The 72089-nt window shown below is 40.7% G+C and overlaps 1 protein-coding gene across 2 annotated transcripts; it reads right to left on the minus strand.

Moving 5' to 3' along the window:
* Positions 1–15822: 15822 nt before the first annotated feature.
* LOC124776349 (erlin-1-like) lies at positions 15823–56491 on the minus strand. 2 transcript variants are annotated; one of them, XM_047251299.1, is made up of 8 exons: positions 56206–56491; positions 54288–54408; positions 34909–34989; positions 18631–18739; positions 17989–18095; positions 17106–17257; positions 16810–16991; positions 15823–16564 (listed from the first exon to the last, which is right to left on the minus strand). In XM_047251299.1, exons 2-8 carry the CDS (start codon positions 54393–54395, stop codon positions 16323–16325), a joined length of 981 nt encoding a protein of 326 aa, XP_047107255.1. In that variant the 5' UTR covers positions 54396–54408; positions 56206–56491; the 3' UTR covers positions 15823–16322. The 2 variants fall into 2 exon arrangements, with proteins under 2 accessions (XP_047107255.1, XP_047107256.1); XM_047251300.1 differs by lacking the exon at positions 56206–56491 and adding an exon at positions 55873–56073.
* Between the last annotated feature and the right edge of the window lie 15598 nt (positions 56492–72089).

Genomic DNA, 72089 nt, shown 5'->3' on the forward strand with positions numbered 1-72089 from the left:
ACTATTCCAAGTTGTTGCCTCAGTCGCAAGGGCCGAGGATGTCATGTTTTATTCTTTTATGCTATATTTGGATTTTAAATCAAACTTATTTCTTTGTCTCACTTAAATCCTCGTATTCGCTGGTAGAGATGCTTCCAGCCTACCTGTTTTAAATGGTGCCAGAATGGAATCCAACGCTGTACCTTTGTGTATGCATCATATGGAAGTGGACTGTGTAAAAGTTTTTATGGTCACCACAACTAATATGTATTAAATGTTTCACTATATCCGGATGAAACAGAATCCTATTTCTAAGATGCCAAGTCCACACCAGCTGGAAATCTTAAAACACCCACTGCAAAATGAATTCACATGCTATTTTTCCATCATTGCGGATGTCTTTCACCTCCATTACATAATTCCGTCTTAGATTATTACTCTAGCACACGACTACAACAAAGTTCACAATAAATACTAGCCTTTGTAATTTGTGCTTATAACAAGACTATTTGGTGCGTGCTATATTAGAGCAATGATGCTGCCTCTCTACATCTACATCTACATCTACACTCGGCAACCCACCATGAGGGGCATGGCATAGGGTACTTCCCATTGCACCAGTTATTGGGGTTCCTTCCTGTTCCACTGACGTATAGAGCATGGGAAGAATGACTGATTTAATGCCACGGTGCATGCAATAATTATTCTAATCTTATGCTCACAATCCGTGTGTGAGTAATATGTAGGGGATTGTATAAGTAGTACATCGCTAGAGTAATCATTTAATGCCAGTTCTTTAAATTTTTTAATAGACAATAGGTCATTAATATACAACATGAACACCAAGGATCCCAACACACTTCCCTGGGGTACACTTGAAATTACTTCTACGTCTGACGATCTCCATCTAAAATAATATGCTGTATGCTCCCTACCAAAAAAACTTCACTCCAGTCACAAATTTCACTTGATACCTCCACCCACCCAATTGTACTATTGACAATAAGCTTAAGTGCGGTACCGAGTCAAATGCTTTTTGGAAATCAAGACCTGCTACATCTACCTGGTTGCCAGGATCCAAAGCCTTCAGTACGTCATGTGAGAAAAGAGGGAGTTGGGTTTCACATGGTCGATGTTTTCGAAAACCATGCTGGTTGGCACCAAGAAGGTCATTCTGTTCAAGATACCTCATTATGTTTGAGCTCAGAATGTGTTCCAAATTCTACAACAAACTGAAGTCAAGGATATTGACAGTAGTTTTGTGGATCACTTCCACTACCGATTTTGTAGATGGGTGTGATCTGTTCTGTTTTCCAATAATTGGGCTTGGTTTTCTTTCAAGGGATATATGATTGACTATAGTTAGAAATATAGAATCTGACAGGGATTCCATCAGGCCCTAGGGCTTTGTTCAATTTTAGCGATGTCAGCTGTTTCTCAACACCACTGTCACTAATACTAATTTCGCTGATCTTTTCAGTGGTATGAGGATTAAACTGGGGCAATTTTCCTGGTTTTCCTTTGTAAAGGAACATGGAATTAAGCATTTCAGCTTTTGCTTTGCTATCCTCAATTTCAGTTCGTGTCACTCACTAGCGACTGAACACTAACTTTGGTGCCACTTTACATATGACCAGAATTTCTGTGAATTTTTGAAATGGCATTTGACAACATTCTGCTACGATTGTCACTGAAGGCATAACTCATTGCTCTCTTGACACCCAAACACATTTCATTCAGTATCTCTCCTTTTGTTTAGAGGTTTCTTTACAGGGACTGTATACCCTGGAGGTTCCCTCCCATTATGAATTGTTCTACTGGGTACATATCTATCCAATCCATGGTCACTTATTTTTTTGAACTTTTATGCTCCTGACCTGTGCTTAAAGTTTCAAGTTCCTCATTGAGATATGAAATTACTGACTGCTCTGCGTGTTTTATTTTTGTCCTTTGCATTTTGGTAATCTCTATTGCCACAAATACCAGTTTCGATGTGGACATCCTGAAAGAGGTCTTATCTATTTGTTGTCATTAAATCCAATATATTTCCGTCATGAGTGGGGTTCCTAAGTATTTGTTCTAGGTAGTTTTCGGAAGAGACATTTAATAAAGTTTTACAGGTTGTCTTATCACACCCACCACTAACAAAGTTGAAATTTTCCCAGTTAATTGTTGGACGATTACAGTCTCCACCGATGATTACAGTACGACTGGGGAACTTAGTACAAGTGAACTGAGTTTTCTCTGAAATTTTCAGGTACATAGAAAGACCCAGTTAGCATTTTATGCTCACCCCTAGTACTGAGTCCGGCCCAAACATCTCTCATGCAGCTTCAAAAATTCTAAATAGGCGGATTTGAGTTTTTTTGTCTACTGCGACAAATACACCACCTCCATTTCCCATTTGCCTATCCTTTCACTATAAATTTAAATTTTTTCCAAAAATCTTACATCAGGTTTCAACCAGCTTTTTGTACATAGTATTACATGAGCGTCACTGCTTTTCACAACTTCAAACTCTGGCACTTTCTTGCAAATGCTTCTGCTGTTACCATTAGGATTTTAATACTCTTACATTTGGGAGGCATTTTTTTATCTTACACTGATACCTCTGGGTTTCCTACAGCTGTTGTCATATGGATTGGATGGAGGACCACCTAAAAAAAGGGTGTGCAGCCCACACACAGTAGCAGCCTCTGCTATGTAGTGCACACCTGATCTACTTAGGGGGAACCTACAGTTCTCAACCCTATGGCGCAAGTCCAGCAAGTCACAGCCTAGCTTTTCACAGAACTTTCGAAGTCTCCATTTCAATCCTTCCTCTTGACTCAGAAACAAAGGGCCATAATCACTTCTGGGAAAATTACTACAAATTGTGAGCTCCGTCAAAACTCCATGTGGAAGGCTGGCCTTCTCAACAATCTCTGCCAGTCGTCGGAATGATCCGAGAATGACCTCAGTGCCCAGACAAATGGCATCATTTGTTTCAACGTGTGCCACAATCTGCAGATGGTTGCATCCTGTTCTCTCAATGACTGCTGGAATAGCCCCTTCAAAACGTTGAATGAAACCCCCACGCATACACTGTGAGTGCACCTGGTGGCCTTTCCTGTCCCTTGTTGCCATTTACCTAAGAGGTACCATCATTCACCATATGTTTGAACTGCTGATGATTAATAGACACCTACCCTTTCACGTTTGTCTTCTCCTGATGCTCGACGAAACAGGTTTCCCCAAAACAAGTGAATGTGTCCCACTGGCCCAGTTTCAGTGAAAGACAGCACCTCAAACTTGTTGGCGTGAGGGATCAGTACAACACCTTGAGTCCTCCCTGGTCCCCATCCACCCTCTAGAAGACGTGTAGATCTACCATTAACACTCCACTCACAGTCAAGTGGATGGGTAATGACAGATTGTGTACTTTCTGCAGAGGAGGCAGGATCCACAGGAGAGGATAGTACTTGAGGTACCTTTGATACAGGTAGCATAGGCCCAACTTTCAGGAGCCCTTCCAACACGCCGATTCACAGCAGCTTTCAATTGCTTGACAGTAGTCAGGGTAATTTCCAGATGCTGCGTTTTGGCTGTTTCCAGATGCTGAGTTTTGGCTGGTGCAATGTAGTACAAGGCAGTGAACAAATGACTTTAAATTACACCTGCTGAATATCTTTTAAACTGTTGAACTAGAAAGTTGCTAATTCCCTACAAGAACTGAAGCCAAAACACAAACAAGATTTCTTAAAGCAACACAAAACCTGTGGTAAAAATTGCTAGTTTCCTAAAGTGTTTTGACGTTAATTATACTTACTAGCAAACTCTAAAACAGAGGTAATTTATGACAAATACAGATAATATCTAGGGCTATTCCACTTTAAGGGAAAACTAGATGTAACACAAAATTTCAGTTGGAAAATCTGCTACAGTAATGACATTACGCACCCCCATTTGTTACAAATTGCTCGTACATTATGCAATGGACAATGGCAGCTTCCGAAAATTCTTAAAAGATATTTATCAAGTAATTGTATAATGAAATTAGAGCAAGATTCTTTTACAAGGATAAGTCTCTAGTCTTTGAAAATTTTAAAAGAGCTCAATTTAATTTAAGACTAAAATTAACAATAAAAATACTAGTTTATCACTGCACTTGGGAATGTTTAGAATGTTACAATACATCACAATGCAAACGTGTAACGATACAATCAACGAAAGATTACGCAGAAGAAGCGACGCGAACAGTAAAATATGTGAACATAGAACTTTAAATCGATACACGATCTAGTACAAGCAGCCTCACACAAACGAAAATTCCTAAGTTGGCTTTTATATATAAACAAACATGCTTATTGGGTGAATTTTTTCACTTAGCTGAGTCAGCACTGCTGCTAACTCCAGCGCCGGCCGCAGTTGCGAACTCCGATATATCGAGGTGACAGTATGCAACTAGCAGTGGAGAAAAGGATAGGGGGGGCGATAAGAGTCTGAAGGAGGCAGGATGTAGCAAAATTACTTATTCTACAGTTATTACCTGAAGATGTTGGCAAACTATGCTGTTGAAATATCGTGTTATGCAAGTGACTGCATCAGGTTCGACACCTAACAGTACAAACGTTCTAATATGTTAGAAGGTGTTCATCAAACTCACCCAATTAGAATCCTGTGGTAGTGTACTTATTTTGATGAAGGTTTCTTGGGTCTCCAGCCGGATGGTAGCGTGGATATCTCGCGACGTTTCGGGAAGTGTCATACTACCCATCTTCTGGCGACATGTCGAGATTCGCGGAGAGCGGGCTATTTATATGCGCGGTCACCCCCATCCACTAGACCTCGGGTGGCTGCGGTGGACCAGCGGCATGTGCGTGGTGGTGAGGATGGCGGTCGCCCCTGGTGGCCATGTTCGATTCTCGGTGTAAGCATTCTGTTTGCGTCCGCGGCGGAGGACATTGACGGGTGTGCTCCCGACGGATTACCGCTATCGCCGGGTTCCGTGCTGCACTGAGTTGGTATCTCTCGTCTCTGTTGACCAGATTCTCATGAATCCTTATTTCTATGGATTCTTTGGTCACGCTTTCCCAAAAGCCAGATGCTCGGCACAGTACCTTCGTGTTTTCGAAGTTGAAGGTGTGTTCTTCATTGATGCTGTGTTCCGCTATGGCTGATTTTTCTGTGTGGCCTAGTCGCACACATCTGATATGTTCTATGCAGCGTTTAGATATGCAGCGCTGTGTTTGTCCAATGTATTGCTTTCCGCATTCGCGTGGTATACTGTATACTCCTGGTGTGCTAAGGTTCAGCGCGTCTTTGGCAGAACCTAGGAGCTAACCTCGTCTTCGGTGGTGGTCGGAGAATGGTTTTCATCTTGTATTTTCCCAGAAGTCGTGCAATTTTGGTTGAGAGCGGACCCACGTACGGAAGGAAAGCGAGTCGTTTATCTTCTTCTTCTCCTTCATTATTTTCTTCTGGGGTTCTCACTGCTTCTTTCTTTCTTTTAAGCGCCCTGTTAATATGCGTTCTACTGTAGCCATTTTGTTGGAAGACTTCTCTCAGGTGTTGCAGCTCGGATGGTAGGCTGTCTTTGTCGCAGATGGCGCGCGCCCTATGTACCAGGGTGGTCAGTACTGTTTGTCTTTGTACTGGATGGTGGCAGCTTGTTGCATGAAGGTATAGATCCATGTGTGTTTTCTTCCTATGTACTGCATGACCTAGTGATCCATCTGCCTTCCTCTTAATTAATATATCAAGGAAGGGGAGGCATCCATTTTCTCCCATTTCCATTGCAAATTATGGTTCGGATGGATGCTGTTGAGGTGTTCAAGAAACTCACCTAGTGCCTGTTTGCCATGTCCCCACACAACTAAAGTCTCGTCGACATAGCGGAAGTAGTGCTTCGGTTTCCATCTGGCAGTTTGAAGGGCCACCTCCTCGAAATGTTCCATATAGAGGTTTGCAATCGCAGGAGCCAATGGGCAGCCCATCGCCACACCGTCGATCTGCTCGAAGAATTCCCCGTTGCACTGAAAGTACGTGGTTGTTAGTGCGTGTTCGAAGAGGCTGACTGTTTGTGGTTCAAAGTGCTGGGTTAAAAGTTCCAAGGAGTCTTGAAGAGGTACTTTCGTGAAAAGCGACATCACATCAAAGCTCACGAGTAGGTCCTCCCCTTGCAGTCGCATGTCCCTGAGTATTTTTACGAATTCGGCTGAGTTTCTCACATGGTGGCTGCAGTATCCCACAAGGGGTTTGAGCAGTGTCACTAGGTATTTAGCATGTTCGTAACTGTGAGAGTTGATGGAGTCCACAATCGGTCTCAGAGGTACCCCTTCCTTATGGATCTTGGGGAGTCCATAGAGGCGTGGTATCGCTGGAGCTCTGGGGTACAGTCGCTTCTTCATTTGATTTGGTAAGTCCAATTTCTTCAGCAGAGCTATCGTCTTTCTACTCATTGTCGGGGTTGGATCCTTCTTCAGCCTCTTGAAGGCCTCGTCTTTTAGCAGAAGGTTTATTTTCTGTCGGTACTCGGCAGTACTTAACAGCACTGTAGCGTTCCCTTTGCCCGCTCGTAGGATCGTTATATCAGGGTCATCTCTAAGGGACTGGAGAGCTGCTCGTTGTTCTGCAGATACGTTATTTTTAGGCAGTCGAGATTTGTCGATTATTCTACAAGTTTCCCATCTTACTTCCTCGGCTTCCTCCTTTGGAAGCCCTCGTACTACTTCTTCCACTCAGTGTAAGCATTCTGTTTGCGTCCGCGGCGGAGGACATTGACGGGCGTGCTCCCGACGGATTGCCGCTATCGCCGAGTTCCATGCTGCACTGTGTTGGTATCCCTCATCTCTGTTGAGCAGATTCTCGTGAATCCTTATTTCTATGGATTCTTTGATCACACTTTCCCAAAAGCCAGATGCTCAGCACAGTACCTTCGTGTTTTCGAAGTTGAAGGTGTGTTCTTCATTGATGCTGTGTTCTGCTATCCGCACACATCTGATATGTTCTTTGCAGCGTTTAGATATGCAGTGCTGTGTTTGTTCAATGTATTGCTTTCTGCATTTGCATGGTATACTGTGTACTCCTGGTGTGTTAAGGTTCTTTGGCAGAACCTAGGAGCTCCTAAAACTTGCAGGGACATTACCAGCCTACCTGTGGGAATGGGTCGACTGCAGCACTTACTCCAACAGTGAGGTGCAGAAACGGAGCTCTACATCTAAACAACTCGGAAAATTCGGCAGATTAGCCGTGACTCAGACGACAAAAAAGGAGATGAATGATACGAGAGCTGTGGTCAATTTGACTGGAAAAGAACTGGACGCTGCCACATTCGCAGTCCTCAGAAAAGGACTGAATTTCGCCCCCGTCCCCAGAACAATCCCGAAACGAGACATTATCAGTGGCGTGGAAGAAGTAGTACGAGGGCTTCCAAAGGAGGAATCCGAGGAAGTAAGATGGGAAACTAGCAGAATAATCAACAGATCTCGATTGCCTAAAAGTAACATATCCGCGGAAGAACGAGCAGCTCTCCGGTCCCTTAGAGATGACCCTGATATAATGATCCTACCAGCGGACAAAGGGAACGCTACAGTGCTGTTAAGTACTGCCGAGCACCGACAGAAAATAAACCTTCTGCTAAAAGACGAGGCCTACAAGAGGCTGAAGAAGGATCCAACCCCAATGATAAGTAGAAAGACGATAGCTCTGCTGAAGAAATTGGACTTGCCAAATCAAATGAAGAAGCGACTGTACCCCAGACCTCCAGCGATACCACGCCTCTATGGACTCCCCAAGATCCATAAGGAAGGGGTACATCTGAGACCGATTGTGCACTTCATCAACTCTTACAGTTACGAACATGCTAAATACCTAGCGACACTGCTCAAACCCCTTGTGGGATACTGCAGCCACCATGTGAGAAACTCAGCCGAATTCGTAAAAATACTCAGGGACATGCGACTGCAAGGGGAGGACCTACTAGTGAGCTTCGACGTGACGTCGCTTTTCACGAAAGTACCTCTACAAGACTCCTTGGAACTTTTAACCCAGCACTTTCAACCACAAACGGTCAGCCTCTTCGAACACGCACTAACCAACCACGTACTTTCAGTGCAACGGGGAATTCTTCGAGCAGATCGACGGTGTGGCGATGGGCTGCCCATTGGCTCCTGCGATTGCAAACCTCTATATGGAACATTTCGAGGAGGTGGCCCTTCAAACTGCCAGATGGAAACCGAAGCACTTCTTATGCTATGTCGAAGACACTTTTGTCGTGTGGGGACATGGCAAACAGGCACTAGGTGAGTTTCTTGAACACCTCAACAGCATCCATCCGAACCTAAAATTTATAATGAAAATGGAAGAAAATGGATGCCTCCCCTTCATTGATATTTTAATTAAGAGAAAGGCAGATGGATCACTAGGCCATGCAGTACATAGGAAGAAAACACATACGGATCTATACCTTCATGCAACAAGCTGCCACCATCCAGTACAAAGACAAACAGTACTGACCACCCTGGTACATAGGGCGCGCGCCATCTGCGACAAAGACAGCCTACCATCCGAGCTGCAACACCTGACAGAAGTCTTCCAACAAAATGGCTACAGTAGAACGCAGATTAACAGGGCGCTTAAAAGAAAGAAAGAAGCAGTGAGAACCCCAGAAGAAAATAATGAAGGAGAAGAAGAAAAAAAAGGTAAACGACTCGCTTTCCTTCCGTACGTGGGTCCGCTCTCAGCCAAAATTGCATGACATCTGGAAAAATACAAGATCAAAACCATTCTCCGACCACCACCAAAGATGAGGGAGCTCCTAGGTTCTGCCAAAGACGCGCTGAACCTTAGCACACCAGGAGTATACAGTATACCACGCGAATGCAGAAAGCAATACATTGGACAAACACAGCGCTGCATATCTAAACGCTGCAAAGAACATATCAGATGTGTGCGACTAGGCCACACAGAAAAATCAGCCATAGCGGAACACAGCATCAATGAAGAACACACCTTCAACTTCGAAAACATGAAGGTACTGTGCCGAGCATCTGGCTTTTGAGAAAGCGTGATCAAAGAATCCATAGAAATAATGATTCATGAGAATCTGGTCAACAGAGACGAGGGATACCAACTTAGCGCAGCACGGAACCCGACGATAGCGGCAATACGTCGGGAGCACACCCGTCAATGTCCTCCGCCGCGGACGCAAACAGAATGCTTACACCGAGAACCGGGGGCGACCGCCATCCTCACCACCACGCACACGCCGCTGGTCCACCGCAGCCACCCGAGGTCTAGTGGAGAGGGGTGCCCGCGCATATAAATAGCTCGCTCTCTGCGAATCTCGACACTTCGCCGGAAGATGGGTAGTATAACACTTCCCGAAACGTCGCGAGATATCAACGCTACCACCCGGCTGGAGACCCGAGAAACCTTCATCAATAGTTTACGTCGGGAAAGCCTACAATCACATGTACTTATTTTGTTGGTGCATGCCAGCAATAACCAAGCCAAGGCGACAAGTGTCCCTGGGTGGTTATAGGATCTAAGTAAGAGTACAGCTGATTTAAAGAACAAAATGAAACTGTCAAAACTAATGAAACTGTCAAAACTCTCTAACATTCTGTATTACTAACTGAGGAACCGAATTTGGAAAGATGAAATTAAGTTTACAGGCACATATTAGGGTATCTTGGCAAGAGTAAAAATGAAATAAATGCTAAAATTACAGAGTTGCAATCAAGATGTTAACTGAAGAGTTACATGACAAGGTACATAAATAGTGCAATATAGTAAAAATATGGTCAATGAATAATTTCTTGATATAAATGACATAAATAAAATGTTAACAATTGATGAAAGAGTAATTTGAAATAGTAAAACAGCAAATCTCAGACAAAATCGAGGTTGACTATACTACAACAAACCAAAGAATCGGATTTAACGGTTATTCCCATCTCCTGCCCACTCAGACAGACATGGGGAGAAATTCCATAAAATCTGGGACATGCTCAAGAAAACTAAGTAAGAGATAAATAAGCAGCAACTAGTGGGTGGTAGTGGATTGTAAGGTGAGAAATTGCAACTAGGAAATAGAACAAGTTTTTCCAAACAATTTTGCGAGTTCAAACCAGAGGGAGAAGTACACCTGTCATCATTTTTTGAGTGTATTTTCTGGGCCATTGGCTAAACATTGGGATCATTCAAGAAAAATTCCCCTTATTGTGTCATGCATTCTATGTTCTATAGATGTGTTTTATTTACTAAGTGTTGTTGAACAGCATGATAGGAAGTAAAGGCTTAAGACTAGCCTACTGCCCAAATCCTGGCAGTAGATATGTTGAGTGCACTGAATCATTAAAGATACGGTACGCTTGAAATCCCACTTTTTGGGCAGCTTAAAAAAGTTGAAGCCACACTTGGAAAAGTGTACTGAGTTAAAACGGAACTATGCTAAAAAACAGAAAAATTCCCAAAATAATATGTTTTTCTATCTTTTCTACGGACTTAATGAATGTCCCTTATAATGTCTGCAGATTCATAAGTAAGAAAAAAGGGTTGCTCTATGTAACTCCGTAAGTACGCTGGGACATACACTACGAAAGTCCATCACAGCCTTTCTTAAAATGACCATCTCCTTTAGTCAGCCTCTGACTATCCATCACCACCCACAGTAATTCTAAAGGGAACTGAAAGCGAGTGCACTAGTCATAATGAACAACTCACTCACCAGTCAAAATGCATCCATCGACCACCTCCAGCTATCATGAAACGTGTAGGCATTGGGTCTTTTAGATGCCATCAACACAAGGATGTATTACGGGTACCTCACTTTAGGGAAAACCAGCAATGCAACAGCGAACTGCTGCTGGCAGATTGTAATAGCAGATACATCAGCATCAGAATACCGCAAATCAATTGAACTTCAATGCTGTGCTACAACAACAACAACAACTGGAGAGCAGCAAATCCATCTAGAATGACCTTGCTACGGGATATATGTCACCACCATCCCACGTATCTATGCTCACTGAACAAAGACTAGTGTGGGTGTAAGAACACTGCCGTTGGGCAGTTTAAGCATGTGGAAAGCTCACTTGGACTGACGATTTGTGGTATACATCAGATACATGGCACAGTACAAAACATCAAAAACCATGAGGTGATTCCTCTGTTTGCCAACAGGATGTCATTCAGGTAGGCGGTGTAAGTATCCTCATATGGGAATGTTTGAAAGGGATAAAATGGGGCACCTGGTACCTCTGCCAGTGTCTTTAATTGGAAAACAATACAAGAAATTCTGTGAAATAATGTGTATCTTTTTTCTTACAGCAACCAATTAGTGTCCTGTACCTTCAGCAAAATAAGGCCTCATCTCATTAACCACTATTGTAATCCATAAGGCACACTATTAATATTATATGTTTATTTTTGTGGTGAGTACTGTTTTAAGAGGTAATGGGGAACATCTGACATTCACACTCCAACAATGGTGTACGTGAAGAGTGAAAATCTCCACTGCATAATCACTTGCAGTAATGTATTTTAGGTGCACAGCAACTCTGCCAGATGTAATTGTGTTTGGATTATACCACTTTCCTATAGAGACAACTTTCGAATAGAAAGGATTTCTTGTTGAGAAAAATTTAACATGGAAGGCGCTATTAAACCATGTTGTTCAGAAATGTGAGGCTACCATCAAAATTGTGACGATGGAATCTGGATTGGGATTGAATATCAACACAGCATATGCTTTATTGGGCTATGATACATCCAGTCGCTGATTTCAGGTCTGATGCTACAGACTTATCTGAGACAACTGCCTTGACAAATGGCAACACAAAGTTGAGAGTGTGTTGCAGAGCTTCCCACCCTAATAATGAATTATTTGTCGAAACATTGATCTTCCAATTTATCTACCTCAGTACCAGTTTTCTTTCAATAAAGAGCTGAGGCAAATCATTCTTTATCTTTTAAATTTGTCCATAAAGCTACCAAGTCACAAGGCAACTGTTGTTGTTGTTGTGGTCTTCACTCCTGAGACTGGTTTGATGCAGCTCTCCATGCTACTCTATCCTGTGCAAGCTTTTTCATCTCCCAGTACCTACTGCAACCTACATCCTTCTGAATCTGCTTAGTGTATTCATCTCTTGGTCTCCCTCTACGATTTTTACCCTCCACGCTGCCCTCCAATACTAAATTGGTGATCCCTTGATGCCTCAGAACATGTCCTACCAACCGACCCCTTCTTCTGGTCAAGTTGTGCCACAAACTTCTCTTCTTCCCAGTCCTATTCAATACTTCCTCATTAGTTATGTGATCTACCCGTCTAATCTTCAGCATTCTTCTGTAGCACCACATTTCGAAAGCTTCTATTCTCTTCTTGTCCAAACTATTTACCGTCCATGTTTCACTTCCATACATGGCTACACTCCATACAAATACTTTCAGAAATGACTTCCTCAGACTTAAATCAATACTGGATGTTAACAAATTTCTCTTCTTCAGAAACGCTTTCCTTGCCATTGCCAGTCTACATTTTATATCCTCTCTACTTCGACCATCATCAGTTATTTTACTCCCCAAATAGCAAAACTGCTTTACTACTTTAAGTGCCTCATTTCCTAATCTAATTCCCTCAGCATCACCCGCCTTAATTAGACTACATTCCATTATCCTTGTTTTGCTTTTGTTGATGTTCATCTTATATCCTCCTTTCAAGACACTGTCCATTCCATTCAACTGCTCTTCCAAGTCCTTTGCTGTCTCTGACAGAATTACAATGTCATCGGCGAATCTCAAAGTTTTTATTTCTTCTCCATTAATTTTAATACCTACTCCGAAATTTTCTTTTGTTTCCTTTACTGCTTGCTCAATATACAGATTGAATAACATCGGGGAGAGGCTACAACCCTGTCTCACTCCCTTCGCAACCACTGCTTCCCTTTCATACCCCTCGACTCTTATAACTGCCATCTGGTTTCTGTACAAATTGTAAATAGCCTTTCGCTCCCTGTATTTTACCCCTGCCACTTTTAGAATTTGAAAGAGAGTATTCCAGTCAACATTGTCAAAAGCTTTCTCTAAGTCTACAAATGCTAGAAACGTAGGTTTGCCTTTCCTTAATCTTTCTTCTAAGATAAGTCATAAGGTCAGTATTGCCTCACGTGTTCCAGTGTTTCTACGGAATCCAAACTGATCTTCCCCGAGGTTGGCTTCTACTAGTTTTTCCATTCGTCTGTAAAGAATTCGTGTTAGTATTTTGCAGCTGTGAGTTATTGAACTGATAGTTCGGTAATTTTCACATCTGTCAACACCTGCTTTCTTTGGGATTGGAATTATTATATTCTTCTTGAAGTCTGAGGGTATTTCGCCTGTTTCATACATCTTGCTCACCAGATGGTAGAGTTTTGTCAGGACTGGCTCTCCCAAGGCCGTCAGTAGTTCCAATGGAATGTTGTCTACTCCGGGGGCCTTGTTTCGACTCAGGTCTTTCAGTGCTCTGTCGAACTCTTCACGCAGTATCATATCTCCCATTTCATCTTCATCTACATCCTCTTCCATTTCCATAATATTGTCCTCAAGTACATCGCCCTTGGACCCTCTATATACTCCTTTCCACCTTTCTGCTTTCCCTTCTTTGCTTAGAACTGGGTTTCCATCTGAGCTCTTGATATTCATACAAGTCGTTCTCTTATCTCCAAAGGTCTCTTTAATTTTCCAGTAGGCAGTATCTATCTTACCCCTAGTGAGATAGGCCTCTACATCCTTACATTTGTCCTCTAGCCATCCCTGCTTAGCCATTTTGCACTTCCTGTCGATCTCATTTTTGAGACGTTTGTATTCCTTTTTGCCTGCTTCATTTACTGCGTTTTTGTATTTTCTCCTTTCATCAATTAAATTCAATATTTTTTCTGTTACCCAAGGATTTCTACTAGCCCTCGTCTTTTTACCTACTTGATCCTCTGCTGCCTTCGCTACTTCGTCCCTCAAAGCTACCCATTCTTCTTCTACTGTATTTCTTTCCCCCATTCCTGTCAATTGTTCCCTTATGCTCTCCCTGAAACTCTGTACAACCTCTGGTTCTTTCAGTTTATCCAGGTCCCATCTCCTTAAATTCCCACCTTTTTGCAGTTTTTTCAGTTTTAATCTACAGGTCATAACCAATAGATTGTGGTCAGAGTCCACATCTGCCCCTGGAAATGTCTTACAATTTAAAACCTGGTTCCTAAATCTCTGTCTTACCATTATATAATCTATCTGATACCTTTCAGTATCTCCAGGGTTCTTCCATGTATACAACCTTCTTTCATGATTCTTAAACCAAGTGTTAGTTATGATTATGTTGTGATCTGTGCAAAATTCTACCAGGCGGCTTCCTCTTTCATTTCTTAGCCCCAATCCATATTCACCTACTATGTTTCCTTCTCTCCCTTTTCCTACACTCGAATTCCAGTCACCCATGACTATTAAATTTTCGTCTCCCTTCACAATCTGAATAATTTCTTTTATTTCATCATACATTTCTTTAATTTCTTCATCATCTGCAGAGCTAGTTGGCATATAAACATGTACTACTGTAGTAGGTGTGGGCTTCGTATCTATCTTGGCCACAATAATGCATTCACTATGCTGTTTGTAGTAGCTTACCCACATTCCTATTTTCCTATTCATTATTAAACCTACTCCTGCATTACCCCTATTTGATTTTGTGTTTATAACCCTGTAGTCACCTTACCAGAAGTCTTGTTCCTCCTGCCACCGAACTTCACTAATTCCCACTATATCTAACTTCAACCTATCCATTTCCCTTTTTAAATTTTCTAACCTACCTGCCCGGTTAAGGGATCTGACATTCCACGCTCCGATCCGTAGAACGCCAGTTTTCTTTCTCCTGATAACGACATCCTCTTGAGTAGTCCCCGACCGGAGATCCGAATGGGGGACTATTTTACCTCCGGAATATTTTACCCAATAGGACGCCACCATCATTTAATCATACAGTAAAGCTGCATGCCCTCGGGAAAAATTACGGCTGTAGTTTCCCCTTGCTTTCAGCCGTTCGCAGTACCAGCACAGCAAGGCCGTTTTGGTTATTGTTACAAGGCCAGATCAGTCAATCATCCAGACTGTTGCCCCTGCAACTACTGAAAAGGCTGCTGCCCCTCTTCAGGAACCACACGTTTGTCTGGCCTCTCAACAGATACCCCTCCGTTGTGGTTGCACCTACGGTACGGCTATCTGTATCGCTGAGGCACGCAAGCCTCCCCACAAACGGCAAGGTCCATGGTTCATGGGGGGCAACTATTCCTAATTAAATGTTAAAAATTCCAAATCTTATAATTTTTGTGTAGGGCTTCATCAAAATAACTGTACAATGCATTGGCATTACTCAGCAGCAGTTTAGACTTACAAAAAAAAGTACATATATTAAAGACTGCAGATTAAGATAGGCTCCAAAATATTCAAACACTTTAGGACTGAAAACTTTCAAAGAGCTAATATTCCTCTGTGTTATCTAGTTTAAACACTACTAAAAAGTAAACAGGTCCCTCAGGTGTATTACTTTGGCAACTCTTCTTCTTCTTCTTCTTCTTCTTCTTCTTCTTCTTCTGTGTCTCTCCATTTCACCAATTTTTAGTTTACTATAAAAAGGGCAGGTTTGTTCAAAACATTTCTCATTTTTATGTACCAGTACTGTTTCTAGTGACGAATCTTCATAATTAGTTCACCAACATCGTCTAAATGCTTCAGACAACTTACACTCTGAGCCTGTATAAGCCAGAAGGGTGTTGAGCAAGTTGCTGAAATAAATTAGTTCCTGGTGGTACATATTAATGGTGGTAAATTATACTAAATAGCTACAAAATTTAAAATTATTTTTATTTTTACCAACAAGTTTGTCTATTACTCAAAAACTGAGGAAAAACAGAACGACAATGTATTTTGTGTGATTTCGAAAGGGCAGTTAAATGCAGAATGACAAAGAAACAATACAAACTGCCATTCACAACTTTCTAATGACTCAGCTGTTCTGTCAATAAATACTGCATTTACTAAAAAAAAGGTAATTTATGTGTAAAGGATATAAAACAGAGTATCTATAACATCTCAGAAGGCACAAGAACTTTCACCTACCCTGTTTTAAGAACAGGTTTAACAAATGCTAACAGTCTGAAACCACAAAGAGTGATATAAAATTTGTTCCTCTCCTGTACTCAAACTCCAGTCACAAACACACACAGAGATTCACACACATTTCAATCTCACAGATATAACTGGGCACAAAAATGTTTAGAAAATTCTCACATGTTGATATGATCAGGAACTATACTCTCTGTTCACAATGTGTTAAAGGCAAATCATTCGTTGGGAACCGTTTTATGAATGTTATCCGTATCATCACTATTCCGGCAGCCACCATGAACAAACATATCAGGAATCTCTGATCCATAATAAATTTTGTTGTTATGACTTATAGAGTCATATTTTTTCAGTTCAAGATATTCTTTTGTTAAGAGTAATTTATTGGCTTCTGCTTGCTTGTGCAGATTGTAAAATTCTGCATCTGCAATACTCTTCTGTTTTGCTAGATGCATTTCATCTGGAAAAAAGAAAAAAGGAAAATTTACTGTTTGAGAAGATATTACTCTAAGAGACTTGATTTTTCTACTTGCATCTGTAAAAACAAAGTAAATAATCTCATTATTAGAAACTTTGTGTGCCATGATTGGTTTTCCATTATTGTTTGGAGTAATATGAAGGACAGTCTATGCAATTTATTACTGAAAGAGCTTTTAACAGAAATACAATCTAATAATTGACAGTTTATAACAGAACGTAGCAAACCTTCAATCTGCGACATTCTTTGAAGAGATTCTTTTTCCATGATTTTCTGTTCAAACTGAATTTTTGCTACAACAGCTTCTTTTTCTGCATCTATGATAGCTTTCTTCCGCTCTGTCTCTGCATCTTTTTCTACTACTTTTTGACGTTGAACAGCAATTAAAAGTTTAGTCTTTTCTGCTTCCCTGCAAATTAAGCATTTCACATGCAATTTGTATACAATGAAAATTTAATAATTTAATACATAAACATATCTTGTAGTTATAAACATTACTTTCACTTGACTGTCACATACGTACATGAGTTCATAATTTTTCCTAATTGCTTCTGGAATTTTTGGCTTGGTAACACGCACAGCTTGAATAAATAACCCAGGTGCCATTTCATTCAAATCTCTCTGTAGAGCAACTTTCAAGTTCTCATCAATTTGATCAAACAGATCAATATATACCTAAAAATAAAACAGAAGATATACTGCTGAGTAACTTTCATATTATGAAATGCACACAAATACTTCACTGAAGGTGAATTTCGTATTTATGCTTCCATTTGTCAGTTAATAAAAATCTTTCCTATGCTACTGTTTCTCCAAACATGAAACAGTGCATTAGGTACATTGTCATTTAACAATGATCAATAAGCAGCTTCATGGAGTGTAAATACAAATGAATGACATATGATTTAGTATTAGTGTCTAAAATGTTTTCTCACATGATAATCTAAGTACAACAGTACATATGATAAATTGTGTTACTGTTATTGTCTTCAATCCGAGAACTGGTTTTATGCAATTTTCCACATTACTCTACCCCGTGCAAGCCTCTTCGTCTGCGAATACCTACAGCAACCTACATCCTTGCTTGTATCCTCCTTCCTAGACGCTGTCCACTGCATTCAATGGCTCTTCCAAGTTCTTTGCTGTCTTTGACATAACGGTATCGTCATTGGACAACCTCAAAGTTTTGTATCTTCTCCCTGAACTTAACTTCCTTCATTATTTTTTTTTTCCTTTACTGCTTGTTTAATGTAGAGATTGATATACAAATAGAAAATCCATAAGAGTGCAATCCTTTCGTAGTCTGTTACTTCTTTCTTGCAGCTAAGTGTTAAGTGTGTTTAAGAATTGTGTTAGGTCACAAAAACTGAAGCTTAAGGAAAAGCAAACAATCAATAAAAACAAACCTCTTGTAAACTGTGAACACTGCAGAACTGATTCAGTTCATGATGTACTTTATTGAAGATTAACGTCTTATCATAATCAGCAGTGTAATTTTTTACAATATCATATACTGAAAAAGAAAGACAGGAAGAAAACAGTTTAGTTTCATTATGCAAAATTTTTTGAAGGAGTAATGACACATCTTAAAAGCACTAAACATTGCTAATCAAATTTAATAGATGTTATTAAGTCTGCTTAAACAAAGGACAAATAATTAGAACAGGGAACTGGATCTTAAACATCAAGATATTTAGTACTGCATAGTGAAACAGGTACAATATGGGACACCAGTGTTTCTGGGCCAAATACCCAGATGGACATTTAACTTACAGGTATAATTGCATACAAGAACTGGAACGCAGACAAACTTGCCAAGTGGGCACATTTGAAGAGTCAATAAATTTGTTCCATGATTATCCTATCTGTTTATTTTTTTATGCAGTACAAATAACTGGAAAATTTATGTCATTACTGAATTTGAAGAGAAGCAAGAAAATAATTTGAAAAATTTGAAGAGAAGCGGAAATATAATGTTAGCGTTCCACTAACACAGCATTCAAATTCATAAAAAATAAAGGATAACCATAGTCAGAGGATGTACTTACCACTAGAGGCACTAAGAATATTAACAACTTCTATTCGATCAAAATATATCATGACACCACCACTGGTACCACATGGTACATTTTTTACCTCATCAGTTTGAAGAGTAACCTGCAAAACATCATACTGAATTAACAATCATAACCAGTATAAAGGATTTCTTTCTTAGCAGAAATGTTTACCTACATTCATAGCAAAATAGAAGTCAGCAAAATACACCAAACAACATCACACAAAAAAGGTGGCAAACTGCAGAGCTTCTACTAAAGCCACAACCAGAGGTAGCTGGTGGGACTAAAATGTATCACTATAGTAAATAGGAAAGAAAAAGTGCTATGACGAGGCAATTGTAAGAGTTGTATAAGGTATCCACAGACATCATTAATGAAATTAGGAATAAAAATATGATTTATAGACAAAAAATACAAAATTATTTATGAACAAAGAATGATAGGAATGGTTGTTAAAAATAATTCCCACAAACACAATGCCTAGTGGGTTTGTTTGAACAGCAACCTGGCTCCATTATATGAATGTGTATGCACAATGTGAAACATCTAATTACTTCCAGCTCTTTCTGATTCCGAGCTGTTTGAGCAGCAGCTACAAACTAGTAGTATGTGGTTGGCAACCGACAGAGATAGTGTTATTTTCCACAAACTGCTTCATATTGCTAGTCTCACGCATGAGCATAGTTACTATTTCATCTCATTCTTCTTTACTGCAAGTAATTCTGTTTGTACCTGGTGTAGAGACCTTTAAGTGGACTAATTCTGATATTTTAAATTCATTTTTAGATTTTATTTTGTGTTAAAGGAAAATTCTCCAATAAAGTTCATTTTCTTATGGTAGCCTATAAGAATAGAAACATTTGGAGTATTCAGTTGATGGAAAAGTGAACTTTACCACAGATTTTACACATCCTTGCAGAACTTAACAATATACAAAACTGGCAATGTGCACTGCAAAATTTTACCATCTGTAAGTCAGTGTTCCATTAAACAAACTAAATCAAGAGTTACTAGTTTCACGTTTCAGGGTGTTGTCTTTGGTTGGCCACACTAGTCTTTCCTCTGCAAAGACTATTTACTTCTGTGTGTAACTCCCCTGCCACTTCATGTATTTTATCTTCACTACCTTCAGGATTCTGACGAGCGTATTCCAGTCAACACTGGCAAAATTTTTATCTACTTTTGGTTATTTTAATTTTAAAGCATTTTTTAATACGTCATTTCTGGTCTGTTCCGTATCAGACTTACAACTGCTTTTAAACTAACTTACTGATGATCTAGAAACTTTTAACATAGCTGAGAACCGGATGACAACATATATTAAAATCGTTTGGAGTGTGGCAGAGGATACTTTGTGTGCCACTGCCATTTCCTCCTTTTCCTGTTCCACTGGTGGATGTTTTGTGAGAAGAACGATTCTTGATAAGCCTCTGTGAGCGCTTGAATCTCTCCAATTTTTACCTTCACAGTATTTTCAAAAGATATATGTAATAGAAAGCACTATACTGGTTACCTCAAGTGAAGGGGGAAAAGAATCTGAAATTCACCCCACACCTGTCACAAAATCTTCAAAATGTTTGACATCAATGGACTAAACATTATAAAATAATTTCTCCTAGACCCACACAGATCCCTACCACCATATTGATAGTCCTCAAAATTTGTGACTGAATTGTTATAGTTATGAAAATACTCTTAAGATTCAAAATATAAAAAGTGGGATGTATACAATATACAATTGATGTCACGAATAGCTAGCCTCCTCATTATCTCCCCGCCCCACATTTCTTGCTTTGAATCTTTCTACTACTTTCATAGCCATTAAAAATTCAGTCACAAATTTTTAGGACTGTCAGTACAGGGTTAGGAAACTATACTGGATTAGGAGAAAGAGAGGTGTTCTCTGGAATAACAACTGAAATGTACTCATATCAAGTTTTAAATACTTCAGCAACTAAATTTCAGTCAGATATAAATAAAATGCTGTAGCTTCAGACTATATGATGTGATAGTGCGGTAAATAAAAATTACTGACCGATTTGGATTTCACTTAAGTCGTTATACCAGAGAATGCCTCAATTATTTTATACTTTTTAGACCTATTTAAAAACATGGTGTATTAAAACCAATTTTTATTTAAATAATTATTTGCCTTTAAAAAGCAGACACTAATGTCATTATGTTGGTTCCTTTCCATAGCCTCATTTGGGTTATTACATAAAGACATAAATTTAACCTTAGTACTTTTTCTCTGTGGAAAGATTTGTTATTGCCTCACAGCATAAATTAAATTTATTTTTTAAAGATTCAAATATGAGTGACACACTGTGTACATAGTGTATCTGTAGCATCTAGTCAGTAATAATAACGAAGAATGTAAGAAAATAAGAATGCGCTTTCTTTATTCATTTGTATTTGATTCAAATAGTCAGTAGGTTTCTGCACTGGGATGCAATGGATGACTAATACTGCTGGTAACTAAAAGCAAAATAGTCACTATAATTTTCCCAATGAGGTATTATTGTAATATCTTTCAGTTACGTTGTTAATAACCATTACTCATGTCTTTCCGGAGAATACCTAATATAATCAAGACTGCTCTAAGACAAACTTAACAATGGTATTTTGTTTTTCATTTGTGTGCATGTACAACAGGAATTACTGTATTGGAGTTTTCTAATGGCTGTAACCTCTGTGTATCAAACGTAAATTTTTATTTGTAGGACGCACAATGTTTCAAGAACTGAACGTTCATTTCACTGTCCACCAATACATTCTAATACAAAAGAACTGCTCGAAAAACTGAATTATGCAACTAGAAATAAATTTTGCTTCGTGTGTTCATCTACTTATAAGTAACTGCTGCTGCACATGAGAAACAAATGAATACCTCTGCATGATTTGGAGCGTTCCTTGTGGCACACGATTGCTAAAATGTTTGAGTAGCATAGAAATCTTTAACTGTTCCTGACCATTTATGCACAGAAGAATCAACTTACAAATGTCAACAGTTATCAGTAATTTGATGCTTGAATAAACACTGTACTTTGAAGGTAATGGAATACACAGGAACAATTTCAGTGTAGCAGCCTACTGTAGATACATCAAGTGATGAGCACAAGTGACTTAGAATAGATGGTAATCAACTTCTGCAACAAGAATGTCATAGAAGTGTGTACACATCTCCTGCCACATTTCTGAACTATTGTACAGTTTTCGGATATACCACAATTCACACGAAATGCTAATGACTGGCTGCAGGATTTTCTAACTGTAAAGTAAAGTGCACTGTGTTGAACTTCAAAAATAATTAGAACTCTGAAATATCCAAGAAGTAATTCCTTTTTTAAGTGTCTTGTCTACCGTAAACAACAATAGTGTTTTTGGCTGTCACAAATACAGCTACACAGCGTAATATGAAGATAATGATAACAAATTCAAACTGAAGTATCTGGTAGGTTACCAAATCTTATTATAACTCAATTAGTAATTTATATACAGACTGAATGGGTAAGTATTAGAACATGTGCAAAGCTTTAAACACCTCAGAAGCAAGAAAGAAACTAGCTGGAAGAGCAGCACAGAAATTAAAAATAAACTAGCAATGGTGAAAGAGGTATTTTATAAGGAAAGGAGAAGTTCCTGCAGCAACATGGACAAAGATTTTGAGGAAAAGGCTAATAAAATGTTTTGTATAGAGTGTCTTCCTGATGCTCAAATGTTGTCATTGAGGAAGAAAGATAGAGCATGGCTTGAGACTTCTGGAATATGGACATGGCAAAGGATAGAAAGAATAAGTTGGATGGATAAAGTGAAAAATGAAGAGGTACTGAGAAGATGGCTCTGAGCACTATGGGACTTAACATCTGAGGTCATCAGTCCCCTAAAACTTAGAACTACTTAAACCTAACTAACCTAAGGACATCACACACATCCATGCCCGAGGCAGGATTCGAACCTGCGACCGTAGCAGTCCTGCGGTTCCGGACTGAGCGCCTAGAACCGCTAGACCACCGCGGCCGGCTACTGAGAAGAGTGGGAGAGCAAACACAATTACTGGGTGTAATAAGAAGGAAACAAAACTGGACTGGACATATATTAAGAAACAAGGAGCTGCTTATAATTTTATAAGAAGTCTTAGAAGTGTACATGTAAGGAGGTGAGAGAGGAAGAGATTTCAGACCCTGGATGATGTGATGCATGGCAACACATATACCAACATTAGGGAGGAAGCAATGGATTGAAGGAAATGAAGATATAAGGACCTGCTAATATAGTTTCAACTGATGATGATGATGATGATGATGATATTATAATGTCCTTGAAACATTTTAAAATGTGGTATAAGTAAATGGCTAAACATAATGGAACAAATGCATTACATGACAGACAAGACAAACTCTAAGTTTTTCTTTTAATGTGGAGCTGGCAAGTTAGCTTGGAGAACTGTAGACAGGTGTGCTACTGATCAGAATTGCTGAAATGGTGGTGAACCAGGCAGAGAAAGCACTATTGTAAATCATTAGTGTATGTCCCAAGAGATTTCCGCAGCAAGTTTCACATGATACTACCAGTTTGCAACAGCACAGTGAAGTGGTGCATAAAATTCAAGGATAGTTGTTCAGGTGTTGCAAAACATGAGGGCCGACTGGTCATCAGAACCGGCAGCTGACTGTGTTAGGAACGTCAGTGTGGGAAGTCCCACAATGTCTACCTACTGAGCTAGCACAAAACTGACCATCCCTCAACCAACAACTTGAAAATCCTTTGAGGTGATTTTGAGTTAAGGTCACAAATTAAAGTTCCTGCAAACCATAAAGCATGACAACAAACTGTACCCTCTGTATTTCTACATTTATATACAGAACCATCATGAAAATGATAACTTCACAAGCAAATTAATCTCCAATGTCAAAGACACTTCATCTTTAGGAAAAGAGCAATCAACACACCATATGCATATGGCAGACAAAGAATTCACGTATTCTGTATCATGTCCACTAATACAGTCTATGGACCTCCTTCACTGAGACAATAGTCAACGGTGGCATCTGTCTTGACCACTGCAGTTGTGGCTTATACCACAACTTAGAACTGATAGCAGGGCTTTCATGTTTGAACATCATGGTGAGCGTCCATATTTCTACTATTGCATATGAGATTATTTGGATGACATGTTACCACATCTCTGGATAGGTCGTGTTGCAGCTCAAGTGGGCACTATAGTCACTGGACTTGACATCGTCCAATATTTTCTAGCAATTTACATCAAGGATACTGTTTATGTTTCACCTGTGCCAAAAAAACCCCAAGAACTATGAAATTGCGTAACAACAGCAATTCTTAGCATCATTCCTGATATGCTGTGTTGAGTATGGGCAAAACTGCTCCACTGATTAAATGCGTGCCATCTGACAAAGGGTGAACACACAGAATATTTATGAACAGTGTAAAAAAACTGAGGCAATATTATGAAAAGAAAAGTTGCTACTCACTGTACAGCAAAGATGCTGAGTCACAGGTAGGAACAAAAAAAGACTGTCACAAATAAGCTTTTGGACAATGAGGTCTCTGTCGAAAATAGGTGCACGCACACCCACCCACGTGCACTCTCGGTAGCATGTGCACAAATGCAGACAGTCAGCTTGTTGGTTGTCATGCCCACATAGAATGCAGCACAGTGTTTCCAGTTTAGCTTTTAGATCACATGACTAGTTTCACAGGCAGCCCTGCATTTGGTGAAATAGCTGATGTTTGTGACCAGAATGGAGTGGGTGGTGGTGGGAGAATGTATGAGACAGGTCTTGCATCTAGGTCTATTACAGGGATATAAGCCAGGAGGTAAGGGGTTAGGAGTAAGGTTTGTGTAGGGATGGACAAGTATATTGTGTAGGTTCAGTGGACTACAGAATACCACTGTGAGAGGGGTGTGAAGGCTAGTGGCCACGATATTTCTCATTTCAGGGTGCGACAAGAAGCTGAAACCCTGGCGGAGAATGTAATTCAGTTTCTCCAGTTCTGGGTGGTACTGAGTTACGAGGGGAATGCTCTGTGGCCAGACAGACTTTGGGAGGTGGTGGGAGACTGAAAAGATAAGGCACAGGAGATTTAATTTTTACAAGGTTGGGAAGATAATTACTGTCAGTAAAGGCTTCAGCGAGACCCTTGGTATCACTGTAGATGCGAAGATCATGGATGGCTAGGCTGTATGGAAGGGACTTCTTGGTATGGAACAGATGGAAGCTGTCGAAGTGGAGATATTGCTGGTGGTTAGTAGAGTTAATATGGACATAGGTACTAATGTAGCCATCTTTGAGGTCGAGATCATTGAGGAAGGTGGCTTGTTGGGTTGAGTAGGACCAGGTGAAGAAAATGGGGGAGAAGCTGTTGAGGTTCTGGAGGGAGTGGATAAGGTGTCCTCACCCTCAATCCATATCGCAAAAATGTATAAATGAATTTGAACCAGGTGAAGGGTTAGAATTCTGGTTGTTCAGGAAGGCTCCCTATATATGGTCTGTGAATAGCTTGGCACAGGACAGTGCCATGCGGGTGCTCACAACCATACCCCGGATTTGTTTGTAGATAATGCCTTCAAAGGAGAAGTAACAGTGGGTGAGTATGTAGCTGGTCATGGTGACTACGAATGTAGTTTTAAGTTTGGATTCTGTCATGCATTGGGAAAGGAGTGTTGAATAGCGGTAAGGCCATGGGCATTAGGGATGTTAGTGTAAAGAGAGATGGCATAAATAGTGACAAGCAGGGCACCATGTGGTAAATGGACAATAACTGCGGAGAGTCAGTGGAGGAAATGGTTGGTGTCTTTTATATAGTAGAGTAGGTTCTGAGTAATAGGTTGAGAACAGAGATTCTCTCAGTAGGGGAACAGTAACCAGCCAAATGGGGGATCGTGGGTGATTGGGTTTATTGACTTGAGGAAGCACGTAGAAGGTAGGAGTGTGGCAAGTGGTAGGGGTGAGCAGAGAGATGGACTCCGAGGAGAGGTTCTGGGATGATCCTAAGGTTTTGGGGAGTGACTGGAGGTCCTGCTGAATTTCTAGAACGGGGTCACTGTGACAATGTTATATACTTGTCCATCCCTACACAACCCCTGCTCCCAACCCCTTACCTCCTGGCTCATATTCCTGTAATATGACCTAGATGGAAAACGTCTCACATACATCCTCCCACCACCACCATCTACTCCAGTTTGGTCACAAACATCACCTACCCCATCAAAGGCAGGGCTACCTGTGAAACCAGTCATGTGATCTACAAGCTAAGCTGCAAACACTGTGCTGCATTCTATATGGGCATGACAACGAACAAGCTGTCTGTCCACATGAATGGCCAATGACAAACTGTGGCCAAGAAACAACTGGATCACCCAATTGCAAAGCATGTCACCCACCATGACATTCTTCACATCAATGACTACTTCACAGCTTCTGCCATCTGGATCCTTCTCATCAATACCAGCTTTCCTGAATTGCGCACACAGGAACTCTCCCTGCAATATATCCTACGTTTTACCATAACCCTCCTGGCCTCAACCTTTGTTAGTCATTGTCTCACCCGTACACCCTCTTCCATGTTCCCATTCCAGCACTACACGGCATTCATTCCACCAAGGTGCCCAGTCTCTTTACTTCTCTCCTTTCTCCCCCCCCCCCCTCCCCATCTCTACCCTGCCCTCCGTCTAACCTCCCTACTGCACCTAGCTGCCCTACCCTCTCTTCACCTCGTCCCTACACACTCCCCAGCTGCCACTCACAGTGTGGCTTTAGCAGCCAGAGACTGCAGTTTTTGTGTGTGTGTGTGTGTGTGTGTGTGTGTGTGTGTGTGTGTGGGCGCGCGCGCGCGCATATATATTTTCAACAAAGGCTTGGCCGAAAGCTCATTTGTGACTCTCATTTTGTTGTGCCTATCTGTTACTCAACATCTCCACTATATGGTGAGTAGCAACTTTTATTTTCAAAATATTTTTACATTCTATCCTGGATTTTCCATTGTTCAAAAAACAGAGCTTGTCTTCCACATATTGTATAATTGTTCTCCGCTATTTACCTGTACTGATTTTTTGAAAATTTTCCATGGACTTTATAATTACCCTGTGTAATTTATGTAAGTGAATTTCATTTAACACAAATTTTTTTAAAAAAGTCATTGTTTCCCCTGAAGAGGTATGCGGAAGTTGACTTCATGTTGAAATGGCAAGCCATTTTCTCTTCTTAAACATGTGTAACTGCACAATAAGCAAGTCGCCGACTCCTTTTAGCAACACGTTACCGAGTGTGGTATCTGGCTCTGGTGGTGACCTGTTTTAAATGGATCGATGTACTCACAGTATAACTGTGACACAACAAGACATGAAACGCCCAGCAGCTGCATGACAGGGATGGTGTCCCCCCCCCCCCCCTCATGAAGCTCCCTTACTTTGATCACAAAGAAATGCATTGATATTGTGCATCTTGCCACTCTACAAACAACTGTCACTCAACTGGTAAGCATAAAGTGATGATGTCTCAGATGTATAACATACCATTCATCACAAGCATTATTCCATCACATTACCCATTTCTAATTTAATTGCTCAAGTGAATAAGGAATGTAAGCGGACTTTAATCCAGTGGAAATCCTTATACAATTTCTCTGCAGTCACTATCGACACTGCTTTCAACACTGTTTGCATCTAACACTATCTGCCTATTTGTTAAGTATTATTCAAACAAGTTGTCTGTGATGTCACTAATCCCATAAACTCTAACTTTGTCTAAGAAAGTCAAATGACCTAAAAAACATAAGAAAATATCAATTGATATTTTTTACTTAAGGCTTGTAATATATGGTCAATAAATGTAAAATTTAATTCTCTGATGAGTAACCTGTACATCTGTACTATGATACATTAAATAAATTTATTGTTTTTAAATTTGCAATTATTCTACAGGAAATTACTTTCCATACTATATGGAATAAAATTGTTAGTGAAACTGTATGATCATAAGTTATATATTTTCCTGACACCATATGTCTACCAATGCACACTGCTTCAAAACAGCACATACTATGCTCCAGAGTGAATATTCATTGTGGATATATTTTTATATGTCTGGAAAAATTCCCTGTTTAAAGATGCATTACATAAAATGCTGAGGACATGACTTTTCAAGTTAGAACAATTACTCAGAATACTGCTCTATATTCCACCAACACCATGTTGGAGCCTCTATAGTGTTAATAGCTTCAGGAATGGGTCTCTGTACTATTTCTAATAGCTCTGTTTTGTGGAATGCTATTTTAAATATATTCTCTTTTTCCTTCAGTGGGACTGCTTCCTCATTTTTCTGCTACACTTAGAAAATCAATTTAAAAATGTAGAATAACCATAACAATAATCATTCAGCTAGAGTGTGATACCACTGTATTCCTTGCTTGGCTATAGTGAGCTTCCTTTCATTAAGTTCCATATACTCTGGTCACCACACTAGTTGCCACTATCAGTGTGAAGAGGCAAAAGGCAACGTAACTGAATTGAATTGAATTAACAGCAACAGCAGTCCTCTCACTGTCAGTGTGAGAAGTAGGCTGATGTCTTGAGTTCAGACTATAGTGTTGGCACCAGCTGACATTCCAAAGGCTGCTTTAACTTCTCCTGCTGAGTGTATCCTAGCATTTAATTTTTTTACCAGAATTACTGACTTAACACGTGTCATCAAACAGTAAGAGGAATTTCTCTCTTTCTTACAGAATCTCTGTCCTCTTCAGAGTAACCCCTCCTCAGATATAATAAACTTGTGCACACTCTTCCCACCTCAGCAGCACTTCTGGAGCTTACTTTTCATTATGGTAACAGTGAGCAGAGCACTGTCATATGAAATTTCCATGAGTAGTCTTGCTACAATTCTGGTTGTTTTCTTCAGACTGCTTCACGCAAACACCACACAACTTCCAGGTATATGTGAGTGCAGACTTTCTCGACGAATTTCATATATGAAGTCTTCAAGGGTTGTCACGCGAGTTGCGTCATCTCTTCCAGGTAGTACTCCTCAGTGACTACAACAATAACTCATGTTGCACTGTCCCATTGTAATCAAAGAAAACAGTGAGAAGAACCTTCACATATGATTGAACTTTCCCAATTTTTTTCGTTTTTGGTTCATCAGGCAGTTTCCTTTGGGATGATTGGGCTATGGTTTCAATGTCATAACCACATACCCTCATTTCATCACCTATTATAACCTTCTTTGCAAGTTCTGGATCATTGACAATTTGGTTCAGCAATTCCCAAGCAATGTCGATGCAACGTCATTTTTGGTCAAAATTCAACAATTTTGGAACATATTTTGCTGCTACATGTTTCATATTTAAAACATTTGGGAAAAAAAAAATTGTTTGGCATGAGCCAAATGATACTCCAACGTCATCAGCAACTTCTCTGGTGGTGATTCAGCAATTGTCCAGAACCACTTTTCTTTACTTCTTCCACATTGTCATCAGTAACTGAGGTGCTAGGGAGGCCAAGGCATTCGTCAACTTCAATGTCTTCTCGAAACTCTTTGAAATATTTATACCATTCACAAACACTTAGTCTTATTCACAGTAGTTTCGCCAATAGCCACAGTCATGATTTTGAATGTGGTGCTGCACTGTATTCAATTTTCTAAGCAAAATTTAATGCAAAGTCTTTCATCCACGTTTTTTGAAAGTAAATGTCATCTCGTATCTGCACAGGGTCAGCATGTTAATCTGGATAAGGCAATGTTAGTGCTACACTGTGAAACACTGCCCGTGACTAGTGTTATCCCAGAAGGAAGTGTCAGAATGTTTTTGGAAATGTTTGTGTATCATGTACCACAGGTGGACCATGTGTACCAGCCTAGTACAGACTACTTACTAAAACACTATAAGTCACTTTTCCTTCAATACTGGTGACTGATCACCAACTACAACTAAAATGGGATTTTGTCTTAAGATTAAAAACTGAGCAGTAGAGTTCACTTCAAAATTAAGTTACCGTCTATTCTGACAAAAAGTTTAATACTCTCAGGGGCCCAAGAGTGATTTTTGGTGATACTGCTGCAACTGTAAGAACCAATTTATCCTTGATTTATTATATTTGTCCGGGATTGGTTTAAGTTGTATATTACATAATTAGACCTCTGATCCATTTGTTAAAAAATATAAAAAAGATGAAAACATTCTTGGATTGCTGGCAGGACCCACTTGGTGTGTTACATATTTTGATTTCTCTTTTTGTTATTTTTCATAACGTTAATGTCATAAATTTTCAAAAATACCCCACAAGCGAATCTCAGACCATTACGTTCTTGAGACGTTGGACGAATGTGATCTCAGGGACCTGAATGATGTCTCGAGTGAACCTGATGAGGACTTCATTTCAGAACAAGATGTTTCAGAACTGGAAGATAACCTTTAAGTGAATTCAGAAGAAAGTGATAAAGCTAATGAAAATTCTGATGAAGGAGGCGAGTTTACACCAAAATCAGGAGGAAAATGAACATGTTCAGTTTTCCCAGTGATTCGCTGTTTCCAATATGACACTGTCAAAGGACCTCCCAGGATCGCACACGCAAGTGATCTTGCACTCACAATGTCCAAAGATTTCAACAGTTCTTTGATGGCCAAACTGTAGATGCCAGATGCACGTTCACCAATCATGTACTGTTTAGCATTACAATGCAGATAATGCTCTCAACAGAATGATAATTTAGACGGATGTAAATTCTATCAAACAGAGCATCTTTTTGGTGTGCTACTGATGGCTATGTTCTTTGCTGCCGGAAAGAATCAATTTCTGAAATGTGAAAAACAGACAAAAACCATTAGTCTTGGAGTTTTTAAAACATTTGTCTCTCAGTTTTACTGCTGCCATGGCACGGAATCAATTTGCACGTGTTCATCAGTTTATTAGGTTTGACAATAAAGCAATACATCCACTATGCTTATTTAATTTAAATACAACCTTAGGAATACAAAGAATCTAATCTGAGTAAACTTCTACACCTCTATGTTGAGAAATGCAGGAAAAGGGGGGGAGGGGGGGGGGGGGGGTGTTTGGCAGCAAGAAGACACCAGTTTTGTAAACAATATTGACTACTTAGGCTTTTATGTTAAGCATTAAATATGAATTATCATGCAAATTTCACAGCTCAGACTGCACCTCTGACTGCCATACAGTAATTTATGAAGCCATAAAAATTTGTTGTGTGTTTTCAACCAAGTTATTTCTCTCTAATAGTACAACATACTTGCAAAAAATAATCTTTCAAAATAATACGAAGAACAATGTGAGGGCTTAAGAGTCATAATGACATATCTAGAAAATTTTATATTTTTGACATATCGGCTTTACTACTGCCTTAATGTTAAAGCTGGGAAGTGTGGATTGAATGTAAACACTCTCCAAGAACCATGAGATATCACAATTATCAGCAATTTGGATTTGGTGGTAGTAGTGATAGTGTTTCTAATGTACCAAATATCTTTTGCCTTCATCTCAAAACATGCATTTTGTAGATGACTCTTAATCCCTGAATGTTATGTACATGAATTACTTTTTTGTACACGGTACTGAATGATTCTCCTGCTACAACCATCTATTGCATGTTGTTATTGTTGTTGTTGTTGTTGTTGTTGTTGTCTTCAGTCCTGAGACTGGTTTGATGCAGCTCTCCATGCTACTCTATCCTGTGCAAGCTGCTTCATCTCCCAGTACCTACTGCAGCCTACATCCTTCTGAATCTGCTTAGTGTATTCATCTCTTGGTCTCCCTCTACGATTTTTACCCTCCACGCTGCCCTCCAGTACTAAATTGGTGATCCCTTGATGCCCCAGAACATGTCCTACCAACCGATCCCTTCTTCTAGTCAAGTTGTACCACAAACTCCTTTTCTCCCCAATTCTATTCAATACCTCATCATTAGTTATGTGATCTACCCATCTAATCTTCAGCATTCTTCTGTAGCACCACATTTCGAAAGCTTCTATTTTCTTCTTGTCCAAACTATTTATCATCCATGTTTCACTTCCATACATGGCTACACTCCATACAAATACTTGCAGAAACGACTTCCTCACACTTAAATCTATACTCTATGTTAACAAATTTCTCTTCTTCAGAAATGCGTTCCTTGCCATTGCCAGTCTACATTTTATATCCTCTCTACTTCGACCATCATCAGTTATTTTGCTCCCCAAATAGCAAAACTCCTTTACTACTTAAAGTGTCTCATTTCCTAATCTAATTCCCTCAGCATCACCCAACTTAATTTGTCTACATTCCATTATCCTCGTTTTGCTTTTGTTGACGTTCATCTTATACCCTCCTTTCAAGACACTGTCCAATCAGTTCAACTGCTCTTCCAAGTCCTCTGCTGTCTCTGACAGAATTACAATGTCATCGGCAAACCTCAAAGTTTTTATTTCTTCTCCATGGATTTTAATACCTACTCCGAATTTTTCTTTTGTTTCCTTTACTGCTTGCTCAATATACAAACTGAATAGCATCGGGGAGAGGCTACAACACTGTCTCACTCCCTTCCCAACCACTGCTTCCCTTTCGTGTCCCTCGACTCTTATAACTGCCATCTGATTTCTGTACAAATTGTAAATAGCCTTTCGCTCCCTGTATTTTACTCCTGCCACCTTCAGAATTTGAAAGAGTATTCCAGTCAACATTGTCAAAAGCTTTCTCTAAGTCTACAAATGCTAGAAATATAGGTTTGCCTTTCCTTAATCTTTCTTCTAAGATAAGTCGTAGGGTCAGTATTGTGCTTCACGTGTTCCAACATTTCTACGGAATCCAAACTGATCTTCCCCGATGTCGGCTTCTACTTTCCATTCGTCTGTAAAGAATTCGCGTTAGTACTTTGCAGCTGTGACTTATTAAACTGATAGTTCGGTAATTTTCACATCTGTCAACACCTGCTTTCTTTGGGATTGGAATTATTATATTCTTCTTGAAGTCTGAGGGTATTTCGCCTGTTTCATACATCTTGCTCACCAGATGGTAGAGTTTTGTCAGGACTGACTCTCCCAAGGCTGTCAGTAGTTCTAATGGAATGTTGTCTACTCCTGGGGCTTTGTTTCGACTCAGGTCTTTCAGTGCTCTGTCGAACTCTTCACGCAGTATCGTATCTCCCATTTCATCTTCATCTACATCCTCTTCCATTTCCATAATATTGTCCTCAAGTACGTCACCCTTGTATAGACCCTCTATATACTCCTTCCACCTTTCTGCTTTCCCTTCTTTGCTTAGAACTGGGCTTCCATCTGAGCTCTTGATATTCATGCAAGTGGTTCTCGTATCTCTAAAGGTCTCTTTAATTTTCCTGTAGGCAGTATCTATCTTACCCCTCATGAGGTAAGCCTCTACTGCATTTTTGTATTTTCTCCTTTCATCAATTAAATTCAATATCTCTTCAGTTACCCAAGGATTTCTACTAGCCCTCCTCTTTTTACCTACTTGATCCTCTGCTGCCTTCACTATTTCATTCCTCAAAGCTATCCATTTTTCTTCTACTGTATTTCTTTCCCCCATTCCTGTCAATTGTTCCCTTATGCTCTCCCTGAAACTTTGAACAACCTCTGGTTTAGTCAGTTTATCCAGGTCCCATCTCCTTAAATTACCACCTTTTTGCAGTTTCTTCAGATTTAATCTACAGTTCATAACCAATAGATTGTGGCTAGAGTCCACATCTGCCCCTGGAAATGTCTTACAATTTAAAATCTGGTTTCTAAATCTCTGTCTTACCATTATATAATCTACCTGAAACCATTTAGTATCTCCAGGGTTCTTCCATGCATACAACCTTCTTTCATGATTCTTGAACCGAGTGTTAGCTATGATTAAATTATGCTCTGTGCAAAATTCTACCAGGCAGCTTCCTCTTTCATTTCTTAGCCCTAATCCATATTCACTTACTATGTTTCCTTCTCTTCCTTTTCCTACTGTCAAATCCCAGTCACCTGTGACTATTAAATTTTCGTCTCCCTTCACTACCTGAATAATTTCTTTTACTTCATCATACATTTCATCAATTTCATCATCATCTGCAGAGCTAGTTGGCATGTAAACTTTTACTGCTGTAGTAGGTTTGGGCTTTGTGTCTATCTTGGCCACAATAATGCGTTCACTATGCTGTTTTATAGTAGCTTACCTGCACTCCTATTTTTTTTATTCATTATTAAATCTACTCCTGCAGTACCCCTCTTTGATTTTGTATTTATAACCCTGTAATCACCTGATCAAAAGTCTTGTTCCTCCTGCCACTGAACTTCACTAATTCCCACTATATCTAACTTTAACCTATCTATTTCTATTGCATATTATTGTAAATGAGTGGAAAATAACATAGTTGGAAAAAAAAGGGACAAGGTTTGCCCACAAGTTAAGGTAGTGTTACAATGTTTCGAGTCTCTTATAATTGATTATCTGTAGAGACACTGTGCTTACTTGCAGAAAAAAAAAAGTTTCATAAAAAATCCACATGACAAATATTTTTTGTCAAGTTGGATAGAAGCATACTGCTCTGTGACTTCCTCAATTCCAAATTGTTTAACATGTGGAACAGCACTTACACCAATACTCTGCATGAAGAAGGGTGATCCACGACAGCTGGCAGTGCTATTTGCAATTTCCAAGCACGAGGTGCAAAAAGCTGCAGCCAGTACTGTCCAAAAGCCATGAATGCCTACAACAGCAGCAACGCTGAGGGAACATAACCAAATCACACAACACTTTTTTTTTTGTGGTATGCATGGGAAACAGATGTGCCAAGCCCATTTTACCTTTTAGGGGTGCAACTAACGCTTTCCTGTCAATTACAGTTGATTATCAATAACATTTAAAAGCCCCCTAGTAAGAGACCCCTCTGGCCACAGAAAATAATTGTTACTTTTGAATCTCTCCTCACATGATTCTACATGATGGATGTGTATGCACTCTTACAAGGGGACATCATGGACTATTCCTATTATTTTAAATGAAATGTATTAATATTTGTTTTTAAAGCCTCTCATTTCAGCTTTGAATACAAAACTAAACATATACACATTAATGCACAATTTATGCCATTAGCAGCTGATAAAATCCATTAAATACACAAATGCAAACAAACTTAAAGTATGTTTGATTAACTTATATTCTGTTAAATTATTTTTGTATGTGTTTTGAAGATAATTATTTCAAGTGTGGACAATTAAAAAATTAAACAGTTCATAAATTATTGTTTGATGCTTCATGCCTACCTGTACTGCTCGAAACGATGTTATGAATGGTATCATCATATGAAATCCTGGCTGGCTTACATTGCTCAGCAATGCACCACCCTGCAAAATGATGGGTAACCTGCTTAAAATAACAACTACAAAATATTACAACCTAAGTAATGCAAAAGATACAATTAAATATGGTTTGAATCAGAAAATGTACACTGAAGATAAAAATTTAGTTACAAAACAAACAAGAACATGAAAGGCAGAAAAAACATGAAAGGCAGAAAAAACATGAAATTATTGTGGTATAAACTACGGATGGGGGAAGGCAGAAATACAGAAGAAAGTATAAAAGTAAGAACAGAAGTTTTTAGCAGTAACTCAAGAAAAGCATAAATAAATGCCGACTTGGCAAAGTAACAGGAAAAGTGAGGAATGTGGTAGCAGGGTAACAACTGGAGACCTTTCACATTCAGTGGGGATAGAAAAAGAGTGGCTAAATACCACTTCCCCACCAATGAAGCCCTCTTTATGGAAGAATTTACCTACATCATGGTAGCGTAACAACACATTATTAGCAGGGTAAAAAAGAAAAAAAGGGATTATTCATATGCACAGCAGCCGCTTACAGGATTTACAAGTTAGAAAAGAGAAAGCAGCAAATCACTGTCATTCACCCTAGCAGATGTGAACAAGGCATATTGTCGGCAAAGAAACAATATTGCGTAACTGACAAATTATCGATTTCGCATTTTTCAGTCAGTTTGAAAACAGCTAAGGTCATACATGCCTGTGCCAGATCCACAGAAAATGAAGATGAAACAAGTTAAAAGCAACTACACTTTAAGCACAATCTACAGAACGAAAGACAGCTAAAAACAGGGACTAGGAGAAAGGTCCATAAAATATGCTGTACAGACAATGGATGTCCTGAACTAAAGATTAAATGTCCCTCGCCCTATTGCTACGAAGGATAAAAAGTTGTTGACAGACAGCAACACAGAAATCATCGGCGGGAATAGATCAACTAGCTGGCAAAATAGGACTGCAGCCTTGGCAGCAGTGCCAGTAGCCTCATTCCCCCATTGCTGGGGACCATGGACCCACATAAACATCACAGTGGCTCCATCAAGAGTGAGCATATGGACGCTATCTTTACTGGACCAGTTGCACTTAAGGGATTGGTGGTGTACAGCACACAGAGGCTCTGAAGGGCACAGAGAGTAGGAGCAAATGACAATTGAAAAGCCTGTGTCACCGTATGTACAGCATGGCTCGATACAGGGCGAAGAGCTGCGCTGCAAATACTGAGCAGTGTTCCAGAAGACAAATTACTTCTCCTTTTCCCAACCATGGCGGTTCATCTCCCACATTGGCGGCCCAGGTCAGGGCTTAAAATTGCGGTTTGCATCCAATCCCTTCTGTCTGGAGTCTTCCCTTTACCACCTCTACTCAAGATCCATTCACGTACACCTTCATGGTGTAAACCTAGGCCGAAGCTCTGTCTGGACCTTCCGCATGGCCCTAAGGGCTCAGTTAATCCCGCAGCTCTCCTTTGTCACTTCCTCTCTATTCTTGACACATCCCAGGACTCTGAAGTGGTTTACACCGATGGCTGATGGTCACATTGGTTTCGTCTATGTTCATAGAGGACATATTGAACAGCACTCCTGGCCAGATGGCTGCAGTGTTTTCACTGCAGAGCTGGTGGTCATATTTCGTGCTCTTAAGCACATCCGTTCATGCCCTGGCGAATCGTTCCTTTTCTGTACTGACCCCTTAAGCAGCCTACAGGCTATCGACCAGTGATACCCTCGCCATCCTTTGGTAGCGACCATCCAGGAGTCCATGCCCTGGAATGGTCCAGTCGTTCAGTGGTGTTTCTCTGGACTCCAGGTCACATCGCAATCCCAGGAAATGAACTTGCTGACAGGCTGTCCAAACAGGCTACATGGAAACCGCTTCTGGAGATCGGCATCCCCGTAACTGACCTGCATTCATTATTACGCCACAAGGTTCGTCTTTGGGAGATGGAATGGCATAACTTTGGTATGCACGACAAACTGCATGCCATTAAGGACACTATGAATGTGTGGAAGTCCTCCATGAGGGCCTCTCGCAGGGACTCTACGGTTCCCTGCCGGCTCCGCATTAGCCCTGCTTGGGTGACCCACAGCTATCTCCTGCACCGTGAAGACCCACCTCAGTGTCGGTGTGGTGCCCGGTTGACAGTGGCCCTATTCTGTTGCGCTGTCCTACTTCGGCTGCCCTGCAATGAAATCTTTAGTTACTAGACTCTTTACCATTAATTTTAGCTGACGATGCCTCATCGGGTGCTTCAGTTTTATGTTTTATGTGTGAGAGTTGGTTTTATCATTCCATTTAAGTTTTAGCACATGTCATTTGCCCCTCTGTGTCCTCCACCCTAATGCTTTTATTGTGGAGGTTTTAGTGTGTTGCTGAGTGACTGGCTTATCCTTTTTATTCTCGTGATCTGCCAGCCATTTGCTCTCTTGTTTTAATTTCTTCTGCCTGTCTCTTGCGTCACTCTTTGGTTTTCCTGCCCCATTTTGTTCACTGTTGTGTTTGTTGCCCTTCTGCCGTTCTTGTCGTTTTTCCTGTCTCCCAGTTTTGTGCTGTGAGTGTCGTTTTTTTTTATTCTTTCTCTTGTGGAATTCAATGACCTAGCAGTTTGGACCATTCCCTTGCCCCCCTCTTTAAACCAACCAACCAACCAACCAACCATGACCAGGTAGAATACCATACGAACATTATCCTTATCTTCGCAGAACATTCCATTCCTCGCACTTCATCATTACCACACCATGTCGCAGACTCTTGATGGACTGAGGCATATCATGACACAGTTTGCACTTGGAGACGTGCTCTCCGCATTTTTAACTGTCATCCTATGATGTCGAACTGTATTCATTATAAACAATTGCATGCATAGTGTTGTCGTGTTCTTCAGGATAGCAAGAAAAGCTAGCTGGATTTCATTCACTAGTTCTTTTAACAGTTCCACTCCCTCTTCTGTCGTGTGGGCCAACCTCCGATGGCTCTCTGGGACCAAGATCCATTCCCCAATTTCCGACCTGACTGTAGCAGATGATGTCACGGTCGGCTCTGTTGCTATCTCCAACACCTTGGGCCGCTATTTTGCAGAGATTTAGAGCTCCACCCACTATCACCCTGCCTTTCTCGATTGTAAACAAGTGGAGGAGGCTTGGGTGCTACCCTTAATCTTCTCAGAATCGTAAGTGCTGCAATGCCACTTTTACTGCACTGCACTGGATTGAGTAAACGTAATGCTGAGGGGTACCGCCGAACCATAAGCCAGACTCCCATAGTCAAGGCGGGATTTGACAAGGGCTCTGTAGAGCTGCAGCAGCGCAGAGCGATTTGCATCGCAGTTGGTGTTGCTCACACAGCGGAGGGCACTGAGGTGCTGCCAGTACTTCCACTTATGCTGACACAGATGAGGAAGCCAAGTCAATCGAGCATTGAAAACCAGTTCTAACAATCGATATGTCTCCACTAACGTGAGTGGATCATCATTAAGGTAAAGTTTTGGTTCCAGATGAATGTTAGAACACCGACAGAAGTGCACGACACATAACTTTGCAGCTGAAAACTGGAACCCGTGGGCTACAGCCCATGACTGCGCCTTGTGGATGGCTCCCTATAGGCGCTGCTCAGCAACACCAGTACTGAAGGAGCAGTACGGAATGCAGAAGTCGTCCGCATACAGAGAAGGTGAGACTGACGATCATACAGCTGCTGCTAGACCATTGATAGCCACTAAAAATAAGAGAGAGACTCAATATGGAGCTCTGCAGGACTCCATTCTCCTGGATACGGGGGAACTATGACCCTGACGGAAGCTGCCCTGACATGGAGCCAGTAGGCCCCGTGACTCCAGGAGCCAACACATCTGCTGCCTTACCATACATTCTCACAGCTTACAAAGAATGTTGGTGATGCTGATGGGCCAATAGCTATCCACATCAAGAGGGTTTTTACCAGGTTTGAGCACTGGAATGATGGTGCTCTCCCACCATTGCAATGGAAAGATGCCATCGTACCAGACCTGGTTGAAGATGACGAGATGTCGCTTGTAGTCCAATGAGAGATGTTTCATCATCTAACTGTGGATCCGATCTGGACTAGAGGCTGTGTTGGGGCAATGTGCAAGGGCGCTGAGGAGCTCCCACTCTATAAACGGAGCATTATAGGGTTCACTGTGACATTCAGTGAATGGGAGGACTTTCCACTGTCTGAGGGTGCGAAAGGCTGCGGGTAATTCTCTGATGCAGAGGCTCAAGCATAGAGCTCAGCAAAGTGCTTGGCAACTGCATTGGTGTCCGTAGATAACACACCATTGATGTTAATGCCAGGGACACCTGTCCGTCTGTCACCCAAAAACACGTCTCGTCTTCGTCCAGACTTGGGAAGGGGACGTATGACACCCAATGGTCAACACATACCTCTCCCAATACGCCCGTTTCCGTCTTTTTATAAGCTCGCGAACGTGGGCATGGATCTGTTTAAAGGCTGTTAGATGCTCCAGGGAAGGGTGCCACTTGTGTCGCTGTGAAGCCTGCCTACACTCTTTAATGGCCTCAGCAATTTCTGGCAACCACTAAGCTACTATCTTTCACCAGAGCAATTTCAGGCAACCACCAAGGTATTGTCTTTCACCGGGGGCACCCTAAGGAACAAGGGATCGCATTTTCCGTCACAGAAACAATCGTCCTGGTGACTTGCTCAACCACCACATTGATGTTACCATGTGGGGGACATTCAACAGTGACAACAAAGATGAAAGCTTCCCAGTCTGCTTTGTTTAAAGTCCATCTGTTTAGGCATCCATGAGCATGATGCCAGGGGAGTAACAGGAAGGTGGGGAAATGTCACTACTGCACAAGTCATTGTGGGCTCTCCACTGGACAGATGGGTTAAGTCCTGGGCTGAAAATTGATAAATCAATGGTCAAGTAAGTACCATCAGCCACACTGAAATGTGTGGGGGGCCTTAGTATTTAAGAGGTAGAGATCAAACTGAGACAGTAAAATTTCGACTTCTCTACCTTGGCCAGTAAGCACGGTGCCTCCCCACAAGGGGTTATGGGTGTTAAAATCTCCCAAAAATAGGAAAGGCTTAGGGAGTTGAATCAGTGCAGCCAATACATTCAGGGGTACTGTGCCATCTGGAGGAAGATATACGTTGCAGACTGTTTTTTCCTGTATTGTCCTTATCCTGACAGCAACAGCTTCAAAAGGAGTTTGAAGGGGCACAGGTTCACTACATGCCGAGTTCAGGACATAGACGCAAACTCTACCTGACTCCCTATTATATTCTCTACAGTTCTTGTAATATCCCCTACAGCCACGGAGGGCAGGGGGTCCGCATTGCCGGGAACCAGATTTCCTGGAAGGCAATGTAGAAAGCAGGTTTGAAGCTTAACAGTTGCCGCAGCTCAGCCAGGTGGTGGAAAAAACTGCAGAAATTCCACTGGAGGACGATGTTATCGTGAGGCTGGGAAGGTATGAAGTGCGCAAGGAGGCAGGTTATGCCAAAGAGTCACCTGCTGCCACCGACAGAGTATTTGTTTCCATTTCTATTGCGGATGAGGCATCAGTGAGAGCCAGGTCCTCAGGGGAAGCTAAGATCTCCACCTCATCCTGAGACACAGAATTGGTAGGGAGTGGCAGTGTTGGGTCTACTGGAGGGTCCTGTTTCTTAGCAGTCTTCTTCTTGGATTGCTTGCCCTCTTGCTTCTCTTTAAGCTCTTGCTGGAAGGGTTTCTCCGAAGTAGCTTCAGGCATGGAGGAAGACTGAAGCTCTTCACCCAGCAGCGCTTGGCTCCTTTAGCCACTGGCAAGTACCTGCTGTGGCATTAGTGGAGACCTTGGAAGAGAGGATTCCAAGGGACCCCTTCCACACAAGAAGCTGGAGGAGGCTGCTGCTTCTCCAACTGGGGGGAGGGGACCAATGTCCCCTGGGTTAGGGGGACATTGATCGTGAAGTAGGTGCTTTGGGAGCAACAGAAGAAGATTTGACCCCTACCGCCAAGGTGGGGGTTGGTGAATCCTGGAGAAAAGGCACAATGGTTTACTATCTTAGAAATTATAAGGGAAAACATCTGTATGCACGAAAATGTTTCTCAATACTCTTGGCATTAAAGAATGGACAGTGAGATACTGGCTGGATAATGCCACACATGGGATGAGCCAACATTCCCAAATAAAACAAATGAAGAAGATGAGAAAAACTTTGTAAAAGAATTTCTGGACTGCCTTCCAAAACTGGCATCACATTAGTGCAGGAACTTAGCTTATTCTCCCCCAAGAAAGACCAGTGCAATTTGTGTTGTAATTACAGGCTTAGAAACTTGAGTGAAGATATTTGAAAACAGCACATACAATGGAAAGATCAGCAAGGTTGCAGAAAGATCTAGTTAAGTAAGAGTCCCAGCACAAGCTCTGCATAATCTACACCATGGACTAACAGGTCATTAGAGTAGCACCACTTTCGCAGGCAAGTGCAATTTATTATACAACAAAATTGGCTTTCCATAACTTTATGATGTGTAATTTAGAAAGTCATGATGCAGTGTGTTACTGGTTCGATGAAACACAAGGTGAATTGGTAGCATCAAGTTTTGCCTTATCTATTGTGGACACGCTTTCCAAAACAATTAAGGAAAATCTTGTCCCAGTAATTTTGTATTGTGACGGCTGCACAAATCACAACAGAAATGAGATTATCAAAAGCTCTTTTAAGATCAGCAATTGATTCAAGAGTATTGATTACATAAAAGTTTTTGGAGAAAGGTCACACTCAGATGGAATGTGGCTCCAATGCAAGCTCAAAGGACATGAAGCTTCTCTTCCTACCCAATATGCCTTGATATCTAAAGAGGTGAGAAGAAAGCCATGACTTTACGAAGTCCATTACCTAAATTACTCCTTTTTCACTAGCTACGCAAAAAAAGAGCTGCAAAGAATGAGCCTACAGTTATGGACCTGAGGGTGATACAGTATTGTCCAAAAGGTATTATTCACTGCAAGGGCACTTCAATGAGGGGTGGCAAGAAATACCAAGACATCTGACAAAAATTTCTGGAAAAGTTTGCTTCCTGAAACTACACAAAGAAAGACTGAAAAATCAGGAAAGTCATATGGGATCATTTACAACAATTTACAGCCATTGGTTCTAAGGATTTCCATTGCTATTATGACAACATTCCTTACAAATGACCAACTTGGTTGTTACTGTTTCAGGAGGGACAGTGCAGTGTAGTTCTTTGTTCGGCAGTTTTTTCTTGAAGAAATCTACAGACATCATCATACCTACGTGAACTGTGTGTATATTTAAAGGTTTTTGCATTAAGTCTTTTAATGAAGTCTTTCCATAATGATGATGTTACTGTTGTTTCAGCACCAAAAACAACATAAAAGTGGTAAGCTGCACAGAAACTGATAAACCAATACTGCGTAAATAACATTCCTGTTCCACAAATACTAAGACAATTTTGTGTATCTGCCATAATTAAGCCGAGTATTTTCTTTATTTCACTTTTTGTTATGATCAGGAATATCATTGTAGTGTAACAAAACAAATTTCATGTCCATATGAAATGTATAAGGATTTCTAGACAGTTTTTCATCTCTCCTGTAAAACACATGTTTTGTTAGTAACAAGGTAGTTTTTCACTGATGATGTCTTCTGGCAGGTTACAGCATTTGGCTTATTAAATTACATGACCTGTTGTATAATCCAGAACAGGCTTTCTAACAGAGTCCCGACATATAGCAGGATCATGGCGCTCACTGCTATGACTTTGAGAACATGTGGTGGGGGATGCTACAAGTGATTGGCGATCTTGTATGACACAGCCAACATATCACAAGGCTCCACATGCCAGGACATTTAACTGTTCATAGCAGGCAACAATGGCCATTAGACTGTTCATAGAGTAACAATTCTGTACGAGCTGGAGCACCCTGTTCTAGAATAATATTGCTGTCAAGCAAGTTAAAAAGTTTCTGTCGGCACTTAAAATATAACCATTATTTAGTTTCATAATATTTCACATGTCTAAATTTGAAGTTAAATGTTCTTGTTGGGAATAGTAAAAATACTAAAAGTATATTGAGGGAGGTCTTTAAAATACAAACCACAAGTAAAACTCAGATTTTAGATTAAACATTTCTTCCATCTAATGCTCTTCCAAACACTGTAAGAAACAGGTAAGAAATGAAAAATTTAACAATCATTGTGATAACGCAAAGAAAGAAAGTAGAATAGGAGAAGCTACTCAGGAAGATAATACAGTCAATCATCTGTGGCTTCAAAGACTTGAATCAGTTCTGCATTACTCGTCCTGCAATAGGGCACGCTGGGAAGCACTGTATGGCTTTATAGTTTATTTTGAGAGACGCATATGGGGCCTGAAGATTTCCCTGGATTTTGTGAATTCAAACTGTTTCACAAGTGCTTCATTCAAAGACTTGATAGCAACTCCTACCAAGTCTTCGAATGAAGCACTTGCAAAATGGTTTGAGTTCACGAAATTCAGGGATACAAGGCACTGTACGGCATTATCGTTTATTTTGAGAGATGCACACTGGGCCTGAAGATGGCATAGCGCAATCCTGAAACTGGTAGTTGTCAAAATAAAATGGAACACCTTAGTTACACGACTATTGAGAATTTCATTGCTACTGACAATTACTTAACCAGCTGATGTCCCTACAAGAGAAAGTTTGGAAAGATGTGGATATGTGCTTTCACATCCGTGCCACCAGGCTTTCAGATGGCCTCCTTCCGCAGCTTGGGTGTATACTGCTGATATACTTCAGAATAACATTGGGGCAACGGTGACGTCTCTTGCAGATTCATCTTCTGATGAATCCTCAAATTCACTGAAAAGTCCAACAGGTTCCTGCTTCTTTGCAGGAACCTCAGGGACAATCTCTCTGTTTTTGAACTGTGGACATTTCCTTGCAACATAATTCCTAGCTTCTTTCATAACCTCATCTTCCTTGTCACTGCCAAGAAATTTTAAACACCCACACTTAGGATTCAAAAACATTGAAAGTTTGTGCATCATTATTTCAGACGTTTTGCTTAAATATGATTTTGCTGCAGTCTTTAAAGATGTTATAAACGGAATTTCTCCCTCACTTTTTGAGCAGTTTCACCATCCACAATACACATAGATACAGTGTTGGTGCTTTGGAGGCTTCGAGATCACAGGAGGCATTTTTAAATGGTGTCAGCAAACTTGTTACATCTTCCAACATTTTTTTGTCAATGGTGTCAATTAAATTGTCGTGATTTTTCTCTGACAAAATTACGAGAACTTTGAACCACACAAGTTAACTGACTCCTACATGTCTAGTTTGCTGTTCCATCACCTGTCCACATCTCCATTCAACAACTTCTGCAGGTTGTTCTGAACACAGATTTTTTTAAAAGTTGTGACAACTTGACAACAATTTATTAATCATTGTACATCATTCTTATCATCACTGATAACTGCTCCAGTCGCATACTCTAGCGGAGTATTGAGGATGTGCGCTGAGCAAGTGTGTGCCATATTGACGAAGTGTTGCTACAAAGGTTGGGTTTCTGTTGGCAACAAACATGACATTTGGCACAATGCTGAGTAAACCAAACAACTGTAATATCTTAATCAGTTCATGTTTAATGTTTTCTCCAGATTTTTTAAATATCACACTCAATTTTTTCGGGTGCACATCACTAACCTCAAGCTTTCCTTATTCAGTTAATGTAATGTAATGTGCAGTCACTCCCATGTAGCTTATTTTATGCTATGAATCACTCCATAGATTGACTGAAAACATTCCCCACCTCCATAGAAACTGCTTTACACATATGGTCAGTGGTTGGTTTCCTTTAAATTTCTTGAAATGGTGGTTGGTTGTGGTAGCAATTCCTTGGCACTCAACACACCACAACCGGCCCTCACACCAAAAAGGAACTGTGCCATATTGAGAAATCCGTTTCCACAGGCAACTTCGAAAGTCAATGTGTCCTTGCTGATAAGATTGATGAGCTTTTTCCGCAGCAGTTATCTTCAAATTCGAAGGTAAATCAGGAAATTTTACGTCTTTATTTAGTATTTAAAAAGTAATTATACACTTCTGTCCAGCCTCTCACAAATTTTAGTGAATCTGAAGTTGGAGATTTGTTTCCAGTGTAAGAATACATTTGTTTACATGCAAAACAGGCCACTGTATCTTATTTTCTCCTCGTTACCAAATACACAACCAGTTTTCAAATCTGGTTTCTCTTAATAAAGCGGTGCACCTTGTTTCAGCTTACATGAAATTATGTCCATGTTGTTAATTTTATTAAAGCACTTGCACTAATGTTTACTCTGAAACAGTCATTATGTGGTCACTCAATGACAAAGCATTAACTGAAGGCAGAGAAACTTGGCAACTCAACACCTCACAAGTAGCCAGTGGCCAGGCTTGTCACTCAGAATGTGCTTCACAAACCACATTAAAGATAAAACTGTTGCAATACGTTTTCACTAGCTACAGTTCCCTTGGTGAGAAGGGGAGCAGACACGGGAGGGCAGCTGAAGTAGTTGTAGCCAGAAAGTGAGAATGGAAACAGACTTCCAAACTGTCTGAGAATGCCCACACATTTCAAGCTAACGTTACAATAGTCGTACGGTGCCGATTCATGGAATCGTGTTCAGCGACCATAGGTAACAGTTTGACAAAAGGCATATGATACGACTGATAGTGTCCTTTAATTTTTAGTTAGAAAGGAAGTATTATGTGGGATATCCACAGATAATGCAAGGATATCCACAATGAAATGTGTTTTTATCCTAAAGGAACAATTAATGCGGATTTGAGGATCTGTGCAGACCTATCTATGGCTCATGTAGACCCTGAGTATAAACAAACCTACAGCTTCAGGATTATGGGGTGTAAAAATTCAAATGATTCTCCAGAATGGATATTTTATGTTCTCTTAGAAGGGGACCTTACATAGCAACCCTCTTTGATTTTCTTCATACTTGTATCATTTGAATGTCAATGCCTGGACATCAATTTCCTAAAGCAAAATGGTAAAATTTTCGGAGGATTTGAAAAAATCTTTTTTGAAGATTTGACAATCTCCGATTATGGTTAACTACAAAGCACACCACAATAAATAGAACAACAGCCAGTAACGGAGAGGATAGTAATTGTTTAGCCACTGGCTCGAATCTTGCTAGCGACAAACACTTTTTTACTTTGATTTCAGTTCCATATTAGTTAACCGTAAATATAAATTATCATATTGTATCATAATTGAGTGCAAAATGGCTAAGCAGGGATGGCTAGAGGACAAATGTAAGGATGTAGAGGCCTATCTCACTAGGGGTAAGATAGATACCGCCTACAGGAAAATTAAAGAGACCTTTGGAGATAAGAGAACGACTTGTATGAATATCAAGAGCTCAGATGGAAACCCAGTTCTAAGCAAAGAAGGGAAAGCAGAAAGGTGGAAGGAGTATATAGAGGGTCTATACAAGGGCGATGTACTTGAGGACAATATTATGGAAATGGAAGAGGATGTAGATGAAGATGAAATGGGAGATATGATACTGCGTGAAGAGTTTGACAGAGCACTGAAAGACCTGAGTCGAAACAAGGCCCCCGGAGTAGACAATATTCCATTGGAACTACTGACGGCCGTGGGAGAGCCAGTCCTGACAAAACTCTACCATCTGGTGAGCAAGATGTATGAAACAGGCGAAATACCCTCAGACTTCAAGAAGAATATAATAATTCCAATCCCAAAGAAAGCAGGTGTTGACAGATGTGAAAATTACCGAACTATCAGCTTAATAAGTCACAGCTGCAAAACACTAACACAAATTCTTTACAGACGAATGGAAAAACTAGTAGAAGCCAACCTCGGGGAAGATCAGTTTGGATTCCGTAGAAACACTGGAACACGTGAGGCAATACTGACCTTACGACTTATCTTAGAAGAAAGATTAAGGAAAGGCAAACCTACGTTTCTAGCATTTGTAGACTTGGAGAAAGCTTTTGACAATGTTGACTGGAATACTCTCTTTCAAATTCTAAAGGTGGCAGGGGTAAAATACAGGGAGCGAAAGGCTATTTACAATTTGTACAGAAACCAGATGGCAGTTATAAGAGTCGAGGGACATGAAAGGGAAGCAGTGGTTGGGAAGGGAGTAAGACAGGGTTGTAGCCTCTCCCCGATGTTGTTCAATCTGTATATTGAGCAAGCAGTAAAGGAAACAAAAGAAAAATTCGGAGTAGGTATTAAAATTCATGGAGAAGAAATAAAAACTTTGAGGTTCGCCGATGACATTGTAATTCTGTCAGAGACAGCAAAGGACTTGGAAGAGCAGTTGAATGGAATGGACAGTGTCTTGAAAGGAGGATATAAGATGAACATCAACAAAAGCAAAACAAGGATAATGGAATGTAGTCTAATCAAGTCGGGTGATGCTGAGGGAATTAGATTAGGAAATGAGGCACTTAAAGTAGTAAAGGAGTTTTGCTATTTGGGGAACAAAATAACTGATGATGGTCGAAGTAGAGAGGATATAAAATGTAGGCTGGCAATGGCAAGGAAAGAGTTTCTGAAGAAGAGAAATTTGTTAACATCCAGTATTGATTTAAGTGTGAGGAAGTCATTTCTGAAAGTATTCGTATGGAGCGTAGCCATGTATGGAAGTGAAACATGGACGATAAATAGTTTGGACAAGAAGAGAATAGAAGCTTTCGAAATGTGGTGCTACAGAAGAATGCTGAAGATTAGATGGGTAGATCACATAACTAATGAGGAAGTATTGAATAGGATTGGGGAGAAGAGAAGTTTGTGGCACAACTTGACCAGAAGAAGGGATCGGTTGGTAGGACATGTTCTGAGGCATCAAGGGATCACCAATTTAGTATTGGAGGGCAGAGTGGAGGGTAAAAATCGTAGAGGGAGACCAAGAGATGAATACACTAAGCAGATTCAGAAGGATGTAGGTTGCAGTAGGTACTGGGAGATGAAAAAGCTTGCACAGGATAGAGTAGCATGGAGAGCTGCATCAAACCAGTCTCAGGACTGAAGACCACAACAACAACAACATCATAATTGAGGAGCATCATTTGAAATCGTATAATGTCAAAATAACTAAATTTTCCAGAAGAAGCAAAAACATTACACCTAATCTGGAAAATTTTTCATATATTTGAAAATGTGAAGTTGTGTTTGAGATCTACTTCAGGGAACATGAAAAAGTGAATTGTATTTGCAATTTTGCTCTCCAAATGTTCAGGGAAACGTATTGGACTTAATATGCTTTGATCCAATATTTTGTAAAACATACAAATATTAAACAAAATTATTGAGGTAAATATGTAACTAAGCATTTATTTTTGCTGTTATATAGTAGTATTATCTGTTTATACAAAATTAAAGTTTTACAAAAAATTCTGATGTATAGCGTGTCCATAAGTTCCTTTTTGCTGCCAATTTACTTTGAATACCATTTTATTACACAATAAATATATTAATTTGTTACAGGCCGCCTCCTTACAAGCTGCCATACAAACTTCTTCCTCACTGCCAATTACGATAGGAAGTGCATCGGTAATGTTAGCAGAGAAATCTTAAGCTTCTATGCTTATCCAATCATCACCAAAATGCTTACCTACTAAATTCTTCACATCAGCTTTGTTCGCTTCACTTGTTCTACAGCATGATGAAATTGCTCACTGTTCAGCAACATGGTACTTTTCTTTCTTTTAAGCTGACTCCCATTTTTATTCTGACCTTAACATTTTCATCTTTGACTGACTTGTGTAAAATAATTTGTTTCATGCCACTGATACCATCCATCTTTTTAAAATATTCACAGATTGCTTTGTAGTCCCTCACACTCCAATCCTCATCTAAAATGTGAATTGTCCCTATGGTTTTATAAACTCTGGTAATCTTTGGCAGAGGATCAAACTGTGACTTAGACCACTTTGATTTTATCACAATCTTGAGAGAGAAAATGGCAAAAGAACAAGAAAGCTGATGAAATGGAATACTGACAAATTGAAAATACCTGGTGAAGTGGAACAATACCACGTAAATGAGGGAAAAGTTCTATGAATATGATATAGATCTGCATTTCCTATTCATTGATTTCAAAGAAGCCTTTGACAGCATAAACTGGCAAGAACTATACAGAGTACTTGAGGAAGTTGGTATATGCGCTAAACTAATAAGATTAATCAGAATGACGACAAGAGCAAAAGTAAAGGTTCTTAGCAGAACAAGTGAAAGCTTTGGCTTTATAAAAGGTGTGAAGCAAGGTGATAAGTCTCTCCACTGTCCTATTCAATATAACCCGGAATAGTCTCAGTATAAACCTGCATTGTGTAGTAAATAAAATCAACAAAAGAGGCACCATACTTACGAAAACCAGCCAGATACAGGCATACGCTAATGACATTACTGTAGCAGGAAGAAATGTCAATACACTCCAAGAAACATACAGGGCAATGGAAACAGAAGACTTAAAAATTGGCCTTATAGTAAATGAAAACAAAACAAAATATATGGTAATGTCACAATCTGAGGCCAGAAGGACCCCTAAAGACACAAACATCAATTGGGAATGCTTCAAAGGAGTGTCCTACTTTAATTACTTGGGAACAAATGGTAACGATATCATAAAGACTATACGGGATAGAATACAAGTAGGAAAGAGAGCTTACTTTGCAAATATCCAACTTTTGAGAAATAGCTTTGTTACACGAAAACAAAACTCCTGATATATAACTCCCTAATCTTCCCAGTTATCACATAACAGGTCAGGGGTACAGGCGTTGACAGAACATGACAAAACATGTACTAAGAACCTCTGAGTGGAAAACACTACACAACCCCCCACCCCCCCCCTCCCAATAAGGAAAGAAGGCTGGAGAATACACTACAGTGCCGAGTTACATGGTAGGAATATAGGAATACAATTACATGGAAGGGATATAGTGAAATTTGTGAACCCCAAAGGGGATATCCTGGCCAATAAATGCCATATGATCATTTCATTGTGAAATCACATTGAATACAATGGCTAGGACACGCGGAGAGAATGGCAGAAGATCGAATTCCAAAGACAATGATGAAAGATGTGATTCATTCATCTAGGCAAAAACCGAGACCTAGAAGAATGGATTGACGACGTGATAGCAGATCTCACCACTCGGGAGTCCGTGGTTTGAAAAGAGCAGCAAACAACCGAGAAATGTGGAAGAAGCTTGTTGAAGCCAAGGTTCAATCCAGGGCAGTAGCACTACTGGAGAAGAAGATGGTAATCTTTGGGTGTCAGTAACTCAGATTTCTTTTGAAAATGTTTTTCCAAAACTCCAAAGATTCTGTCAGCAGTGAAGAGTGAGTGGCCTCGTACTGGAAAAAGATCAGTGTTATGTTCATAAGCTGCTGAGGAGCTTTTTAAGTAGAGAGAAAGTCCAAGCACATACCACATGGTCATTTTTATTTTGCCCTCCACAGTCATCTGCCAAAAGCCTCAAGCTATCATTTTCAACAGGGATTTCAAACTTTTCCAGAAAATCACAGGGACCTCAAGCAATCCCAACAGAACTTCTGCGAACTTTATTTTCTGTCCAGACATAGAAGTGTGAATTTTTTTTATCTGTGTCTTTTACACAGAGAGCGTGATAGTTCATTTGATGTGAATGATATGCCTCACTGATCAACATTTTTTGGAAGGACCTGTATCTGCTGCATATCAGGGCATAGGGTTGTTGAATTATAGGGCTACTCCTTCATAAGTCGATGAAAAGTCTCTGCTCTTAATCTAGAAGCACCCAAGTTAGTCAGAATTTGTGACTTTTAATTTTGGGCAGCTGTAAAAAGTCTACGAGACATTTTAAGGCTGTAGCTACAAGTATCCGAGGTACGTGTTCCAAAACAACAATTTTGAACAACTTACTGATATTTAGTTCTGAAAAAAAGTACAATTGTTGCTTTTCTCTAACCTTTACGCAAGAGATGAAACTAATAATCTTCTCTCTCTTTGCTGCAAACTTCTCTTTCTTGTGGTCACTCCCTGTGTATTCTTTACATCTTTCACCACCCGTTAACTGAGTTAGCAATAATATTTAGATTACTCTACACAAATCCAAACAGCTCCACAAAAATTTTTGCATGCACTTGTTCCAAATCTCTATTTACTGGAATGTGATACATAACAATCATTGCTATACATTTCCTGTCAATTCTGAATGCTTTATTTTTTGGCATTTAGTAGAAAATATGCTAGTATATTACAGCAATGGAAATGACTTTCTCTGTGCTGGAATACTGGTGTGAACAACACAATCACGAGATAACTGTCATTACTGAACACACAGCATTGTAGAGAAAAGTACGCTAGTTGTCAGTATAGCCAACTGAGCTGCTTCATGTAGAATAGATGTTGGACACAATATCATTTGAAGCACACACTATAGAAGGCTAAATATGATCTGAAATAAATGCTAGTTTTCAGAGACTATTTACACTGCCAGTGACTCTGATGTGTTACATTCTGACTTCACAGCACAAAAGAATGGTATGGTGGACATAATACAATTTCAAATGGTGCTCCTCAATTTTTTTAATAATAATAGTAACTATTTTTAATTACTGGTCATGTGACAAAATTTTGTACAGACATTTGAAATGGCTCATTGTCAAATGACAAAAAATATATAGCCTATGTAAATCAATAATACTGTTCAATCTCTAAAAACTTAGAAAGTACTTCCTTTTCTATCCTTCACATTTCTGTACCAAATTTTCACTGATTGTGAATTTGTTTTCATGCAACTGGTAATTAAAAATGAAAACATGTCATCTTTTATTAAAATAAAATTCAATATACATTAATTTCTATTTGTTAAGAAATATTGAATTAAAAAAAGGGTGCTACCAGTGAGGTTTGAATGACCAGCTATGCAATTACAAGATTCCTACAATACCTACCCAGGCCGTGGCTGATTATTTTTAATCAGGTGAAAATGTTTTGTACTTGGTTCAGAAGTCTTCTGATTTTTTCTCAGAGTATGTGTTGCACTGCTCTAGAAAACTGAAGTCCGGGTGCTGAGTTTCAAACCTTTTGGAACACAACTAACACGTGTTACCTTCTTATGAAGAAATTAATGTGCGTTTTCTTCAATGGTTTATACATTATGTCTCTTACACATGTTCTTACAAATGTTTCCATAAAGTTTTACTGTTGTACGATCATGCATTTGTCTCAGGCAGCAAACATTTAATTACAACCACACTGTATGTACAAAGCTAACTACTACTCTAGTTTGAAAAATAATGTTCAATGGTAATACTTTAACAACAAAGCTACTCTAGATAGATTTAAAATATCTTATTTATTTTTGAAAATACCACACTAGATATACAATCTGCATTAGCTTATCAGGCACCGGCATTCTCTATCAATTTTAAAAATTTCAAAATAAATGTGTGGCTCATAGCAATACCAAACCAGCACTGAATATGACATGAATTTGCTTCTTGTTGCAATACTAAAGGAAGCAAAGAGAAAAGCAGACCCACAGTTTTTCACAGCAGAGGAAAGAGCTGGAAACTATGCAGACGCACTCGGAAACATGCAGCCACAATGACAAACATTCCCCTGTTACGTATGTTTATCAAAGTAACTTAGTGGCTGCTCCTAATTCTCCTGTAAACATTAGTTTACTAACAGTTTCATCAGCAAATCTGTAACTTATCAGCTATTGTTACTCTTAAAAATTCCATCATTACCATCATCCATCACTGTTCCATGCCATAGCGCAATAACCTCAAGTACATGAGAAATCATCATAGGAACAACCTTTGAATTTTTGTCACAGAAATTATTAATCCATTTTGACAGCAACTTGAAGCATGATACTGTGAGAAAGTCAGCGAAGCACTACTTTACACTGAAATCAGTAGAAAGGAACTGAAGCTTCAATATTCAACACTGATCTCCAACACGTGCATATTCAAATATGGATCGGTATTTATATACTTTCTTAAAATCTGATTTGAGCAACTGGCAAATGCACACTTATGCGACATATTCTTGTGTGTATGTTACACTCCATCATCAAACATGCAGTGGCAAACAGGGATGCCTGAAAACCCATCTACAATAAAGAAGATTCTCGTGTCCGCCAGTGTGCTCGAGGTGGTTGTGATCAAACAGATGGAACAGATTTTTGCAAATTTCCTTATGCAACTCCACACCAACAGTTTCCAAAGCAGACTATAAAGAGTGATTTGTAACAAAATGACTCAGCAAATTCTTTCAATGAATAAGTCAAACTCCTATTTCTTTAGTCTTTCACATTTCTCAAAGCTTTCCCCAACTTCTTCAGTAAACTAAATTTTCTCGAGACTTTTTAGAGTTTCCAGGTACATTGCCAACCTACAGAATGAGGAAATAAAATACAACAGAGCTTGATTGCTGGAAAGAACACAAGTCAATGTATGAAAAACAAATGAAAGGGAAATCTGAAAAAATAAGAAAGGTACGAACAGGTCACTTACACCATTTTATAAGTTGCTATTCTTTCCCGACATTTGACAGTGGAAGAATCAACAATTTTCTATATCATTTGATATCACTCGTCAGCACTCATTCCCATTCATCTTCCAGACACTCAAGAGCAGTTACAAACTGAGGACTAAACTTTCTTTCAACCATTATTTTATCTGTATTGCATAGTGCTTTTATTTACATGTATGAAACTTGTGTTGATTGTTTCATAATGGCAGCAGTTGTACACAGATTTCTCATTTGGAAGACATGTACAAGATATTTTTTTGTAAAATAAATTATATTTGCCACAACTGCTCACATTTAACCATGAGTCATTGTGTCCGGGGCCAGTTTAAGGCCCAAGTGACATAACTCGCTACTGGAAGCGGCATACACTGAGGAGTGCCAGAGGTGGCACAATTATACAACTGCTTTACAGTATGTATCACAATTAGTGGCAATATTTAGGGCCACCAAGCTGAGAGGCATCAGGGCCACCTACATGCAAAAAGTACATGATTTATCACAATTGGAACGAAAACTGACATGTGTGAAAGTGTATGAGGGGGAAAGTGGGGAGAAGGTGTCAAAAGATAAAATGCTTGTATGGAAAAATGTTCAAGCCAACCCTGAACGTACTAAAAATATACTAGAATTGGATACTTTATTTGCCATGATGACAGTGAATCTACATCAAGTGGAAGCTAGGATGAAAGTAAATGCTGTGGAGACAAGTTGTAAGTAGCTTCCAAGTTTAGTAAATACAGTGCACAGGTTTCACAGTAATAAAAGACAGACTTACCCTGTAGTAAACACCAACATGACCTTCTTCCAGCTTATGCAGGGAGAAGTTCACAATAATTATAAGCAGGATCACAAGCCCAGCAACAAATCCTACAGTTTCTGCCATGTCTTCATATGTTCTAGAAACAAATACGAAAAATATAAAGTAGTATAACAGAGGTATTACAGAAAACTTCACTCAAGAATCTAGTAATATTAGAACTCTAAATTTAACAAATACAATTAATTTTGATACAAATGGAAATAAGTAAGGTTTTTATAACACACTCCTTCGTTCACCATGTGAGGGTTGAGAGGTTTTGCACATATTATAACAAAGAACTGAGCTGTTATCACATGTACAAGACAGTAGAAACTTCTAATGTCATTAAATACCTTGAACTGTGGATACCAGGTAACCTAAAATGGATCGAACATGTGAACTATAAACATAATAAGTTGAATATTGTGTGTTGCTGTGTCAAAATTCTAACAGGATGCATAAAACAGCAATTTATAAAAAAATGTGTACTGTGGCCAGATGGAATCATCGTTAAGATTGTTTAAATATGTCAGAGACCACATAAATTAATGAGGGAAGACATCTGCTTAATTTAACATAAATCAGGATGAGCACACAAACAACACTAGATACATGGAGAAAGAGAGAAAAAAAGTGCAAAAAATGACCTCTGCACGCAGGAATAATGCTTTGCAACAAATTATTTGCCCATATTAAAACAATATAAAATATTCCAAATCCCAAAACAACTCTAACTATACATTCCAAATAAGTTAAGCAACGTAGTCAATGAAATAAAGCTCTGTAAATTGGTGACATTCCATTAATTATGATATTTCAAATTTTTTGAAATTATTTTTTGTTTCACTGCGAGCAAAACTAAATTCCCCCCCCCCCCCCCCCTCTCTCTCTCTCTCTCTCTCTCTCTCTCTCTCTCTCTCTCTCTCTCTCTCTCTCTGTGTGTGTGTGTGTGTGTGTGTGTGTGTGTGTGTGTGTGTGTGTGTGTGTGTGTGCGTGTTTTTTTTTTTTTCTGGTAATGGTCGAGTACTGGTTGCTATTCAATTAACAGATAATACTCTTTGTAGATCTTCACAAATCACTCTGCCAAAATGCATTCTCTAAGTCCCTAGGAAACTTACACCCATATATATATATTGTATCATATTTCACTGTAGCTATGTAGGTCTATAAAAATATGAAAGAGGCACATGTCATACCAAAATGTGAAGTAGAAATTACATTCCTTTACGATAAGCTGATGGATACAGATGTCTATAAATTTTTTCCCAATTGTTGGTCCCTTTATTAGTGTTACTGGATACATCATGGTATAAATAGACGATTTGTAAAAACATCTGTTGTTTAACGGGTTATACAAACAAAGTGCTGTGTCAGACAGTTATGACGGAAACATGTAATACTGTGTATATACGAATTGCTTTCCTGATTCACACAAATTAAATTCATACAGTTGTACACACGTTAAATAAGGAGCATTGTGATCTTCCAAAAAACATTACTAACTGCTTCTGATACGAATGCTGGCACCCAACTGTGAATACTGAAAGCACAATATGTTTACCATGTATACAGCTGATGGTCAGTAACTCAACCTGACTTTATTTAGGTTGTGAAACGGTTGTTGCACAACACAATCCTGATGATGTACAAATCTTCGGCCTTAGAACGGAACTGATTGCACATCGGTTTCATTTAACACTTCCAAAGCTATTTTCATTTTACTACCGGCATATCTGCACTCCACTGGTCTACTGAATCAACTGATTACGAGTTACTTGAATTTAATTTTCAACCAGTGACGACTGAAGTAGCAGCAATTCTTTGCTGTGTCACTCACCACAGAATCTTTCTTATACAGGAATATTGTAATTACTTAACGTTTACATGTACTAACCAGCAAAAAAGATTAGTCACAGCAGGTATGGCACTGAAGCAGGTTTTTGGCTGGTGTCACACACATACAAATTTATCAGGTACTTGATTTTATTTTGGAATTACGATTTGTGCACGACCTCCAACCTGCCAGCATTCTTGCGGCTGGCAGCAAAAACAACGCTGAAGGCCGATTAACCAATCGATTGCAATTACAGATAACTTAATTGAACCGGCACTGCACTTGTAAGTACCTGTCTATAATACCCCCACCCAAAGATGTTCACCTGCCACTCCCACGGTGTACTCCCCCCACTTCTGATAACATTACAGCACAGATGGTAATGAGAATAGTACACCATAGTGCATACTGTTTAGGGTGCCAAAGTTGTTGCTCATTAATTTTTAATGCCTGCGGAAACGCGGCTTTAGAGCACGGTATAACATTCGGCAAATACTATTTTAAGTGCATTTATGTGTGGAAACAATCGTTCAAGAAGGATTAAGTGATTATCATGACTCGCTGCGCCACAAAATTTCTACCTAAGCTCTACAGTTCTTTGGTGTATATTGATCCTGAAACAGATCGACAAACAACTGTTCTCTCGATCCCACATATTAGCAGAACGGGTAACAACTACTGGAAAATCAGCTACAGAACTTAGAGGACATTTAAGAAGGAACAGTGCAAATACGCCAATGACTACGTGAATATTGGTGACATGATCCGCCCTAAAGAGTTACGATGTACCTTACTTTCAAATGGTGTTTGATTCTGTAAGTAACAAATTACTCCAGCAGATTTCAGAAACAAATGCATCAGGGGACTGTCATCTAACATACTGACTGAAGCGTCTTATCTTGAAGGAAGAGTACCGGTAAGAAAAAGCCGCAGAAAACTAAGCGGTAATTCGAGTGAATAGTTATCTGAAGTATTAATTAGTATTGCGAGATGTTACTTAACATTCTGGTCGTATCTCTACAGCAGCCTATAAAGGGGATTGCTTACAAAACACCCGTGGAACCTATTCTATGATATTGCTTAAGCGTGTCATACCAATATATTGTAGGATATTGACCTCATACGATGAAACTCGAGCGTGTCATACGGTACTCATATATTGTAGGACTTATACGACGAAAAGCTGTATGGACGGTCGAGTGTTTGTCTGACTCGCGGAAATGTTAAAAACTTGAATTGTCTAAGGCTTGAGGCCAGAAGCAATCTATTTCAGGAAAGCCTACTTGCAAAGTTTCAAGAACCTATATTAAGTGACAAATGTAGATACATATGCCTACTGCTGCCTCTGCGGATCATTCTCGCCAGGATGGCTACATCGACCGTGGTTTTACTGATCCTTTTGGAACTGCGACCAAGAAGCGTAGGTTTTCCGACCTGAACTTCCCCCATTGCTAATTTACGCCAGTCGTACACCAGCAACGGATGTGTTGTCACCCATCAATCGTACAGTGCCGACAGCATAGACGCCTCGTGAAATTGTAAGACATTCCAGGCAGCAGTTGACTGTAGAGTGTCTTTGAAGCAGTTCCGTACACGTGATGTCGAAAATGGAAAAAAATCGAGTATTGTGCAGTGATTAAATCTTCGTAAAAGAAGCTATTCTCAGCATCACTCCTGACATACTGCATAACAATTTCACATGACTCTCCTGGAGAAGGACTGTGGCCGCCATACAAATTTAGGAGGCACAAATGAAATTAGGTCGCTGTTAAAACTTTCGTCAGGTGGGCAAGAATGTGGCTGCTCAGTTGCAATTTTTAAATGGCATCGGCCCTTACTCCATTCTAAATTCACACACAACCCTTTGGTACACTCTTCACATCTCCAGGCCAACTGGTAGTGATGACTTGCTTGAGAAGAGATGGGTTCCCTTTCGTTGTTGTAATTATTTCCATTATTCACAGTGTGTAGACCTTAATCAGCTTAGGCCTATGAAACTATAGGGAGACAAAGGCTGTAGGCGGGAGACTGCTGTGTGCAGATGCAAGCCAAATTGGTGGCATTTCATTCTCAGCTCCAGACTACAGCTTGAGGCTGCAGTGGATGGGCATAACTGTTGCAGGCTGGCCATAGTGATCCGAAGGATGTCCAGCACGACCCACGAGTCTGCCAATTGGTCTGTACCAGTGGTCAGTCCAGTCACTGCTTGCATTGAGGTTGACTCCTCACCCATGGTCAAGTGGGAGGTCGTCTCAGGGTGTGGCAGGTGATGAAAGACTTTCTGGGGACCGATCATAAGGGCTCTCCATTTAGTCTGGCAAACAGGTTCCAGATGCTGTCTATGGCTGACACTGTCCCTCAAACAGATTCAGTCATTTGTCCTATTTCAGAGAAAACCTCTTGAGTCTGCAAGGTCCAGGCAGTTACAGAGGGTGGGATATGGCTGCTATGGAGGGGAAGAAAGCCAATGGTCACTTCATGTGCATACCAGATGGATTCATTCCAGACGTGGAATGGGTCCTCCCGGTTGCCATTAAGAGCACAAGATGCAGCCAACTGCAAGTTGGTGGCTCATGATGGTATCAATGATGATGTTGCTTTGGACCAGAAGAGATTCTCTCTTGTTTCAGGTGGCTATCAGAAGTGGTAAAGGCTGCCAGTTTAGCTTGGGAGATGAAAGCAGAGCTCACGAATTGCAGCAGTCGACAGGACCAATTGTGGACCTCTTGCATAGAGCCAGAGTGGAGGGTCTGAATCAGAGGCTCAGACAGTCCTGTAACTGTGTAGGCCGTGGATTCCTCGACTTGCGTCATAGGGTGATGGGTTTTCAGGTTCAGATAAATAGGTCGAGAGTCCACTACATGCAGGAGGTGGCTACATGGGTAGTGGGGGCTGTGTGGCGTGGACTGGGAGGTTTTTTAGATTAGAGGGCTTATAGAAAACACAAAAAAAGGCTTTAGTCTCAAAGGGGGCAGGTCGAACACAGGAAGAACGTAGATGTAGGAACCATTCGTATACACATGGTAACAATCAGCATTGTAGTTGTAAACTGTCATAGCAGTTTTGGGAAAGTACTAGAGTTAATAGAAAGCACCGATGCTCAAACTGTTATCGACACTGGAAGGTGGCTAAAGTTCAGCTGAAATAGGACCTAATGGTATTCAGATATACAGTTGGCAGAGGTGTGTTTGCTGCTTTTAGAAGTAGTTTATCTTGTAGTGAAATTGAAGAATATAGTTTCTGTTAGTTAATATGGGTAGAGGTCATTTTTGGCGGCTGGAATAAAATACTATTGGAACCTTTTACCCACCTCCCAACTCAGATGATAGAATTTCTGAAGTTTGATAAACATTTTATTTTTATCTGTTATTACTTCATGTTGTAATTTCATGTACTGACACGTTCCATGACCTTGGAGATTTGTTCCTCAGTTTGGTCCTACGGAACTTAATGTGTAAATAAATAAATAAATAAATAAAATAAAACACGTACCTGACACACATTATTATAGTTGGTGATGACTTCCATTTTTCCCTCGATATATTGGCGAAAATACATGTTTACATCTGCAGGTATGCATAAAACATCTTCCAAAATTGTGCTAAATGCATTCTCTGAAAATTAATTCGGGCATTTAGTTCATGAGTCCTCTTGAATAGTAGACTGTTATGAAAACACACTTGACCTCTTAGCAACAAATAATCTTGAGTTAATAACGAGCATCAAAACGGATATAACAACGCCCAAAAAATACAGGCACGCCAGAAACCACCGACAAAATGGATGATTTGATTTTAAAAGATCGACATAAAAAGGTTTGTGAAATTGCTAATGCTCTAAGGATACGTGGAGTGCATTACAATCGCTGTTATAAAATGGCATCACGCGACGAGAAGGCACAGTGTGTTTTGTGGTATTACAAGACAATAAGGGAGAGAAGCACTATTACTGTTGCATGGTACCAGGAGTTTAAACAGGCCAGCAGTATGTTGGATGTTCTGTGAATAGGGAAGCCTTCAGTCAGTAAACGAAGTGTCAGATGTGCGCAACAGAAGTCCTTCCAAATCTACCCAACATGCATTTCACGAATTAGGAATGCCTAGCGCCACAGTACGAAGAATTCTACATGTAAGATTCAAATGACAGAACTTGTTGAGCAACTTTTGTGGGTGAGAATTTGGCACCAGCAAAAATTATCTTTACCGAATTTGTTTTTTCAGATGAGACCACATTCCACGTATCAGGAAAAGTTAACAAGCGCATGTTATGAGAAACACGCAGTATACAATAATGACATCACAGCATAGTCTGGGAAAATGTAATTCTAGTGGCACCAAATCTAGTGAGAGGACCTGTGTCCAAAAGTACCTGAACGATCTGACAGCATTGCACTGGCGTATATGCCAGCATTAAAGCAATGTCACTCCAGTGTATTGTTACGTTGATTGCCATCATGTGCTGCTGAGACCTATAATTAATTTAGTGCTTAGAAGCACCTGTATTATTCATCAGTCATACGCTGTCGCCTTCCATTCGAGAACCCTCATGTCTCAGGCAATGTTCTCTGAATTATTTATAAAAAAAGACATTATTGGAGTACTACCTTTGCTTTTACAATGTATGTGTATGCAAGTGTTATAAGGTAGCATACCTGTAGAATGCTAGCTGAGCAGTGTATTATTATTTTGCGAACACACTGTGGCGATGTGCAAATGCGTAAAAATGGTGTATGACATGTGTAAATACACCACCTAAAATGTGTAACGAATAATGTATTTTCAAAAACACCTCGACAGTTAAGAGGAGGAGGAGATTAGTGTTTAAAGTCCCGTCGACAACGAGGTCATTAGAGACGGAGCGCAAGCTCGGGTGAGGGAAGGATGGGGAAGGAAATCGGCCGTGCCCTTTCAAAGGAACCATCCCGGCATTTGCCTGAAGCGATTTAGGGAAATCACGGAAAACCTAAATCAGGATGGCCGGAGACGGGATTGAACCGTCGTCCTCCCGAATGCGAGTCCAGTGTGCTAACCACTGCTCCACCTCGCTCGGTGTGACAGTTAAGAACTGATACATTACTACTACCTGAGCAGTCTGCTGAGTGAGGTAACACATTGACACTGCAGGCTCCAACAAGCCAAGACGATGTGTAAATATGCAAAGATAGAAACGAATTTTGATCCCTCCACACACAACGAATTGCAATATCTGTCAGTAAGTATACGCCCATCTTTAATTATTATTATTTGTGGCAGGAAATACGTCTTTGCTAAAAAAATGCTAAGCTTGGCAGACAAGCACATAAGCAGATTGACAGTCTGAATGTATTTAATGAGGACTATTCTTGATAACTCACAATACACCCTCAAATTAAATGACACCGGCCTACTAAAGGTTATGCAACAACAACTCTCCACAATGTGAGACCTGAGTTTCTTCTGGCGTATACAACTTTCAAATAACTTCCGGGAATTCAGCCACGTAACATTTTCAGTGACCGCCGATATTTCGGCGGGAGAACACCCCGCCATTTTCAAGGCAAACTGCAACGGACAGGCGGCGTACATGCAAATTTAAAACCTCGGTTCTCGCCTCTCGGACTGAAGCAGGAAAGATAACACACGCACTGAACACTAGTGCCACCAAAGATGACCAAAGTGAGAGCTATCGATAGTGAGACTATGAATTCGCAGGTGAGGTAGTATTGACTCTGTCCCTCTGTTTTTTGACAAGGGAGAGAGCCCGATTCCAAACAGAGTTTAAACGGAAACCACCATCCCTGTTAACGAGGTTGCTCGCTAATTTAATCTCAACTGCCTCCCTAATAACACTGTCCCAATAGCTGGACGTGTATGCCAATATCTCGGTGTTATTATACACTCCTGGAAATGGAAAAAAGAACACATTGACACCGGTGTGTCAGACCCACCATACTTGCTCCGGACACTGCGAGAGGGCTGTACAAGCAATGATCACACGCACGGCACAGCGGACACACCAGGAACCGCGATGTTGGCCGTCGAATGGCGCTAGCTGCGCAGCATTTGTGCACCGCCGCCGTCAGTGTCAGCCAGTTTGCCGTGACATACGGAGCTCCATCGCAGTCTTTAACACTGGTAGCATGCCGCGACAGTGTGGACGTGAACCGTATATGCAGTTGACGGACTTTGAGCGAGGGCGTATAGTGGGCATGCGGGAGGCCGGGTGGACGTACCGCCGAATTGTTCAACACGTGGGGCGTGAGGTCTCCACAGTACATCGATGTTGTCGCCAGTGGTCGGCGGAAGGTGCACGTGCCCGTCGACCTGGGACCGGACCGCAGCGACACACGGATGCACGCCAAGACCGTAGGATCCTAGGCAGTGCCGTAGGGGACCGCACCGCCACTTCCCAGCAAATTAGGGACACTGTTGCTCCTGGGGTATCGGCGAGGACCATTCGCAACCGTCTCCATGAAGCTGGGCTACGGTCCCGCAGACCGTTAGGCCGTCTTCCGCTCACGCCCCAACATCGTGCAGCCCGCCTCCAGTGGTGTCGCGACAGGCGTGAATGGAGGGACGAATGGAGACGTGTCGTCTTCAGCGATGAGAGTCGCTTCTGCCTTGGTGCCAATGATGGTCGTATGTGTGTTTGGCGCCGTGCAGGTGAGCGCCACAATCAGGACTGCATACGACCGAGGCACACAGGGCCAACACCCGGCATCATGGTGTGGGGAGCGATCTCCTACACTGGCCGTACACCACTGGTGATCGTCGAGGGGACACTGAATAGTGCACGGTACATCCAAACCGTCATCGAACCCATCGTTCTACCATTCCTAGACCGGCAAGGGAACTTGTTGTTCCAACAGGACATTGCACGTCCGCATGCATCCCGTGCCACCGAACGTGCTCTAGAAGGTGTAAGTCAACTACCCTGGTCAGCAAGATCTCCGGATCTGTCCCCCATTGAGCATGTTTGGGACTGGATGAAGCGTCGTCTCACGCGGTCTGCACGTCCAGCACGAACGCTGGTCCAACTGAGGCGCCAGGTGGAAATGGCATGGCAAGCCGTTCCACAGGACTACATCCAGCATCTCTACGATCGTCTCCATGGGAGAATAGCAGCCTGCATTGCTGCGAAAGGTGGATATACACTGTACTAGTGCCGACATTGTGCATGCTCTGTTGCCTGTGTCTATGTGCCTGTGGTTCTGTCAATGTGATCATGTGATGTATCTGACCCCAGGAATGTGTCAATAAAGTTTCCCCTTCCTGGGACAATGAATTCACGGTGTTCTTATTTCAATTTCCAGGAGTGTATAGCATGGGGTGACCAGTATCCAAGCAATGTTCGGCAATAGCAGATCTGCTTGGCTGCTGTAATCATGTGTGACGCTTATGCCCAGTACACCGGTCCTCCACGGTCCTGATAGTTTGACCTACATATTGCATGCCGCAGCTACAAGGAATACGATATACACCCGCCTTACGCAGTCCGAGATCATCCTTAACGGAACTCAAAAGTGCTCTCATTTTAGATGGAGGTCGGAAAACACATTTCACATCGTATTTTCGTAAAATACGACCTATCTTGTTGGACGTGTTTCCTACGTAAGGCAAAACGGCAGTAGACTTAGGCGTTGACTCAGAATTATCATCAGTCACCCGATGTACAGTTGGTCGATAGCGTAACACACGTTCAATTTGTCTATCACTATAACCATTTTGACGAAATGTAACTTCAAGATGGAACAGCTCAGCTGGCAAAGTCTCAGCGCCAGAAACGACATGTGCCCTGTGTACCAGGGTACGAAGTACGCCTTCACGCTGAGCCGGATGGTGACAACTATTAGCCTGTAAGTACAAGTCGGTGTGAGTACGTTTCCTGTAGACTGCATGTCCCAATGATCTATCATCCTTCCTCCTAACCAACACGTCAAGAAAGGGAAGGCAACCATCCTCTTTCACCCCCATCGTAAAACGAATGTTCGGGTGGATCGAGTTCAGATGTTCTAGAAAGACATTCAAATTCTCCCTACCATGAGGCCAAACAACGAAGGTAACATCAACGTATCTAAAGAAACAGGTGGGTTTCAAAGGCGCTGACTCCAATGCACGTTCGTCGAAGTCTTCCGTAAACAAATTTGCGATCACAGGAGACAACGGACTACCCATTGCAACTCCATCTGTCTGCTCGTAATACTGGTCATTAAATAAAAAGTAAGTGGATGTCAACACATGCCGAAAGAGATTAGTTAATTCCGCACCAAACCTTGCCTCAATTAACCGCAACGAATCAGACAGAGGAGCACGAGTGAAGAGAGAGACCACATCGAAACTCACTAAAATATCAGTCATTCAACCTCAGCCCCTCCAAACGACGTAAAAAATCAGCTGAGTTCCTGATATGATGTTCACACCGACCTTCTTGTGGACTCAACAGAGAAGCAAGATGCTTGGCTACACGATTATGTCGGAGCGCCGTGTTACTCACTATAGGACGGAAAGGAACCCCTTTCTTGTGACCCTTCGGAAGGCCATATAACCTAGGGGGAACAGCACTATAGGTGTTAAGAATCTTGATAGTGTCCTGCGACAAACTACTTTTCTTCAGGAGGCTGTTGGTCTTTCTCTCAACACTTTTTGTGGGGTCAGCATAGATTCTGCGATACGCTGAATCAGATAGTAAACGTTGCATCTTTTGTACATAATCATGTTTATTTAAAAGAATGGTGGCATTGCCCTTGTCCGCAGATAAAATAACAATACTAAGATCAACTTTGAGAGAGCGTAAAGCAGTTCTGTCTGCTGCTGTTACATTACTCTTGGGTATCTACCCCGGGCGGCAATTTCAGGGGGAGGGGGGAGCGCCAAATTAATGTTCTTAAGGAAAATAACCTTGTTTCACAAAGCGCCTAGCATCCAGCCCACGTTGGTCTATCGATTACTCATATGATTTTGAAACGCTTCCCGCCCGGTTTTTGAACAAATTTTAAGTTGAATTCTGAATGAATCATACGTTGATTTTTGAATGCGTGCATAGCGTGGGTGATGTCTCTGGCAGGGGAATCTCCGTTGCATCTAGAAATAAACTTTCCTGCAGACAAAAGGGGACGAAGCTATACGAGCTGAGCGGAATAAAGCCGAATGGGTGAATGCCAATCGCTGTTTATGTGGTTGACTGGGTTTGCGAATGATCAACGTTGTTATACTTACTAACGAAATCCATAAGATTCAGACTACCAGAGTGGAAACAAACGAATATCAGGAATAAACAGGTAAAAAAGATCACGTATTATATTCTCGGTGTATCCAAGAAAATGAAATGTTGACAGAAAATCTTTGGCCAGACCGCTACATTAGTAAGGGCCAGTTGTACAGTTTCAGGCTAGCAGCCAAAGCTCTGTGTACAGAGCAGCAGCTAGCTAAAGCTCTGTATACAGAGCTTTAGCTAGCAGCCGCTAAAGTTGTATTCTGGAAGTAGCGCGGAAAACGCGTTGTACGAACATGTAAATAACACCTAAGCAGAGAATAAACGCGGGATAACTAAACCGGTGATTGTGGTAAGGTTAGTGAAGTTAACCGGAGAAAAATTTTGACACTGGCAGGAATAGTTACAGAATTAGTGATGACAATATTGTTTGTTAGAATGAGGAAGGAGAAGAAACGGGGACATCAAACAAGTTATTTGCAAGAATATGACGATTCCAAATTTATATAAAAATTTCGTACCACTATTTTTCGATCTCATGTATCAGAAGCCATTGTCTAGTATTGTCCCGGTTCGGAAACACCGTAGATCCGGGGCTGATGCACAGAGCAGTCTTGAGTTGTTGTGGGGAGGTGGGTAGTCTCCACGTGACCCGTGTTTACGTTTAGTGATTTTGCTGTTTCCTATGCGTTTATTGCTCTTACGTCAAATGAAAACAAAACTGCGGGAGCTATCAAATGAACTAAAACATATTCACATAATTATGGAAGGCTAAAATATGTTTTTAGTTTCAGACTTTATTTTATTTCCACCTTTCTGACAGTCAAGCATTAATCGCCTTGCAGAACAATTAAATTATTTTTGTCGGTTTGCTAAAGAAATTTGGCTTTTATTAATCTTTTCCGCTCAGGCAGTCAATTTATTCGAAACGAAGTTTTTAATTCCACACTATTGGCTACTTTAAACTGTTCGCTACATTTCAAGTGCACGTTTTCATCTTCTAGCACGTATGGCATTATGCCATAATAAAGAACCAAACATGAGATAATGCAGTACTGGTACTCCAAGAAAATTTACATCCAAAACTGGGCATACGAATGGGTTTGTCCCCCGCCCCATATATCCGGGCCTCTTGCGCAAGCGTGAATCTGGTAGCTTAGGCGCGCCAGTAAAATTTCTGGTTATCATCTGGCTGCCTGCTCCTATTGCTTACACAGCTTCTGTGCGGGAGAAAGTACTTCTCGACATAACTCAACTGCGCATGAGATCGCTCACACCTACTCAAACGAACCTGATGTAAGCAGTTGTGACGTCACGCTCATCGGGGGCAATTTGTTGTTATGAAGCATTATATAGTCTTCCTAAGGCCTTTGAAACATTTTACTGTTGGCAGACGCTTGTATGAGCACTGTGTTTTGTTGTTGTATATGGCGCATTTCCTTTGCAACTTAAGTTTGATTTTCGTCTTTTTTCTCTCGTTCATGTTTTATTGCTACAGTATTATTCTGCAGTAGCGAGATACAGTAATATCCTTTGTTAGAATATTGGTTCTTACCAGTCATAGTTACAAAAATTTAACTGAAAACTAAAACAATGAAAAATTCAAAGAATTCTAAAAAATTCCCGGGTTTTTTTCCGGTTTTCTGCCGGATGAAAAAATTCCCGGCTTTGTTCTGGTTCGTGCAAACCCCGTGTTAAATATGTAGTACTACTGTTACTCATCCACAGAACTTGAGAAGTCACAAGCAATCAACTGCACAACAGTTCAATGATTCTACTGTTATTATAAAACTGTCCATATGATATGAAAGTCTTAAAATTATAAAAGAAGATTCAAAAGTGTAACTGTAAAGAGGTAAAATGTGTATTTTATTCATTTTGATAGATGAGTCAGTTACATTCATTTCAAAAATAAAAATATTCACACTACTGTTACAAAGTATTAGATGCCCTTGATTCCAATGGTGTCCTTTTGTTAGTTACACATCACCAAGCTGAAATGTATACGCATTTATTTGTGTGTGTGTTTGTCGGGGGGGGGGGGGGGGGCGCAGGAGGCGCTAGTGACAATGACTAGCAACATGTGATCTCATATTGTCGATTATTGTCTCAGAAAGTGCTCTGTGTTATCTGAGCTTAGGCGTTCGCTAGCTCTGGTCTGAAAGTATTGCTGGATTTTTTTAAAATTTTCTTCCTATGTTCGTGTGTCCATTTACTGTCACGGTGAAAATTCATGAATTAGCCCCTAGAAAGGAAAAGTGCTCCGAGGTTTTACACAACAAAGACCTAAACAGCACTGAGATTGCGTAGAAATTAAAGTGTTCGCTGTCAACTGTGAGTCGAAATCTGCAGAAGCTGATGGCCAAAGTAAATATGGAAAATTTACCACAAAGCAAGCACCTATACATTTCTTCATCCTGGGAGGACAGAATAATTCGTCGACGATGTAGGAAAAACAGGAATGCTACTTAAGCTGAGCTGGCAAAAGCACGCAAAGAGACAATACGAGTAGATTCCAGCTCACCAGTTGTTAGGAAAACACACACTGCAATGGGTATGAAGGCAAGAGTTGCCAAGAAGAAGCGATTTTTAACTACTGCAATGAGGAAAAAGAGCCTGGCATGGGCCACACTGCACGTAAACTGGACAAAGGAGCGGCGGAGAATTGTGGTACTTTGAGACTAAAGCTAATTCTCCACGATGAGTGACAGACCACAGCTCGTAATTTGTGAACCCAATGACAGGAGGATCCTTAGTGCCTTGTTCACGAAATCAATCAATACGATGTTGTGATTTGGTGCCATCTGATGTTCACTGCACATGATGCTTTCTAGGTTGCGCTATGAATTTCCCAACAGGATCTGGCTCCATGGCAAACATAAAAAGGTGAATTTTGGTTATTTTATCTTTGTAATAGAATTTACAAGGTTACTACTGTTACATATCGTCCAAATCTATCATTTTAGATTCGTTCTGTCATGACTGAATTGGGTACCAGAGAACTTCCATGGCCGGGAAGTTCGCCGGTCTTAATCCATTGAGAATTTGTGGTGAATGGATGGGAAAGGGGTTCATAAGAAAAATCCTGCAACAAAACATGAGCTGTCGGAGGTGATTGTGAAAGTGTCACCGTGAAATTTACATCAGTACCATCAGAAAAATGATCGACTTCAGTGTGAAGGCTGTTGTAAGGACCAAGAGGGGGGGGGAGGGTTCCAACAAAATACTAAATCATTTAAAGTATTACTGCTGAATAATGCACTTGGGATACACAATATTTTGCGCTATTACCAAATTGAATGGATATTTCATAAAAATAGTTAACTTAGATATCATCAGTGACATGGCATGTCATTCTACAGATATATACATACTGTTGACATATTTCGTTGAATTATAACAAAATATTAGAACCAAACTTGGCCATCATTGCTATGTTCCTTCAGAGTTGTAGACTACCCTTCTTTAATACATATTTGAAATTTCAACGATGATTGGGGTTTAAGACGTTCTGAGCCAAAATTCTAAAAATTCTGTAGTGGTGTGCAATATTTTGGAACAGTATTGTAGGGTACAAAATTGAAAATTCCTTACTCTAGGGTTAAGTATACATGTCGACGGAAATTCCTCATTTCTTATGCAATAGTTTTTTGAGTTTGATTTCTTATTTTATTTAGGATGGATATATTTTTATAGGAATTTGTATCTTATGTTATATCCACTGCAACAGGCTATAAGACCTGTTGGTATTGAAGTAAGATGATGGTACTGCCATCTGCGGCCACCTGACCTGCTCTTCTCTGTTCGAGGTGTCTTCTCCTTTCAGAAAGCAGGCTTCGCTACGCTTCTTACGCCTACTCCCCCCTCCCCCTCCCTCCCAATCCGTTCTATGATGTGGAACACAATTCTTCCGCTTTCTTTGTTAAGGCCTGTCCATTGTTTACTAACATTCTCCATAATTTTTTCCAAAACCAAACTCCAAAAACATTTCTCAAAGTTACATATTGCATATTATGTTAAAATAAACATGATTTCGCACCAGGGCACTGGTTAAATCTCTCTACATGGTGGTTCCTCATCAGATCCATTCCGAACTGGGACACTGTGGTAACTTTTTTTAATGAATCGTGTAGTCTTTCAGCTCAACCATTGGTATCATTTACACCGAGAAAGAAACTGGTATTGGCATGCGTATTCAAATACAGATATATGTAAACACGCAGAAACGGGCGCTGCCGTCGGCAACGCCTACATATGACAAGTGTCTGGCGCAGTTTTTAGATCGGTTACTTCTGCTGCAACAGAAAGTTATCAAGATTTAAATGAGTTCGAACGTGGTGTTACAGTCAGCGCTTGAGCGATGGAATACAGCATCTTCGAGATACCGATGAAGTGGGGATTTTCCCACCCGACCATTTCACGAGTGTGCCGTGAATATCAGGAATCCGGCAGAACATCAAATCTCCGACAGCGCTGCGGCCAGAAAAAGATCCTGCAAGAACGGAACCAACGACGACTGAAGAGAATCGTTCAACGTGACTGAAGTGCTACTCTTCCGCAAATTGCTGCAGATTTCAACACTGGGCCATAAAGTGTCAGCGTGCGAACCATTCAACGAAACATCATCGATATGGGTTTTCGGAGCCGAAGGCCCACTTGTGTTCTCTTGATGACTGCACGACACAATGCTTTACGCCTCACCTGGGCCCGTCAACACCGACATTGGACTGTTGATGACTGGAAACATGTTGCCTGGCCGAACGAGTCTCGATTGAAATTGTATCGAGTGGATGGACGTGTATGGGTATGGAAACAACCTCATGAATCCATGGACCCTGCATGTCAGCAGGGGACTGTTCAAGCTGGTGGAGGCTCTGTAATGGTGTGGGGTGTATCCAGTTGGAGTGATAAGGGACCCCTGATACGTCTTGATACTCTCTGACAGGTGACACGTGCGTAAGCATCTTGTCTAATCAACTGCATCCATTCATGTCCATTGTGCATTCCGACGGACTTGGGCAATTTCAACAGGACAGTGCGACACCCCACACGTCCAAAATTGCTACAGATTGGCTCAAGGAACACTCTTCTGAGTTTAAACAGTTCCGTGTGTGTGTGTGTGTGTGTGTGTGTGTGTGTGTGTGTGTGTGTGTGTGTGGTTTGAGGTTTTCGGGCGCTAAACAGCATGGTCATCAGCGCCCAAACGCATAGAAACAGGAACACATGCGGTGAAGGGACGAAGACGGACAGCGGACAAGGAGAACGGCTAAAAGACACAGACCTGACGCTGTTCCAAAACCTCACATACAGAGGCAAAACAAGAGGAAAAGAAATGCACTAAAAAGGAAAGGAAACACAAGGTAAAGGGAACAGAAATCGAAGTGAAACAAGTAGGTAATCGTGACTGGCGGACCTCTTACCTAAAACCTGGGAGAGCCAGTCACCCAGCAGCACATTAAAATCCTCTCCCTAAAATCCGAAGCAAAGCCACCAAACTCACCATACATGAACATTATTGACCATATATGCGATGCCCCGCAACGTGCTGTTCAGAAGAGATCTCCATCCCCTCGTGCTCTTACGGATTTATGGACAGTCCTGCAGGACTCATGGCAGTTCCCTCCAGCACTAGTTAGGACATTAGCCGAGTCCATGCCACGTCGTGTTGCGACACTTACGCGTGCTCGCGGGTTCCCTACACGATATTAGGCAAGTGTGCCAGTTTCTTTGGCTCTTCAGTGTATTTATCAGGACAGCTGTTTAATGAAGTTTGATGCCTTAGACCAGAGGTCGTCAAACTGCAGCCCGCGGGCTGCATGTGGCCCGAATCAAGTATTCGTGCAGTACGCGGTTCACAGCCGTACTTTATAGTAACACTAGTGACTCACCCCCGGTTCCCACGGGTAGCATTAAATGTCCACTGCCAAAGACTTTGTCTGTCACAGCGGTAATTTTGTTTGCAGGGCACTGTGTAGAGTTACGACTAAAAATAGGAGAAGAACATAGGGTAACTGAATGTAACGACTTTCATATAAATTAAACGTCTTAAGCAACAAACGCCCCTTGTCGGCGTACTGCAGCGCCTAATAGTGCGAGCGGACTCCCCGGCCGCTACCAGATAACAATGCGACCCGTGCATCAAAGGCGCCGCGCCTCCGTGGCAACTCAATTGTCGGGGCGATCGCGCCAGTCCGCCACGAGCAACATCACTACAGTATTATGTAAATTGAAAGTGGTGGGGACAAGGGAAAGAAAAGGGAAGGAAAGGAACTGTTGACATCAGTTGCATCGGGACTTTATGCGGAATCAGCGCCGACTAACGAAAATGTTTGCCAGACCGGGACTCTAACCCGGGATCTCCTGCTTACTAAGAAGTAATGCTGCGCCATTCGGACACAGCGTTTGTCGCCAATGCATCCTCCCCAGCAGACTCACATTTCCACCTAGCGCCACCTATTCGCAGTCCCCGCCTGTGTCCATGCTCGAAAATTTTTAGGTTCCCGCTGACGTCGAACGAAATGTGTTTCCGCACTGAAGATTGTCGATCCATTGCCCATCTAGGCGAAGCAATTACATGAATGTGTGTTGTCCTTTCTTTTGAACATGCCCAAAAGAAAAGACACTACTCATTCATATAATCCCTACAGTAGTTCCTGAGATTAGGCTGTTCATAGAGACAGAAGCAAGAAGGGAACGTCAATTTTAATATATATAGGAGAGATGAGACGCATATAGCAACTAGAAGCTGAATCAAA

This window comes from Schistocerca piceifrons, chromosome 2 (assembly GCF_021461385.2).
Source record: "Schistocerca piceifrons isolate TAMUIC-IGC-003096 chromosome 2, iqSchPice1.1, whole genome shotgun sequence".
Taxonomy (NCBI): domain Eukaryota; kingdom Metazoa; phylum Arthropoda; class Insecta; order Orthoptera; family Acrididae; genus Schistocerca; species Schistocerca piceifrons.

Coding starts and splice junctions, on each gene's coding strand:
- LOC124776349 (XM_047251299.1), bottom strand. CDS start 54,395: ATGGCAGAAACTGTAGGATTTGTTGCTGGGCTTGTGATCCTGCTTATA. Junction 18,740..34,908: donor CATCGTTTCGAGCAGTACAG/GTAGGCATGAAG, acceptor GATGTTTTGCAG/GTTACTCTTCAAACTGATGA. Junction 16,992..17,105: donor AGGAAAAATTATGAACTCAT/GTACGTATGTGA, acceptor CTTAATTTGCAG/GGAAGCAGAAAAGACTAAAC.